General features: G+C 41.2%; 4 protein-coding genes across 5 annotated transcripts; 1 reads left to right on the top strand and 3 right to left on the bottom strand.

Moving 5' to 3' along the window:
• The first annotated feature begins 2,002 nt into the window (after window positions 1–2,002).
• On the top strand, window positions 2,003–31,476 carry LOC141765116 (uncharacterized). 2 transcript variants are annotated; one of them, XM_074631051.1, is made up of 9 exons: window positions 2,003–2,325; window positions 3,218–3,887; window positions 3,985–4,086; window positions 12,896–13,042; window positions 16,768–17,561; window positions 17,699–17,827; window positions 25,715–27,277; window positions 29,481–29,548; window positions 31,118–31,476. In XM_074631051.1, the coding sequence occupies exons 5-8, from the start codon at window positions 16,809–16,811 to the stop codon at window positions 29,541–29,543; spliced, it is 2,508 nt and encodes an 835-aa protein (XP_074487152.1). In that variant the 5' UTR covers window positions 2,003–2,325; window positions 3,218–3,887; window positions 3,985–4,086; window positions 12,896–13,042; window positions 16,768–16,808; the 3' UTR covers window positions 29,544–29,548; window positions 31,118–31,476. The 2 variants fall into 2 exon arrangements, with proteins under 2 accessions (XP_074487152.1, XP_074487151.1); XM_074631050.1 differs by having other exon boundaries at window positions 12,858–13,042.
• A 6,467-nt stretch (window positions 31,477–37,943) lies between these two features.
• Window positions 37,944–40,528, bottom strand: LOC141765128 (perforin-1-like). The gene is made up of 2 exons (XM_074631092.1): window positions 39,993–40,528; window positions 37,944–39,362 (listed from the first exon to the last, which is right to left on the bottom strand). The coding sequence occupies exons 1-2, from the start codon at window positions 40,526–40,528 to the stop codon at window positions 38,159–38,161; spliced, it is 1,740 nt and encodes a 579-aa protein (XP_074487193.1). The 3' UTR covers window positions 37,944–38,158.
• Window positions 40,529–43,171: 2,643 nt separating this feature from the next.
• Window positions 43,172–45,921, bottom strand: LOC141763319 (perforin-1-like). Its single transcript, XM_074627892.1, has 3 exons — window positions 45,894–45,921; window positions 45,202–45,737; window positions 43,172–44,590 (listed from the first exon to the last, which is right to left on the bottom strand). Exons 2-3 carry the CDS (start codon window positions 45,735–45,737, stop codon window positions 43,387–43,389), a joined length of 1,740 nt encoding a protein of 579 aa, XP_074483993.1. The 5' UTR covers window positions 45,894–45,921; the 3' UTR covers window positions 43,172–43,386.
• A 2,644-nt stretch (window positions 45,922–48,565) lies between these two features.
• On the bottom strand, window positions 48,566–50,937 carry LOC141765381 (perforin-1-like). The gene is made up of 2 exons (XM_074631435.1): window positions 50,402–50,937; window positions 48,566–49,769 (listed from the first exon to the last, which is right to left on the bottom strand). The coding sequence occupies exons 1-2, from the start codon at window positions 50,935–50,937 to the stop codon at window positions 48,566–48,568; spliced, it is 1,740 nt and encodes a 579-aa protein (XP_074487536.1).
• Window positions 50,938–60,948: the final 10,011 nt, after the last annotated feature.

Here is a 60,948-nt window from a genome sequence, read left to right as displayed (position 1 = left end):
TTATCTTTTTATTCAAGAGTGAAAGTTAACCCTTGTGTCTACTGTGTGATTACATCCACATGATTCAGTGATTGCTGACCAACACTTTTGTGTGTAAATATCCCCTGAATGCACCAAGGGTCATCCCAAAAATACTGTCACATTATTAATACTGGGCCATTTGGTCTAAGATGTTGTGATATTGGATTTTACCAGTAATGCGCAACCTCAATATTATCAACTTCTGTCTCCATCCTCAAATTTATTTTCATCATCACTCTGCCTTGCTTGGATATGAATAGAAAAGAAGTGGAGTATACGTTATTTGGGGTTTTTGTGTTACAAAAAATTATATTGATGATAAGAATCACTTCTACCTCCTTGACATTAGCTGCAAAGTAATATATAGTGTTACTGTATTATTTAGAAAAATGAGTCCAACTGCTGGCTAGAAGGCGATACTACTGTATGTTGAATGTTGGGAGAGTTTACCCTGAAACAGAATAGGCCTTTTTTATTTATTTTTTTACAGTAGACAGTGTGGCTTGCCATAGTAGGAAAAGAACAGGTGTTACTAATAACATTAACAATCGCTCAGTTACATTCAAGTGTACCATTCAAGCCATGAGAGTGTGACAGTGTGATAGTGAGCCACCATCTGGAAGGACCCTGAACCTGAAGCAGCTAATTGGCATTGGGTCATTATTCATTTCATTATTTACACCTGTGCTTTTCCTACTGTGACAAGTCAAGGTGTCTACTGTACATAAAACAGGCCTACAGAAAGTTACACATTACTGCTATAATAATGTACTCTGTTATAATTTGGTTCACCTCCTTGAACCAGAGAGCAGGGAAAAAGCCTGGAACAATTAACAGCAGCCGTAGGGGCCATTTGTTTGTGATTCTGTAAAACTGACAGTCAGAGTCAACTCATTTAGATAGACAGATTGACCATATCAATGTGTTTTTTTTATTCAACTTGCAGATTAAAAATCTTTATTTACTATATATGTAATCTATATGTACACCGATCAGCTATAACATTATGACCAGCTGCCTAATATTGAGTAGGTCGCCCTTTTTGCCGCCTAAACAGCCCTGACCCGTTGAGGCATGGACTCCACTAGACCTCTGAAGGTCTGCTGTGGTATCTGGCACCAAGCCATCAGTAGCAGATCCTTTAAGTCCTGTATAAGTTGTGAGGTGGGGCCTCCGTGGATCGGACTTGTTTGTCCAGCACATCCCACAGATGCTCCATTGGATCGAGATCTGGAGAATTTGGAGGCCGAGTCAACACCTCCAACTCGTTGCCCTCCACATGATGTAAAAGAAAACGTGATTCATCAGACCGGGCCACCTTCTTCCATCGCTCCGTGGTCCAGTTCTGATGCTCACGTGCCCGTTGTGGGCGCTTTTGGTGGTGGACACGGGTCAGCACGGGGCACCCTGACCAGTCTGACACCTTTCTATCAGAACCAGCATTAACTTTTTCAGCAGTTTGAGCTCCAGTAGCTCTTCTATTGGATCAGACAACACGGGCCAGCCTTCGCTCCCCACGTGCATCAATGAGCCTCGGGTCTGACCCTGTCGCCGGTTCACCTTCCTTGGACCACTTTTGGTAGGGAACATCCCACAAGAGCTGCAGTTCTGGAGATGTTCTGACCCAGTTGTCTAACCAGCACTATTTGGCCCTCGTCAAAGTCGCTCACATCCTTACACTGGCCCATTCTTTCTGCTTCCAACACAAAGTTCAAAGTTCAAAATGTTCACTTGCTGTCTAATATATCCCCCCCACTGCCAGGTGCCATGGTAACGAGATAATCCATGTTATTCACTTCACCTGTCAGTAGTCTGAATGTTATGGCTGATCAGTGTATATCTACACAGAAGAAGAACACAATGCATGTCCCTCATATATTGTAGTGGCTAGAAGGGAGCCCGCAAACTGGGGAAACTCTCTCGCGAGACTGTAAAGGTTAGGTATTGATCTCGAATAGTTAGGGTTAGGCATAGGAATAGTTAAGGGTAGGACAGCTCGTCGGGTAGCTCGTCTCACGGGAGTTTTTTTTTACAGATTTCTGATCAGGTTTCGCTATTTACGGGCTACCTTTTAGACACGACCACAAATCGGGCAGAATATACGCATGCGCAGAGCGGACCGGGCAGCTGGGACGGATCCTGCAGGGAGAGAGGCGCACCGAGCTAATATAAATGTGAGCTAACTGCTGAACAGTTAGTTGTTGTCAGGACTTTAACACACTGTTAAGCTAAGCCTGGTTTCAGCATCTTCCCATCTCATCCATGATGTCATCCCCTTAAAGACAGTGGAGTCACACGGAGAAGGTAATGTACCGCGAGGTTGATTGCTGCTGATGACGTTAACAGGGTAACACAAAACTGTCCCCCGCACGTTAGCCTCCACTATCAGCTAGCCGAGGCGGTTAGATTCGCGCACATGTCTCGCTTTTAGCTGGAAATAATCGAAAGACACTTTTGCTGATAATAAATTGTGCGTTTGGTGTTTTTGTACTAGCTAAAGCTAACACTCGTTAGCCAGATGCTTTGCAGCAGACAGCCAGTAGAGCTAGCCTGCTAAGCTAATGTTAGCATTAGCTAGATTAGGGTCTCCTGAGGCCACCACCAACTAAACCTCTCCATCAGAGCTCGGTGCTAACTGGGTGGTGCTGTGTTTAAACGCCATCCAGCAGCTGATTTGACTGAGTTATGAGTGTGTGGTTGAAGACTGTCGTTGTTTCTGTAATCTGGAGGTAAAATGTGCACATCTGTAGCAGGTCCATGACTAGGTGTGAGACTCCTGCTGTCGATGTAGCTTCTGTTTTTCTACATGAATTTACATGAATCTTTCTTAACATCTCAACACATATTTGAAGAGAAACTCTCCTTTGGTCTCTTCTAAGAATCGCGTCATAGTTATATGTGCTTAATTATGTTCTATGATTATTTTATGACACCTTTATGTGCACAAGTGACTGGAGGATTTCAGTCTGACCAGTGACCAGAGCAAGTGAAGGTGTGCACAACTATGTGATCACATCCACCTACTTTTAGTATGATAGAATGGTTAGTGTGGCTCCTCATTGGCCTGTTTTTAGAATACGTCTCTGTGATATAAGTGATTGTTAAATATCTGTGCTCTAGGTTATAGGCGTATCGGTCTTTCTGAACTCTTTACCTCACGATTTGAAAGCAAATTTTCCCCCTTTTTTTGCTGCAGTCTTTGACATCCACTCCGCTGCTGGAGTTGCTGTGAGATGATGCAGTCAAACAGGTCAGAGTACAGTCACAGGCGGCAGTATAGTGACAGAAGTTCAAGACAGTGGGACGACTATGATCACAAATGGGAAGATAGGCGTGAACCTCACAGAGATATACCGCAGGATTCCTATCAGAAATATGGTGGCGATGGACATAGTAGTGCAGAGAGGACAAGCAGAAGTAGAGAGTACAGTGACTCACCTAAGATGGTGCACAACAACGACTCCTTGAACAGAGACTGGAGCAGAAAGAGCTCAGCGAGGAGAAACATGCCTTCACCTGATTGGGGTACTTCTGAAAAGAAAAGGCAAAGGTTTACAGATGATGATAAAGATGGTTACAGATACAGGCGTGAGCCTGAGGATAAAACAAACAGGCAGTCACCAGACAGTTTTTCACGTATACATGTAACCAAGGATTTTAAACATACACTACCAAAGGAAGAGGATTTCAAATACAGGAAAACACCTCAAGACTCCAGACACAGATATCGGCATGAGGAGGTCACCTATAGGCAACAACATGATGACGGCAGACAATCGTCTGGATATTACAAAGATCGACATGGCCATGAAAGGAATCGAGACTGCTCACAAGAGAGGACTCGATCACGAGAGCGCTCTACCAAGGTTAGTCAAAACAAACATTGTGTGTTGGCATCAGTGTAAGGATTGTGACAGTTGATTTTTAATGTAGTTTAATCACATTTTCCTCCATATCAAACAGAGTTATGCCAAACCCAGAGAGAGGAATGACAGCCCCTCGACAGATCACGATGATTATCGTCAAAATAGATCAAGGTTTCCATTGAATGGATCTAATGGACAGGTGGGTTTATTACGCATGTGGCAACTGGGACTACCTTTATCATCAGTGAGAGGTGGGTAGATTTGCCCGGTGAACAAAAAAACAACAAAGGTTGTTTTTTTAAGGAAGGAAGTTTTATTTATTTGATTTAACCTTTATTTAATCAGGCAAGTCTCATTGAGATTAGAAAATCTCTTTTTCAAGAGAGCCCTGGTAAAGACAGCAGCAATGGGGCGTTTCAGATAACATACACACAAACATTTAAAACACATAAAATAAACATGCAGTATCAAGTCACAGTACACAACATACACGCAAACGTTAAAAACACATCAAACAGAACATCCAGTAATCACTACAAAGTCATGTGCCCAGGAAGACGGACAAGAAGAAATATATCTAGCTATGGAGGCAATTACAAACTCCAATTGAATTGGCCTCCAGACTCTTCATTACATTTTTAAAAGCTCTAATTGGTATCAACCTATCCAGCTGCAAATCTGTCTGCAAACGGTTCCAGGCTGCAGCAGCAGAGAACATTAAGGACTGTTTGCCCATTTAAGTGCGAACTTTAAGGCCCAGACACACCAAGCTGACATCAAAGAACTAGCGGCAATGAAGGCCGACTGTTGCGTCGCCTCACATCGCCTTTGTCTTGGCCAACGAGTTGCATTTGAACACATTGCAAAGACTACAACAGGCGGCTAGTTAGCACGTATATGTTCTACTCCTGCGTGAGATGAAATAACTCTCCACACCAGCAGGCGGCGGTAGTCTGTATTCATCATTCGAAAAGGGAAACTGGAAGACCGAGGACGGCAGATATACAGGCCATTGTTATGATACGTACAGTAAGCAAAGCAGCATTTGTCGACAATTTTCACACCACTCTCACTCACCACTTGGCTTCATTCCAGATGTTCATGTCGCTGTGAAAATATCCGTGTGTTGGAATGATCAGATGAGATAAGGATGAAAAATGAGAAGAGCTTTCTGTTTATTTCCTCTTGACTTTACTCGTTGGCTTGCTTTACCCACTTCCGTTTCTCTTCTCCTGCACTGATTCGTTTAAGCTGAATCGCCATTCAGAGTGATTTCTCTCACCGACGAGCTCCACCGCAGATTCAACACGCTGAATCAGCCGAAAAAACCTCCAACACAGGCAGCACTAGAGCCGACGGTGCGGGACACACCGCAAAATCTAGGCTGTCAGACAGTTACCGACCGCCCGAAACTGTCCAACGACCGATGGTCGGCTTGGTGTGTCAGGGCCTTAAGGGACAGCGAGTAACAGGGTGTCATTTGAGTGCAAACAATAATTACTAGTTTTAGTGGAGGTATGCCCACAAAGATGGGAAGGGAGCAGACCAAGGATGGACTTATAAATAAATATGGGCCAATGAGTGAGTCTGCACAAGGCCAATGAAGGACACTGAACTCTGGCATAAAGGATGCATTGGTGGGTAAGAGCTTTGCAGGAGCAAACATTCTCATTTTACTGCTAAACAGTGCACTAGAATGTGTTTCTGAAAACATTTGAGGAGATGAATAGGCATTACAGTAACAGAATCCTGATTCATATTCGATCAGTGCTGCCTAGTTTGACCGTTTGATCGGAATTCAAGAGCAGTGATTGCTTAGAGACTCCTCGGATCTGATTGGTTGTTTTTCTTCGGGTGCAGAATCTTGCGAATGTCATTATGAGCTCTTAAGGGGACACAGAGGAACCCGATTTTTTTCACAGAGTCTCTGTCAGGATATAGTGACTGTTTGAGTAAATATGATTTACTCAAAGATTTAGAAGAAAGAAAGAATTTTTATTAAAGTTACCAACTACGGCTTTAATGACAGGAAGCAACAATTGCAGTGAGAAAGATTTCTTCAACTTCCGTGTTGTCCTAACCATCAACTGTGTGTCCTGGGAGCACAAGCAGCACCTCAAAGAGACAGATCAGTTATTGTGGTGTCCATGTGGTTTCTCCGTAGCCCCCAACATTGTTTGTCATTCTTTTGATTTGGTCTAATTACTAAAAAGCTAGGAGCTAGCTTCTCCTCATCTGCTTGAAAGGGAACCAATCATCTGGCCAGTAAAGAATAGGGCTCAAGCGATTAATCGCACGATTGTCCATCGTTAATCGCGATTAATCTAACATTTTTTCTCTGTTTTAAAATGTACCTTAGAGGGAGATTTGTCAAGTATTTAATACTCTTATCAACATGGGAGTGGGCAAATATGCTGCTTTTTGCCAATGTATGAATATATTTATTATTGGAAATCAATTAACAACACAAAACAATGACAGATATTGTCCAGAAACCCTCACAGGTACTGCATTTAGCATAAAACAATATGCTCAAATCACAATATGGCAAACTGCAGCCCAACAGGCAACAACAGCTGTCAGTGTGTCAGTGTGCTGACTTGACTATGACTTGCCCCAAACTGCATGTGATTATCATAAAGTGGGCATGTCTGTAAAGGGGAGACTCGTGGGTACCCATAGAACCGATTTACATTCACTGATCTGGAGGTCAGAGGTCAACGGACCCCTTTGAAAATGACCATGCCAGTTTTTCCTCGCCAAAATTTAGCGCGAGTTTGGAGCGTTATTTGGCCTCCTTTATGTGATACCAGTATCTTCATTCAAGCTTTAAAACTGAGCCCGCTACAACCTCCGAAAGATTGAATATCGGTTGGGCCCCACTGGGGCCTGTCGGATTTTTAAGAGGTTAATTAAAAATTACAAGTTGCGCTAATGTGTTGAAGAAACTAGTGGTGTTAAAACGAATTTGCGTCAATGTGTTATCACTTTAACTTAAACAGCCCTAATAAAAACCCAGTATGCTTCTAAAGGAAGCTTCTTTTAATCAAATAAAATAAGAGAGAGGCCCAATTCACTGTCAGAAAGTGCTGTTTAATTTTTACGATCATAGAATTAAAACTTTAGAGAGATGTTTAATGGCTAAGGTAGTTCCTCATTCTACAAATGTATTTGTCAAGCAAAGACTGCAGATAATGGTTCCATAAACTGTAGTTGCTTCTGTGTGTTTCCCATCAGTCTTTTGAGAGTGATGTCACCAAACAAAGCGCTGCTGTTCCTGAGCAGAAGAATTCCGCCAAGGGTTTCCAGCGGTTCCTCGATGTGCTCAACAAGGGTGTGAATGTCGCCACGCTCACTAAGATAGTGACTCAGACCCCCACAGAAGTGGATGTTCGACCACATTCTCCAACTTCTTTCATGAACACCGATCGTCCTTGGTCTCCCAGTTATGCTGGGAGGCAACAGGGAAGCCACCAAAATACCAGCCACTGGACTGAGAGCGAAGGATCCCAGAGACCGGCTTCTCCACAGCCTTGTCACAGGTCCTTCAGCCCAAAGCGGCGCTCTCTGTCTGATGAAAAGTGTCTGCAAAGGGGTGACGGAGAACAAAGCTACCTCAGCTCCAAAAGTAGATCCAGGTCTCCCTCCTTGGTGGAAAAGGTAACAGTGACAACTGAAGATGAGCACAAGCACAGGCAAATGCTGGATGTTTTGCAGGCCATTGGCATGAATTTAGGATCTGAGGAACTGGGCCAAATGTCACATCGGATCCAGGAGCGGTTATATGGAAAGAAGGATAGTGACCGCCATCGTAGAGGAAGCAGGGAAAGGGACGCAAGGCGAGCAATTTCACCAAGACCGCAAAGTAGATCGTCGTCATCAAGCAGATCTAGTTTTAGCCCAATAAATCAGGAGTATTACAAGAAAAAAGACTCATGTAGTACTCAGAGGGATGTAACAGAGATACACCAAGTACAGGTACTTGAAGCTGTTGAATATGGCCAGAATAGCAACAATAGCAGTGAGACATTTGAAGCCTATTCCCAGGAAAACACTGCTGACTGTCAAGCATTTTCTCAAAATTCTGCATACACTCTATCAAAGCCATCTCCCACACCTGCTATACCGATGTACTCTCCAGTAAACTGTGCACCGCTGCCATACCCAGCTCTGTCTCCAGCTCTTCCTCCAGCTCTGTCTCCTAACTTGCCCCACCTAGGACCCAGGCTTTTCTTGCCTAGCCTGCCTCCCTTCTTCCCTTACCCCCGTGTCCCACCTGTGAACCTCCTTCCAGCAGTACTCGCTCAAACGAGACACCTACTCCCACAGCAAATTAGTAATCCACCCTTTTTTAACCTGCCAGGTATTAATCCAATTCCGACTCTGATCACCACACAAAAACCCAAACCACTGTCAAGGCCCCGCTGTTTGCAGGTCATTGAGACCGAACAACCTGGATGAAGACGGTTGCATAGGTTGATAATCTGACTGACTGATATAGTTGAAACATTTTCATTTTTGCCTCTGGAGAATGGTAAAAGATCTTCATAAAATAAACAGCTGGGCCTTCATGGAGTTCCGTTTTAACCACCAATGCCATTTGAACATCACCTTCGAGAAAATGAACAATAAACATTAGCGAGCAACCTGTCCAGCAGCAACAAAAAGCAAGGCAAAAAAACAACACAGACAATGAGATTAATGCCTAGTTCACACTACACAACTTCAGCCCTGTTTTTACGCTCCCCGACAGTTTTTGGAGCTCCCAGACAAAAGCTCCAGATCAGAGGCAAATCAGCGTTGCCTCGCTGCTCGCACATCGGCACTCAAACGTCATTTGTGAATTGCTCGCTCGCTCGATGCGTTGCAGACACATTCCAGATATCTAGCATGCTAAATATCTCGACCTGTCGGAAACTCCGGCCACGAGCTACAGCCAATGAGAGTGCGAGACGCGGGTTGAGAGGGAACCTGGGGGAGGAGAGGTCGCCTGTAACAACAGGAACTTACTGCATGTGTTGTATTTCTTACACAGAGAAAAGTTATCGTCGTACCTAGAGGAATAAATAATGAAAGAGTGTGGAAACAGGCTATTTTATGAGCACGTGCCAACAACAATATCAGCAATGTCTCATTTACCGTATTTCTCGCATGTGTTTTTGTGACAAAACGTAGTTTGGAGACCTCATCAGGGATTCCTCCCAGTGAAAGTTCTTGTAGTGTGTGACCTCCTGTCTCCGGTCAGTCATGTAGTGTGAAAAACCACGACGATTTCAACACTCGCGATTAGGGATGCTCATTTAGAAAAAAATTCTTAACCGATAACCGACCCTTGTTAACCGATTATTAACCGGTAACCAACAAGATTTGTGCCTCGCGCCAGCTGCAGTGTACGAGCACAACAGACAGCCCAGTTCACCGTCCGGGAGCGTTAATTTAGCAGCTACGATGCTTCGTGTAGTGTCGCGGACATGCAGCCACGTTCCCAGTAAAAGTCTCCACTGCACAATTAATTATAAATATTTCTTTTAACCGTTTTAACCGATAGCGTTAATTGGTTAAAATGCTTAATGTCGGTTATCGGTTAAACGGTTAATTATGAACATCCCTACTCACAAGACAGCAAGTTGTGTAGTGTGAACAGTACTGTGATCTTAGCTTAACAGAGTTAAGACAAGTTAATTGACCAACCTATAGGAGGTGTTGGAGCTCTGTCCATTGCCCAGCCTGTTCTTATACTCATAGCACAATGTCATGCTAAAGAAAAACACAGTGTGAAGAAAGTGTTTATTGATTCTGACAACTTTGTTTTTTTGATTTTGTTAAAACACCATGATTTGATATGTTATAATCTTTGTTGAAATTATATTTATCCATAGAGGTCTTACTTTAGGATACAGGCCGTTATCCTGATTAAACAGTACCGTAGTCCAGTGTTTGGTCTTCAGAGGGTTTTGACGACTACAAAAATGTGCTCTACTCGTAGTTAAGCTTCTCTGTTTGTCAAGTTGATATGTTTTCTCTTTGTGTACACATGCAGAAAATGATTCTGTAAATATTTGAATAGCATAATATTAAACGCAATGATTCTAAGTAAATTGCCCAGAGCCGTTTAATTTACTTTTTTTTTAATTTTTTTTATTTTTTACTATGTTGTGAAGAAAAAAAAACATTTCACAGAAGAAGAAAACATTGGATGGGATTGTCGTGCACAAAAGTTGAAATGCCACATGAAATGATCCCCCTTGGCCGGCTGCACGGTAAATTCAGTTATTGAGCCGGTACATAGTACAGAGAACTACAACATCAGAATGTTGGAAAACACCACAGCGTGGTTTGGGAAATGGTTAGCAGTTGGTGTGTTTCATCTCATTTATCCATTCCTATACCCAGCAGGTTCATCACACATTATTATCTGCAAATACAGTATAGTTTGTATGGATACCATTCTTTGAAAAATGGGCCTGGGATTGTTTCACTTCATCTAACATCTGTGCAGCTTAAGTGCCCTCGAGTAAGACACAGTATTCTTGCTAACTGCCAGGGTGTGTATGTAATACTGCGTGTTTGCTCCTGCACCCTTGTTACCGGTGTAAGGGGGAAAGTGGATTTCACATTCGGATTAATGATTTCTGATGTTACTGATTAATCTAGCGTTTTTTGATTAATCATTTAGTCTGTAAAATGACAGATGAAAGTCAGAAGTTTTTTTGCCTTCAGTCTGTAACCAATGACCAAAAGTTTACAATTACTGACATAAATTATATGTACAGTATTTTTAGAGGCCGGGCCCTCTTGGTGCTTTTCTTCTTCTGTTCCTCTTCCTCCTCTTGGCAGGAATGAAGTCCATCCCTCTGTTTCGCAAAAACTGTAAACTTATTAAACCTATCTCCTCCCACATTTTTTTTCTCAATTGACACCAAACTTGCTGCATCTTTAGACTGTTTTAGTGTAAACAGTACTGTACAGAGCTACTGCAAAGTCTCACTAAATAAAGCTCCAATTTTCATGAAAATAAATGAGACAATGTTGAGGCCATGGTAGACGTAGGGTGGTCAATTTCAGAATTTTATCTGAAAAACTGTTTTTTTGACAGTATTTTGAATTCTATCCTTGTGAACCATTCAAGTATTTTCAAACATCAGTTTGTCACTTATGGAGCATTCAATCTTTATGAAAATAAATTACAAACATCTCTATGTTGTCTAGACGAAGTACGCGAATTCTCAGATTAATTTCCCCCGGGCAGTAAACTCACCGGGCTAGTGACTTGTCCTTGGTGATTGAGGTTGTGAATTCAAGACCCAGTCGAAGCTGAACGAACTTGCTAATGTCTTAAAGGATTAATGATGATGGACCGCCCTGTACTTCTCATTTGTCTTCCTCTTCTTCCTTTTTTCATCTTCATCCTCTTATTCCTCTTCCCACAGCTGCACAGCAGCTATAATTACTTGACACATTTTGGAATTGATCAAATCCATTTCAGATCTGTCACACCTTCAGACAAGCTCGGAGAGGTGAATGCAGAGCTCCTGAAAAATTCCTATAAACTAAAATTTTAAGAAGTCACATGACACTACTGTGCACCAAGAGAAGGTCGATCAATACTTGTACCACTCTTCAGAAGCTAGAAACTGAAGAACTAACAGATGATGTGATCTTTCCTAAATCTGGTACTGCTGCAGAAACAATGAATAAATAACTATTCTATTGACCTTTAAGATTTTGTTAAATAAAATAAAAAAAATCTAATCACCAATTTAATTTGCAGGCAATAAAAATCTTGGGGTCAGCAAAGACAGCATGCCATTCACTGACAAGTCTGATTTAACCTCCCAGTGACATCACACAGGTTGCTGTTATTAGGAGAGAGTAGTACACATTCTATAACACTGACTAAACTGTCCATGTGCAAATGAGTAGGATATGTTATTGTATATCATTCATATTTGTCAAAGGTGAGTGGAACATGAGAACAAGTCAACGCCTTGATCCCTCTGAGACCCACAATAGACCCGTTTTTGACTTTTTTTAGGGGTCTTTAGGGGGAGATAGCAGGTCAACAGTAGATGTCACATAGAAGTGGTGTACATCATCTGAAAGCTGGGAAAGTGTGTCAAGTTGTTCTAGTCATCAATCAGAAATAAACATGAATTAATTAAGGGTTTAGGACATTGTGATAGAAGTATAGATGGTCATTCCCATGCTCACTTATGTCTCAAGAGTTATTGCAGCAATTTTTGGGTTGATACTATTTGTTACACAGATTTGGTGCTAAATTTAAAAAAATTTTATCAATCAAGAATTGATAAAAAAAATGATCAATAATCCTTCTAAAATAGCACATTAAGACACCAAGACCTTGAAGAACACCATAGAAAAAGCCCTGCTGTTATTTTTGGATCAAAAACTTTTGACATTTGGAGATTTCTGCAAGAATTTCATTTTTTGGCGATTGGATGGCGAGCACTCAGAAACCCCCTTATTATCAATCTACTTTAGCTAGGAAAGCCATCCATCCTCTGAATGCTCTAGGTCTCTAGTTTGATCCATCCATCCTCTGAATGCTCTAGGTTTCTAGTTTGATCCATCCATCCTCTGAATGCTCTAGGTCTCTAGTTTGTGGCTGTAAAGTTTCATGGGGCTGTAGAGGTCACAACAGCTAATTTTATACAGTGAAGTCAAGTAAAAAAAAAAAATGGTCTCATTACAATGAAATGGTTACTATGGGAACTAACATCATCACACATGAATACAGTTGGACCCCTTTGAAAATGGCCGTGCCCGTTTTTCCTCACCAAAATATAGCTTAACTTTGGAGTGTTATTTAGCCTCCTTCCTTAGGTTTTCTAGTTTCATATGATATCTGAACCTTTACTGTACCTATCAGACTGAACCTGTTACAGCCTCTGAGAGACAGTAAAGCGGTCTCAGAGGTTAATCATGATGAATGTGTTCATTACTCATCAGCTGAACTCTTCCTGCGGTGTCGCTCCTCCGTCCAGCAGGTGGAGCTGTTAACATCCACCTTTCACCACCACCGAGGCAGTGAGAGCAGAGCCAGCAGCAGTCAGGAGTCTGGCCCCCTTCTCCTCACTTCAAGCTCTTTAGTATCATCAATGATTGTCCTTGCCTTCTGCTGAAGCTTACTAAAGGTCAGTTTTGGCATTTCACTATTCAAGAACTTCACTTCCAGCCTTAAAATAGCACGTTTCCTCGATGCGACAGAGGAAGAGGTAGTTAGAGCCGCTGTAGCAGATAAAACAGTCTGTTAGCTGTCAGGCTAAGCTAAGCTATCTAAAACACACAGGATGTAACGCTGGTCAGTGTCGCTGTGTGTTCGCTGCTTAATCTGTAAAATAACTTCTATTACATTGTGTTACAGTACCAGAGAGGTTGGCTTATCAAACACTAACCTTTGTCTTTCCTCTAAAGTAGTCGAAACATAAGCCAAGTTAAAGTCTCTGGTGACGTTACTGAAATATCTGTCATGAGCAATGAAATGGGTTGTTTAAAAAAAGTAGTTGGCATTTTCTATTAGATCATTTTACTGTGCTGTCAGTCTAATTAATTCAGTCATTTCCCCACATTGTTTCTACTTTACAGTGTACTGACTGCTCATTGTTTCTACTTTACAAAGTGTACTGACTGCTCATTGTTTCTACTTTACAAAGTGTACTGACTGCTCATTGTTTCTACTTTACAGAGTGTACTGACTGCACATTGTTTCTACTTTACAGTGTACTGACTGCTCATTGTTTCTACTTTACAAAGTGTACTGACTGCACATTGTTTCTACTTTACAGTGTACTGACTGCTCATTGTTTCTACCTTACAGAGTGTACTGACTGCACATTGTTTCTACTTTACAGAGTACTGACTGCACATTGTTTCTGCTTTACAGAGTGTACTGACTGCACATTGTTTCTACTTTACAGAGTGTACTGACTGCACATTGTTTCTGCTTTACAGAGTGTACTGACTGCACATTGTTTCTACTTTACAGAGTGTACTGACTGCACATTGTTTCTGCTTTACAGAGTGTACTGACTGCACATTGTTTCCACTTTACAGAGTACTGACTGCTCATTGTTTCTACTTTACAGAGTGTACTGACTGCTCATTGTTTCTGCTTTACAGAGTGTACTGACTGCACATTGTTTCTACTTTACAGTGTACTGACTGCACATTGTTTCTACTTTACAGAGTGTACTGACTGCACATTGTTTCTACCTTACAGTGTACTGACTGCACATTGTTTCTACTTTACAGTGTACTGACTGCACATTGTTTCTACTTTACAGTGTACTGACTGCACATTGTTTCTACTTTACAGTGTACTGACTGCACATTGTTTCTACCTTACAGAGTACTGACTGCACATTGTTTCTACCTTACAGAGTACTGACTGCACATTGTTTCTACTTTACAGTGTACTGACTGCACATTGTTTCTACTTTACAGTGTACTGACTGCACATTGTTTCTACTTTACAGAGTGTACTGACTGCTCATTGTTTCTACTTTACAGTGTACTGACTGCTCATTGTTTCTACTTTACAGTGTACTGACTGCTCATTGTTTCTACCTTACAGAGTGTACTGACTGCTCATTGTTTCTACTTTACAAAGTGTACTGACTGCACATTGTTTCTACTTTACAGAGTGTACTGACTGCACATTGTTTCCACTTTACAGTGTACTGACTGCTCATTGTTTCTACTTTACAGTGTACTGACTGCACATTGTTTCTACTTTACAGAGTGTACTGACTGCTCATTGTTTCTACTTTACAGTGTACTGACTGCTCATTGTTTCTACTTTACAGTGTACTGACTGCTCATTGTTTCTACTTTACAGTGTACTGACTGCTCATTGTTTCTACTTTACAGAGTGTACTGACTGCTCATTGTTTCTACTTTACAAAGTGTACTGATTGCACATTGTTTCTACTTTACAGAGTGTACTGACTGCACATTGTTTCTACTTTACAGAGTGTACTGACTGCACATTGTTTCTACTTTACAGTGTACTGACTTCTCATTGTTTCTACTTAACAGTGTACTGACTGCACATTGTTTCTACTTTACAGAGTGTACTGACTGCACATTGTTTCTACTTTACAGAGTGTACTGACTGCTCATTGTTTCTACTTTACAGAGTGTACTGACTGCTCATTGTTTCTACTTTACAGTGTACTGACTGCTCATTGTTTCTACTTTACAGTGTACTGACTGCTCATTGTTTCTACTTTACAGAGTGTACTGACTGCTCATTGTTTCTACCTTACAGAGTGTACTGACTGCTCATTGTTTCTACTTTACAGAGTGTACTGACTGCACATTGTTTCTACTTTACAGAGTGTACTGACTGCTCATTGTTTCTACCTTACAGAGTGTACTGACTGCACATTGTTTCTACTTTACAGAGTGTACTGACTGCACATTGTTTCTGCTTTACAGAGTGTACTGACTGCTCATTGTTTCTGCTTTACAGAGTGTACTGACTGCACATTGTTTCCACTTTACAGAGTACTGACTGCTCATTGTTTCTACTTAACAGTGTACTGACTGCACATTGTTTCTACTTTACAGAGTGTACTGACTGCATAGTGTTTCTACTTTACAGTGTACTGACTGCACATTGTTTCTACTTTACAGAGTGTACTGACTGCACATTGTTTCCACTTTACAGTGTACTGACTGCTCATTGTTTCTACTTAACAGTGTACTGACTGCACAGTGTTTCTACTTTACAGAGTGTACTGACTGCACATTGTTTCCACTTTACAGAGTGTACTGACTGCACATTGTTTCCACTTTACAGAGTACTGACTGCTCATTGTTTCCACTTTACAGAGTACTGACTGCTCATTGTTTCTACTTTACAAAGTGTACTGACTGCACATTGTTTCTACTTTACAGAGTGTACTGACTGCACATTGTTTCTACTTTACAGAGTGTACTGACTGCTCATTGTTTCTACCTTACAGAGTGTACTGACTGCACATTGTTTCTACTTTACAGAGTGTACTGACTGCACATTGTTTCTGCTTTACAGAGTGTACTGACTGCTCATTGTTTCTGCTTTACAGAGTGTACTGACTGCACATTGTTTCCACTTTACAGAGTACTGACTGCTCATTGTTTCTACTTAACAGTGTACTGACTGCACATTGTTTCTACTTTACAGAGTGTACTGACTGCATAGTGTTTCTACTTTACAGTGTACTGACTGCACATTGTTTCTACTTTACAGAGTGTACTGACTGCACATTGTTTCCACTTTACAGTGTACTGACTGCTCATTGTTTCTACTTAACAGTGTACTGACTGCACAGTGTTTCTACTTTACAGAGTGTACTGACTGCACATTGTTTCCACTTTACAGAGTACTGACTGCTCATTGTTTCTACTTTACAGAGTGTACTGACTGCTCATTGTTTCTACTTTACAGAGTGTACTGACTGCATATTGTTTTTACTTTACAGTGTACTGACTGCACATTGTTTCCACTTTACAGAGTGTACTGACTGCACATTGTTTCCACTTTACAGAGTACTGACTGCACATTGTTTCTACTTAACAGTGTACTGACTGCACAGTGTTTCTACTTTACAGAGTGTACTGACTGCACATTGTTTCCACTTTATAGAGTACTGACTGCTCATTGTTTCTACTTTACAGAGTGTACTGACTGCTCATTGTTTCTACTTTACAGAGTGTAATGACTGCTCATTGTTTCTACTTTACAGAGTACTGACTGCACATTGTTTCTACTTTACAGTGTACTGACTGCACATTGTTTCTACTTTACAGTGTACTGACTGCTCATTGTTTCTACTTTACAGTGTACTGACTGCTCATTGTTTCTACTTTACAGTGTACTGACTGCATTTAAACGTAAGAGAAACTGACTGAAGTATGAATCCACACGACTGGGAGGCTATTCAAACACTCCGGAGAAACCTGGACCCAAATCACCAGAATGATGTTAATAACAGCATGGAGAATGCCTCAATAACTAATAATGAGTGGGATATGAGGAGAAACCTGGACCCAAATCACTACACTGACATTAATAACAGCATGGAGAAGGCCTCAAGAACTAATAATGAGTGGGATATGAGGAGAAATCTGGACCCAAATCACCAGACTGATGTTAATAACCGCATGGAAAATGCCTCAAGAACTGATGAGTGGGATATGAGGAGAAATCTGGACCCAAATCACCAGACTGACGTTAATAACAGCATGGAGAATGCCTCAATAACTAATACTGAGTGGGATACCTTCTGCAAATACTTAAGACACACTGTTCATGAAGCAAAAAGCAGCATGGGAGAGAATGTGGGATGGAGGGGACTCAGTCCTCCCTCTCGTAACTTTCACATTAGAAGGGACTCAGCAGTTGAGGACCCAGATGGAGACCCACTTGAAATAGATGAAGAGGATCCAGAGTTGGCAAGAAAGAGGAAAGAGCTCAGGGAGATAGAGGAGCGAATAATATTTAAAAGAGCTGCTATTGCTCTGAAAACAGTTGAACCGTTTGTGAAGAAGACAACAGCTCCAGACTTTCCCTGTAATGAACAAGCCGCTTCATGCGAAGGTGCAACTCTTAAAGACAGGGTGAATGTAATTTTGCAGCAACGACATCCTGCCAGCCTTCTGTCAAAGGTGAGTAATAGATTGATGGATCAGATAATCAATTAGCTATTTTAGACCATTAGTTTACTTTGAGAATACAGTGTTTTCAGCTTACAGAGGCCAACTGCTTTCCAGATAATATACTGTATTGCTTCCTTGTTTTTCAGGTCCGGCCACCCAAAGAGGGAATGAAGTCTTTCAGCCTGCTGCAGGACGATCATCCCCTGAAGCTCAGAGTGAAGGCACTAATGAAGCAGAGATATAGTGATCCGTTTGTTTTGCCAGCAAGCAGAGAGGTTTGTAATATTTTTTGCCCCCTGCTTTGTGGAAAATAGCCATCACTTTCATATTATATTAGATAATCCTATAAATAAAACTTAAAATATACACAAATTGAAATAAGAGAAGACACAAATCACACATGAATTAGTGTTTTGTCTTAAAGTTGAATACAATTGAATAATCATCAAATGCCTATCCATCCATCTATGTTCAACTGTACACCCACTTATAGGCTGAAACCTTTCACTGCATGCACTGGTTGAGAGAGTGGGTACAGCTTGGACAGGGTGCCATATGGTTAACCCATAGGCCCAATCTCAACGTCCACACTCACAGACCCTCAGACTTTGAGGCGTGTTTCCGCAAAGTCCGTGAGGCTTTAGGGCTGTTCCACTGTCAGATCGTCAAGTCCTTGAGGGCTCGATTGAGAACATTTTGAGCCCTTTATGAACACTTTCTGTAAGTCCGCATCTCTGCAGACTTTGCCTGAAGGAATTACCCACAATTCATGTCGCTGTGACGTTAAACACAGGGTTACCACGGTTACCAGGGGAAGCCCAGAGGCGTTAAAAAAAAAAAGGTAAACAAAGAGGATGGAACATGGGTGTTGAGCCAGGCATAAATAAAATTTACACAGAAACATTAACATTAAGGAATTAAGATGGTATATAAAAACATGATATCAGAGGAATGCAGCATTACTGACTATATTACACACCTGGTTTATTCATCAGCCATTTCGTTTAATTTTGCTCAATGAAGTTTGACAGAAACAAGTACATTGATTTTTTGACAGTTACCTCTAATCTCGTAAAACAGGAGCCTGGTAGACGTTCAAATAGACGGTAAAAAACGTAAAATAAAAACCCATAATTGACATCGTCAAGGTAACGTGATATGTCGCCGCAAAAGTGCTGTCCCATTCATATTTCTCCCATTTCAAGCCCTTGCAGCCTCTCACACTTGAGTGGTGGACACACTACCCGCATGAGACGCGCGTGGCGGCTGCGTGGCGGCTGCGTGGCGGCTGCGTGGCGGCGTTTATTTTATAGAATAGAAGGCTCGCCTATTTTTCAGGCGAGCCGCTTGCGTCTCAGCTGCGTGTCTCAGCAGCAACAGACAGGGAAAGTGATCTATTGACTGTATATTAACTTCATACCAGCAACACTTTACTAAAGTTTTGAGGTCTATCTGTAGAATATGTTACGGAGATGAAAAAAAGTAAAGACTTATTTTTAAATCAACACTTCCTGCTTTCATTTAAAAATAAAAGCCCTCAGGCATTTTTTCTATATACAGAATCCATTCATTTGTTAACACAAGGCTTTTATTCTGAAATATGAGCAGTCAGTGCTGTGGAACACGCAGTCACTTTGAGAGCTCCAAGAATTGATAAAGTTTGGGGTTTAAATCAACACTTGCTTTCATTTCGAAATAAAAGCCCTAAAGCGGGTTTTCTTTGCACAGAATTCCTTCATTCGTTAACACAAGGCTTTTATTCTGAAATATGTGCCGGACAGTTATGTGGAACAAGCAGTGACTTGGAGAGTTCCATGAATGAATATAGTACGGAGTTTTAATTGTGGATTATTAGGGCCCGAGCACGAAAGTGCCAGGACCCAACGGTGTCCTGGCACGAAGTGCAAGGAACCTATTGTTTTTCTGCAGATTATTATTATTTTTCTGCTGCGAGATCGCGTTTTTGAGGCCTTTCCCATCCCCCAAAACTCACGAAAATTGGAACATGCGTCGGGAGTGGCGAAAATTGCAATGTTCTGTAGTGTTTCGTCGCCAGCTGGCTCCATAGCGCCCCCTAGCGCGTTGAAATCGTAACTTTGTCAAAGTTCATCCGATACTCATGAAATTTGGTATGCATATCCCACTCATCATTTGAAACATATTCCAAATTGGGTTTCATTAGCTCCGCCCACCCAGAAGTCGGCCATATTGGATTTTTATGTCATTTTTGCGTTTTATTGGCCGCGTACTTTAACGAACTCCTCCTACAGATTTGATCATATCGATTTGAAATTTGGTCAGGACCATCTTAAGACCTTGAGGATGAAAAGTTATTAAAATGGTGAGTGTTCAGTTAACGAGCGGACCGTGGCGTGGCGGCCATTTTGAGCCATTCGCCAGTTATTGTAACTCAACTGTACATAGTCCGATCTGCCCCAAATCTCTCAGGTATGATGTTGCTCCAGTACTGATGACATGTATATGAAAAAATATACTCATAGCCCCGCCCCAAGACGTTAGCCCCGCCCCCTTTCATATCTCATGAACCGTTTGTCGTACAGGCTTATGGGAGGTGTCATATCACTCAGCAGAGAGTTCCTGTTTTATTCGTTAAGGGTAGCCCCGCCCCCTACACATTAGCCCCGCCCCCTTTCATAACTCATGATCCGTTTGTCGTAGAGTCTTGTGGGAAGTGTCATATAACTCAGCAGAGAGTTCCTGTTTCATTGGTGAATGTTATGCCCGCCCCCTACACATTAGCCACGCCCCCCTTCATAACTCGTGAACCGCTTGTCGTAGAGCCTTGCGGCAGGCGTCGTGGCGCTCGTCAGAGTTTCGGTTTCGCGGTGCCCGGCCGCGTCGGTCGGCGTCCCGCCAGCAACCCCGACCCGCGAGCAGGGGCGAGGGCCCTTTCATAGCTGCGTGCAGCTCTCGTTACTATTATTTTCTAATTACCACACGTTTCTGAACCTTTCTCTGTCTAAAATAAATATAAATTATATTTATCATGAAGTTAAATGGCCATTAAAAGGTAAACTCTATGCAGAAAGAAAGGGCTGACAGCAGCAGCAGAAACACAGCAGAAACACAGCCGACACGCAGCCAACACGCGTCTAGTGTGAACACCAGACTCCTGCATCACGCAGCCACCACGCGACGCAGCCGCCACGCGCTCCTGACGTTGGTAGTGTGCCCATGGCTTCAGCCATTTACCAGGTGACGTCATCAAGTCCCTGAGAGTTCAGGGCTTAAGGCCTTAGGGGGGACATTGAGATCGGGCCAGAAAGACAACCACACACAATCACATGTCTTTGGACAAATTTGTCATCAAATCTATTTTTAGGCAAATGTACAAAGAAGATAATACATAGAACATAATTTCATGTTGGTTCAAGTTAAAGGTGCTCTATACGATATCCAGCGCATCAATATAGCATCAAACAACTATTGTCTACCCCAGGTTAACATTTAGCATTTAGCTCTGTCGGCACTGTTGCCGTTGTCTTCAATGTTAGTGCTGTTAGCACCGTTAGCTACGCACTGCCGGCTCAGCTGTCACCATGTTGAGAGCCGTGCGGAGGCAATAGAAATGCTCCCAATCTCACATTTAGCACCTTTAAATCAGAAATAGACAGACATTGACATACATAACAAAAACTGTCACATTGTAAGATCTACAATACTGATAATTACAGGACCTTTTCCAAGTAAAACCCAAGAAAAATAATGTGATTTGACAGACATGGTTTCACTTTTTTTTTTTATACTTCAAACACACAATGTTGCGATAATACTATAACAATTATTTAAATAATGGTTGTTTTCAAAACCACTTACCATAAAAATGTTTGCTTAACTCAGTAACTTCATCGTGTTTTTGTAATAGTGCCAAACCGATAAATCGGCTGGCCAATATACTGGCCGATATTAGCTTATTGCAGATATATTGGTATCAGAGTTCATGTCGGTTCTAGTAACAAGAAATATCAGCACGGGAATGCCTCGAGCCCTTTCAGACATGCAGCCCTTTACGCTAATCTGATGGCAGTTTAACATGTTGGTTTTCTGTCTTTTGACTGCTTGTCGGTGGGCCTTGCCACGAACTCCCATCTCCTGGAGTAGCCTTGATGCTGATGTGGCTATGAACCCTCTGCGGCCTGCCTCAGCTGGTCGTACCTTTGGTTTCCAGCCACGTTGTTGAGTGTTGGCTACAAGCTCAGCATACCTCAGTGTCTTGCGCTCCTAGGCCTCCTCCACTTCTTCCTCCCAGGGCACTGAAAGCTTGATGAGATGGAGTGAGGCCGGCCAAAGCACAAGGTCTGGTCTGAGGTTGGTTGACGCGATCTGAGTTGGGAAGCAGAGCCTCCAGCCTAAGTCTGCCACCATCTTCCAATCACACGCCCCGCCCAGCTGCCCAGTATCTGGCCTTGATTCTTCCTGGATAAATGCTGTTGTCAGACAGTGGGATGAAGGGGGAGGAAGGGCATTGACGCTTTTCCGCCGATTTTCCAGCACTGCTGCAAGACACAGTTAGCACTGGTTGTGCTGCCAGGTGTATCGGCCTCGAGTGAGGCTGGTCTACAGCCCGCTAGGGGTGGGGAAAAAAATCGATTCACCTATGTATCATGATTTCTTTTTACAATTTTGAAATCAATATATTAGCTTCATTTGAGTATATGCAGAGTTAGAAGGAAGTAACCACTTTTATTGTTGTAGTCTGAGTAACTTGACGTCATATCCGGTCCGTATCCGTCAACCAAAACAAACCACAGTCGAGCCGAAACGAGAAAGTATAAAACGGCGGAGGATCAGTGTGGATACGACCTGCACCCTCCCATTTTAAATCCAGCGTGGTAAACACTACACATCCAGTAAAGGATGGAAACACTTTGGGTTTCACACATTGACAGGAAAAGCAGAGCTAGACATCACGGCTAAAGCTGCATGCTAACTCTGCCATGGACAGAAAACGTTATCGTATCGCGGTAACGTGCGGTCGAGCCGGCCATCACTCTCATCTCCGTGGTCAAATGGGCCGACGCTACAACTGTAGAGCACCCATATACTGACATTTATGTTAAATGCATTCAAACGGCCCTGATGGAGCTGACCATGGATGGATAAAGAGAACGGAGCTGATGGGAAAGCTAGAGACCACCTTGGAGAAGTTAGGGAAAGTAGACACGTGAGACTACATCCAGTTTTCAAAATAAGGTGTTAACAAAGGGAACTGTATATACAAAATACATATATGCAAATAAGATTGATTGGATTATATTAACCAGAAGTTTAAAACAGTACAAGAAAATACCACTAATTTCTGAGGGAAATTTCTTTATTCTTTGATTTTTGGGTTGCTGGAAAAAATGTAATAAATATTTCCTGACAATGACTGATATATTTGACTTCAGGACATCTCTGACTACATACATGCTGAAAATAATTTTTTTTACTGGATTAATTTAGATATTTTCCAAAGTAAACATGTGGAGTCTTCTCAGTACCACTGGCTTAGATTCTTGGGAGATGGTAGGACATCATAGGCAGCCTTGACGGTAAAGCTCTTTCCAGGAGATCATTTTCTCCTCTACACCCTTCCATCTCATCCATTGCTCTTGCTTTGCCTGAGCCACGGGCTTTGTACGTCTTGTTGCCTCCTGCTGACGTATCTCTTCCACCACAAGCCTGCGTCTCTGAGATGGAGTAGGCCTGTTTAATGCTGGTGTGCTGGCCTAGGCCACCCATCCCTTGCTGCACTTGGCTCACAATGTTAATTACGATGAGATTTCTTTACAGACAGTGCCTTCTATAAATTAAAAAAGTAATTGGGTTATTTATTTTAATGGTGCTACAATGAGATGTTTTGTTCAATACAGGGTCCTAAATTAGCACCCGCCAAATGCGGGTAAATTGTTGGCAGTGGCGGATAAAATCTTCAGGCCATTAGCCACTTTGGCAGACAGGGAAAACGCTAGCACTATGGCGCATACGCACGCTGTATCATGTTTCAGTTTGTGTGGGACCGGAGCCATGGCGGAGAGAAAAAAAAGCACTCGACAGCATGGCGCTACTAAACCTGAGGGGTGCACCTTATTTTTTTCCTGAATGTGACACTGTTAACAACAAATCTGTGTTGCAATCAACAAGAGGAGAGTTAGTAATGTTACCTGTTAGCGGCCAGTGGCAGCACAGTCCTGCTTGGGTAAATACTAACGTTAACGGAGGTATTGAGTAATTATTATTATGAGATGAAAAATAGGGCTTCCCCGGAGTGTGTAATTCAAACACTGTAATTTACCATGCATGGGCCTATAATGTATTTTGTGTAAAATGTACCGAACATTGAATGACATCAGATCTAGAATGTTATTCCTTAATTTAGTGCAGAGATTTCAAAAGTGGCAGATAAAATTTCTGAGTGGCAGACAAAAAAATACTTATCTGCCACAGTGGCAGGCAGTGAAAAAAGTTAATATCAGACCCTGGATCAATTACAAATAGAGCTGTCAATTTTAACGCGATAATAACGCGTTAACGCAAATTTGTTTTAACGTCACTAATTTCTTTAACACATTAATGCAACTTGCAAATTTTAGGTTGTAGCGGCTTAGTTTTAAAGCTAGAGAGAAGATACTGGCATATGAAACTAGAAAACCTAAAGGAATCCATTGTTACCAACCAGGAAAGAAAAAACTGTCATGGCCATTTTCAAAGGGGTCCCTTGACCTCTGACCTCCAGATATGTGAATGTAAATGGGTTCTATGGGTACCCACGAGTCTCCCCTTTACAGACATGTCCACTTTATGATAATCACATTCAGTTTGGGGCAAGTCATAATAGGGCTGGGCGATTATGGCCTAAAATAATATCCCGATATTTTTAGGCAATATCATGATACACGATATATATCACGATATTTTCAAATATCCTCTAAGCACTTCATAAATGCTCGATTTAACCCATTGATGCATACAATCACACCAATATGATGATTCTTGTAGTCCCTTCATTAGTGGTTTCGGAACAAGTTTTGGTACTATTTTAATCTTGCATGCAAAAAGGGGGAAATCACAAGGTCAGTTTAATAAAACAGTATCCAACAGTATTCACTTTAACCAAATAGTTTTCTGGCAATACATGCTTTATATATTTTGATAAATACATAACACACACACACACACACACACACACACACACAGTTTTTAATGGCATGTAATAATTGTAAAGTAACTTATTGTTATATTTATCAGTAAGCTGTTATAACATTGCTGATAATAAAAAATATTATATTCCCACTAGTGTAGAAAGACTCACCAATCGCGAGGTGTAGCCTACTGTATGGCCAAAGCTCTGCAGTCTGGTCCACTTATTCAGGCTCACAGCTTTGGTTCTGTTAGCTGGACGTTCAGATCGGTATTTGTGGAGAAGTGGGTCACCTCTGTTAGCTGGTTGGCCAACTTTTCTTTCAATGAAATGTAGAACTCCGGTAGAGCTTTCTCTGCAAAAAATTTGCGACCAGGCAGTTCATATTTTCGATCAAGTGTCTTAATGAGTCTTTTAAATCCCGGATTTTCAACTACGCTAACCGACGTTGCGATGTAGTTGTTTACAGCGGCTGGGATTTCTTTCCATTTTGCACTTTTTTTGTAATGTGGGATGCTTTGGAAAGCGAGGAAGCCAGAGTCATTTGCTTCTGGGCTGGTTCTGTTTGCTTTGGTCGTGTTCTCGTCCTTCGCCTTCTCCGGGCTCCTTCTCTCTTCGCTGCTTCCCTCCAGTCCAAAATCACGCCGGCCACATATGTCACACACACACGCCCAGGAGAGAGGTGGTCTGGATGGGCGTGGAGTCTGTGACGTATGTGTGTGTGTGTGTCTCTGAAAGGGAGAGAAGGAAATGCCAAAGCGAGTCTCATGCTGGCGGGGTGGCTTAAAAACATTACTTGACAACTTGTAGTCGATGTTAGCGATATAGTCATTTTATACACCGCGCGTAGGACAAGCTGCGATACATCGACTATATTCGATGTATCGCCCACCCCTAATTCATAATCAAGTCGGCACACTGACACACTGACAGTCTAGTCTGGTTGCTGTAAGTTCTTGTTTTAATGAATTCATGTTTTAACAAAAAACAATGTTTCTGTGTATCTGACCTTTCCCAGGTCCCTGACGTCACACCGCCTCCTCCCAGCCGAAACGTTACTTCACCAGCCAAGGAGGAGATCGGCTTCAATCAGGGTTTCCAGCGCTTCCTCAGCGTGCTCAACAAAGGAGTGGACATGGACTTCCTCAGTAGGATCGTCACTGATGACGGTGTGGATCTTCCTTTAGGTGAGGAACGTCTGAACATTCAGCCCCCTGCCGCGGAGAACAAATCTGATCCACCCTTCAGGAGAGAACAGAGCCAGCAATCTAATAGTGGAGCCTCGCTGCTGGGCCACAGTCGGACCAACAGTGGAGACGGGAAGACTGACCCGCCCAGTCAAGACAGATCCCTCATTGAGAGGCTTTCACTACCTGATGATGACGAGAAGAAGAATGACAGAGGAGACCACTGTTTTGGCTCTAGTAGTCGATCTAAGTCTCCCTTGGCAGTGAAGAAGAAGAAGAAGAAGAAGAAGAAAGAAGACGTAAAACCAAAGGTGGATGAACAGCATGAACAGCTCCAGAACATTCTTAAAACTCTGGGGTTGAGCCTGGAAGTGGAAGAAATGAGCAAATTAGCAGACCGGACACAGGAGAGGCTGTATGGGAAGAAGCATGAAGACACAGGGGCTGACAGCAGAGGGGAGCAGGAGAGTCGGCAGAGTGGCTCTCAAAGACATTACAGTAACTCCTCCTCCTCCTCTTCCTCCTCTGCCTCCTCCTCCTCCTCAAGGTCGACCTCTAGAAGCTTTAGTCGCAGCCCCTCTCGCCGTCGGTGCTCCCACAGCAGAGACTCGAGACGAAGGTCTGTACGCAGCCGCTCGAGAGACAGAAGCAGAGATGGACCGACATGTCAAGACGGTAACCAGGACAGCAAAGAAGCACAGAGGTACAGGGACGAAGACGGAATGGACCCCAAAGAAATCTCTCCTTATCAACATCCATATCCACCAGACCAAATGTATCCCCATCCCCACCCTGCTGCTTTTTCTGCATTTCCAGGTTACAGTTTGTCCCAGGACTCACAGTACACTGCCTACCACAGTGGCACTCACAGCGCTGTTATGAATTCTTACTGGACACATACTCAGGGGGCCATTCCTCCCTCCTTTTACCCCAGCGGGTGCCCTTATCCACAAAACATCTACCATCACTTTCCTGGCTCTGTAGTGGCACCTAACATGGTTTACCCTCATCACCACTCTCTTGACTTTAACTTACTTGTGAATCCAGACCTGTCTACGAGTGAAGGCCAGATTGGTTCTGTGTCAGGCCCTCGCTGCCTGCAAGAGATCAGCACTAAGCAGCCAGCCAATGATCGCTGTCTACAGAGACTCACCACTCACAAATGCCTCAAGAGGAAGGGGAAGTTAGAAAAAACTCAAAAGAATAGGCGTTTACGTATGCGTAGGAAAAAGAAAAAAGCGGTTCCTAAACAACAAAAAATGGCAGCAAAACAGAGTGTAAATTTGGTGGGGAAGGTGGAGGCCCCACAGCTCGCTGAAGACAACTCCGAGCAGTCAGAAGAGGAAAAACAGCCGCCAACAGAGGAGGAAATAAAGGCGAACCTGAGGAAAACGGTTAGTGGAGTGTTGGTTTTATCAGCTTCCTAATCCATCTCATTTTAGGAGGGTTTGTCCCGTTCGTCTGTACGCTTGTTAGCAGGCTATATCAAAGTCACAACAAGTGATATGTTTCATTTGTGGGTCAGGGCTTGTATTTATCAACTGTCTCAGATTAGGAAATCACTCCAGACTGACCAAAAATTCTCAGCGATGCATATGTTTTTCCTACTTTTAGGACCAGGAGTAAAAGCATTGTATCAACTTTGTTAACTTTTGAAATCACTCCTATCTTGGCCAATATTTAGGAGAGCTGTCCAGAGGTGTCCTACCCTGTTAGGCGCCAGGAGATGATGTTCAAGTAGAGATATGTGCGCACATTTTGTATGAGATGTTTATTGATCATGGACTTTGTGTGAGATGAGTCCTCACAGCGACAGGGAAGATGTAGCCTTGCAACAGTGATGATTTGGTTCTTTCACGGCCACCATTTTTAATACCTTCTGCAATGAGAAATCAAGTGTCTCAGATAAAGCACAGATTCATTTATTTCCCCACCACACAGCATTAAAGCTGCAGTAGGCAGAATGTTTTTGGCGTCATTGGGCAAAAATTCCATAATAACCTTTCTGCATATTGTAATTCAAGTGTTCTGAGAGAAACCTAGACTTCTACTCCTCCTCATGGCTCTGTTTACAGGCTTTAGAAAACTATTGGCTGTTCATTCAACGGAGGCAGCTGTCAATCACTCGTGAACTCCGATCAAACGGTCAAACTAGGCAGCGCTGATCAAATATGAATCAATATCATGTTACTGTAATGACTATTTTTCTCCTCAAATGTTCTGAGAATCATCTTGTAGTGTACTGTTTAGCAGTAAAATGAGAAAGTGCTCCGGCTGGTGGGCGATGCTTGGTATTTCCTTAACTGATCTCAACATGGCGGCCGGGTCACAAACTTTCTGATTTTACAGTTAAACAGTAGTCCCATGCAAATCCATTGCTGTGTGTGCAATATGCACAATACATACAAAAGGTATTGCAAAACGATTGATAAGTCACATAGCTCAATCAAATGATCTAGTCTACAGGTTTAAATTGTATTGGTTAATATGATTACTAGTGTAGGAGTTAAGCAAATTAGATATGTAAATGGCTCAGTTATCTATTATTTACCTATACATATAAAACCTATACACAAAAGAATGGTGCTATTTTCTGCATTTTCCATTTTTTCATTGATAATTCAAATTGCAACTGTCAAAAAACTGACAAACTTCTTGCTGAAAGTCAGTGTTCAGTAGGAAGCTTCATAAATTACTAAAAAGTGTTTTTGGAGTCCCAGACACACCAAGCCAACATCAAAGAACTAGCGGTGATGAAGGCCGACTGTTGCGTCGCCAAAGACGACAGCCGACGTCCAGTTCGCATGTACGTTCTGTGCCTGCGTGAGATGAAATAACTTTCCACACCAGCAGGCGGCGGTAGTCTGTATTCAACATTCAAAAAGGGGGAAACTGGAAGACCGAGAACGGCGGATATACAAGCCGTTGTTATGATACGTTCATGAAACAAAGCGGCATTTGCCGACCATTTTCACACCGCTCTCACTCACCACTTAGCTTCATTCCAGATGTTCATGTCGCTGTGAAGATATGTGTGTTGGAATGATCAGATGAGATGAGAAGAGCCTTCTGTGTTTTTCCTCTTGACTTTACTCGTTGACTTGTTTTCCTCACTTCCGTTTCTCTTCTCCTGCACTGATTTGTTTAATCTGAACTGCCAAGGAGAGTGATTTCTCTCACCGACGGGCTCCGTCGCCGATTCACCGTGCCAAATTGGCCGAAAAACCACCAACACTGGCGGACGCAAGTCGACGGTGCCGCAAAAACTAGGCCAACAGACGCTCACTGACGGGCCCAAACTGTCTGACAGCCGACCGTTGGCTTTGTGTGTCAGGGCCTTTAGTCCTAAGAATGATTCTGAGATGCATGATAAATACGGGCCCAGGAATCTTTAGGATTTCTCAACATTTTCAGACGATATTTTAGAACATTTTTAGTATTTTCTCATGGAGTACCGCACATGCATATTTGAATGTTTTTCATCTTGTGATTGTATAGCACCACTTGTGTTTTGAGGCATATGCTGGCTACCTAGTGGTTTAAAAATGTCACAATAATTTCTATATTGTTCAACCACTTCTATTCTTTTCTTTCAAGCTTGAAGCATTTAACCAGAAAGTGAAGCAAAAAGTCACACAGCCAGACAACTCCCTGACCTGATTAAAGTAAGTAAACTAAAGTGTGACAACACTCATTTTTGACTGTGTGTGTGTGTGTCATTGACGAATTGAAAGCTTGATTAATGTTCCCGCTTGGGAATGGTTCTGGTTTGTACAGTAAGCACTCATCAAATGAAATGTTGGAATGTTTGCTGATTTCCACTCCAATAATTCCACAGTATGATGATACCAATTTAACATGTTTTAGTTACAGTATATTATGATGCTCCATTTTAGGGGTAAAAACCAATTCCAACCAAAACATCAGAATGTCTTTCTCTTCCTTACTGAAATCATATTGTAACTAAAATTGCACTCAGAGAGCGCAGACCGCCGTCAAGGTGCGTGACTTTAAAAACAGATCACAGTGGTCACGGTGGTCAGCTTATTATTACCACGGTGTGTTTCCGTATAACGTATCGGCGGATGCCTCTCTCATTCAGCAGCCTTGTTATGTCTGTATAACGTTACACTACGTTGTCTCTCATCCCGTCATCTACTGCTTTTTTCCTTCTCACCGCGGACGGTCAACATCTCCCGCACCTCAAAGTCTCGCCACACATCCACACACGTATCTCTCTGCTCTCAGAAGAAGGCGTGGTCACGCGTCATCAACACGTCATCAGTTACACTGCATATGTGTTATACCCTGTGGTCTTAATGCTCAGGCTGATCGGAATCCTTAAAAAAATTCCTGAATCCGGATCATGATCCGGATCACCACCAAAATCGAATGGATTGTTCATTGTGCCACACCCCACCCCTCCAAAAGATTTCATTCAAATCCATCGCAAAACTTTTGGAGTAATCCTGCTAACAGACAAACAAACAAACAAACAAACCAACGCTAGTGAAAACATGACCTCCTTGAAGGAGGTAATAATATAGAATTAAATGTCTATAACAATGAAATTAAATGAAAATGTCTGAAGTGGATATAGTGTTTTGAATAATGTCTTCGTTAGGGATGCACCGATCTGACTTTTTCAGTCCAGATACCGATAGCGATCCCTGGGCTTTGGGTATCAGCCGATACCGAGTACCGATCTGACACCAGTGTTTAATTAATAAGCTGTTTGCCTCACTATGTGGAAGTGACTGGGATCATTCTTTAATGTGTAAGGCAACATCAGGCTGGACTTAAACACTTTGTAAAACAAAATGTAACAAATAAATACATACATATAAATTTGGAGAATTGTTATTTATTATTAAAATAATGAATTGTACACCAGCAACATGGCAACAAATCTACAAAAAAAGTGTAAACGTTTTCAATGCAGCAACAAATTGGTAAAAACTTAAACTGGGAAATAAAAATTCTGGTATATCATGTATATAGTATATAAACATAAAATTGAATTGAATAGATCGGCTCCATTGTCACCGATACCCGATCCAGCTATTTGAGTCAGCATCGTCCCGATATCCGATCCGGTATTGGTATTGGTATTGGTATCGGTGCGTCCCTAGTCTTCGTGAACTGCATGATGATGATAAAGGACATTTGTCAGCAGCATTGAGTAACTGTCTTTGGTCTCGTGTTTCATCATTATTTTTCTCCTTTTATCGTAGATCTGCAGAGTGTCACGACGGTCTGATCATTTGAACCTGCTGTGAGCCCTGACGGACCAGGTGGACTTCATGTTCAACATTCAGTATTTACACATGCAGTTAATGGTGTTACAGCACCATTTAGTATTTAAGTCGTATTTCCACATTTGTACTGAATCATTTTCAAACTCTAACAAGTAAATTAGATCTTCCTCAAAGGAATATTTTGGTGCCATTAATTGTCAGTTTGCGTTAAGACAGGTTTGACCCATTTCAGCTCTAGATTTCTGTGAATATAACTACTTTATAACTCTGTTTCTATACAGCCTTTTTTTCTCTTGGTGCTGTATATATTTGATTAAACAAAATATGTTTTTCAGGCTCTGTCTTAACTTGTTGATGAAATGTATATATTTGAATCATAAAAATGGTCAGGTCCAGCTGTGTTTAATTCACCCACCAATGAATGTTCCCATCATGAGTCAAGTCTAAATGGTAAGTAAGAATGGAGGTGTGTATGCTGTTGACACAAACTCTCTGGTATTACCATAGTCATGACTGTTTGACAAAAGCTAGCTTGAATTGTTGTCTTTTATTACTGCACATTTTAGAATAATCACCGACTAGAGGATGAATCCTAATGGCTTTTGTTGATTCCCTGACTTTTGATCTAGTGACACCAACTGGATAGTTATTTTTTTTTTTTTCTGTCCATTTTGAGTCCGACAATGTTACAGGCGTCATTGCTAAATGACTCGGTGGAGTATTCTTCTAGAGGTAGTTCTGACCAGATCAACACTGTAAACATTAGAGCTCCTTTCCTATTGGTTAAACAAAAACATTAATTTTCATCACAGCTGTTACTGGTAGGTCAGCCATGACAGTTGTTTTCCATAACTTTATTGAACTCTCAATTTTATAAAAAAACAAAGGCAGAGCTCAATTCACATTCAAAAGCCACAATATGAGAAGCAGAACATATAGTAAATGATAAATATGACTAGCCATCAAAAATTATGATAAAGAAATGTAAGATACTACGCCTACTTCAGCTTTAAAGTACCAAAAGTAAAAGTACTCATTACGGCCCATTTTAGAATAATATATATTGTATTATAATTATTGATGAATTAAAGGTATAATATGCAAGAATGAACTAAAAAGCAATATATAGACTGATACAAAACTAATCCCTCTCAATCATCACTATGCCCTGTTAGAAGTGTGTGGTGGTGTTTCTGCAGAGACTCTGCAGCCCTCTGCCTGGATGTTCTCTTCTTATTTTGCTTTACTAGGGACTCTTCTGGGCGTCTGCAAACAGCCTTTAGGTCCACGTGGGGGTGTAACCCCCCAAGCCAATAACAGCGCAGGGTGTGCAGCCCGTTCAGGTGGTCAAATACCACGGCTCTCTCAAACGAACCGACAACAGTTTCATATTATACCTTTAATATGTTCATCACTTATGTGTTGCAGCTGGCAAAGGTGGAGCTAAAGTGGTGTTATTATGGTTAAGGATGGCATCTGAGCGAGGCCAACGGTGGTACTGCGGTTTTGCACTGAGCAGCTCCCGTTACTGCAGTCTTGAAAAGGGAGGAGTGAGCGGAGGGGTACTCAGTTGGCTGCAATCTGCAACCAAACCACTAGATGCTGCCACTCACCGAGCCAAAATCTGAACACTGGATTGTGATTAAAGTAAAATAATAGTAATGTGATAATTACTACAAAGGGATGAAATGGTGTCAAAAAGTTGAAGCTCTATAATTCTGAGTGAAACAAGTCCAAAATAACAAGCCATCTATCTCCTCAGAAAGTGCTGACTTACCTATGTTAGAAACAAAAAGACACTAACTAAACCTAACTCCTGATAAAGCAAAAACAGGAGAAATAAATACATAAATAAAATGGCACCCCTACAGATTCAGTGCTATTTACAAAATGCAAACTTATACTACTTACAAAATGACTATTCTGTTTACAAAATGTACAGATGGTCCTGCCAATCAGATGGATTCACTCACAGATCCTTACAGGCACAGAGAGCACACTCTCACTCAAACACAGCCGCACGAATCACAGGAGCACACTGAACAGAAGTTAGATATACAGCCTGGGCTGAAACAGTGTTCACCATTCAGTGCTGTTTGGTGCTGAGCAGGTAGTGTACAGTGGGTTTATCAGAGCTTTGTTTAGTTAAAACAGCTGCTGGTGGTGGTGGTGATAACTAGGGATGCACCGATACCACTTTATTTCAGACCGAGTACAAGTACAAGTTCTTACATTTGGGTACTCGCCGATACCGAGTACCGATACGAGTACTTCTCTGTGCCAAAAGACCCTCGTTAACAGCCAGCTGGAGGGTGTGAACGACACAAGGCAGGCTGGGGATCATCATACGAGGAGGTGCGCCGCGACCGGATGTAGGTCGGCTTGGAAAGGCTCGGGGCGAAGGTGGCTCGCGGCCGCAGCTTTAAAGCGTTCCCCGCCCGGACCTCGCCGCACCGGGGACAAAGGGCCGCCAGATCGGGGCTCGGCCCATGTAAAAGGCGCCAGAGGTCTGCGGCGATGTCTGCAACCCACTCGACCCGTCTTGAAACACGGACCAAGGAGTCTAATGCACGCGCGAGTCAGAGGGTGCAAGCAAAACCCCGTGGCGCAATGAAAGTGAGGGCCGGTGCGCACCGGCTGAGGTGGGATGCTGGACCAGCGGGGTCGGGCGCACCACCGTAAAGTGGTATTGGTGCCGTTGTATCGGAGCCGTTTCGCGAGTATGAGTACGAGTACATGAGCACAGTATCGGAACCGATACCCGATACTGGTATCGGTGCACCCCTAACCAAAACAGTAAAGCTGCAGGCTGTAAAACCAAAAAAAATGAGCTGAAAGATGCTCAAATGCTCTGTAGAGCTGAGGACAACTGCAGACTACCATTTGGTCTGTTATTAATATGAAATTATTGATTGGTACAACCTTCAACTTTCACACATATACCAATTTAAAGCTTAGTGATAATCCTGATTCTGGACCTTTATTTGAAACAATTAGCTGGTGAAAAATAAGGTGTGAAAAGTGGAACCAAACTGTAATGATTTATATAATAATGTTAATAAAAATCGTTCTCAAGAGAAGGATTGCCACTATATTCCCCCTCCTGTTGAACTGATACTATTTCAAGCAGTTGTCTGTTTCTACCACCTACTGGTGTCAACATGCTTCTGCAAAGCCCTGCCCAATTTCAATGGTTCCTGGTGCAGTAAAGAATCAGTGGTAACACTTTATAATAATGATCAGTCATAAGTCATTTATAAGCCTTTAGTTAATAATGAACTAATTATCAACCAAAATACTAAAATAATTCATAAGTGCTATGTTAAATGTTTTGTACGTAGGGCTGTCAATCGATATAATATATATAATATGTAATTGTTATTAATTGCATGATTGTCTGTTGTTAATCACAATTAATCACAAATTAATCACACATAATTTATTTATTTATTATTACTCAAATTTATTTATGCTCAAATCATAACATGCGCAACATGCAACAACAGCTGTCAGTGTGTCAGTGTGCTGACTTGACTATGACTTGCCCCAAACTGCATGTGATTATCATAAAGTGGGCATGTCTGTAAAGGGGAGACTCGTGGGTACCCATAGAACCCATTTACATTCACTGATCTGGAGGTCAGAGGTCAAGGGACCCCTTTGAAAATGGCCATGACAGTTTTTCCTTGTCAAAATTTAGCATACGTTTGGAGCGTTATTTAGCCTCCTTCACAACAAGCTAGTATGACATGGTTGGTACCGATGGATTCTTTAGGTTTTCTAGTTTCATATGATACCACTGTGGGACTAATAAAGGAATATCTTATCTTATGCCAGTATCTTCTCTCTAGCTTTAAAACTGAGCCCGCTACAACCTAAAAATTGCAAGTTGCGTCAATGCGATAAAGACATTAGTGGCGTTAAAACAAATTTGCGTTAACGCGTTATTATCGTGTTAACTTTGACGGCCTTAAATAAAATGCACAATTGCTTTTCATGGTGCGTGTTTTTTTTTTTCCTCACTCAGGTGAGAGGCCATTCCAGTGCAGTCAGTGCGGCGCCTCCTTCGCCCAGAAGGGAAACCTGCTGCGCCACATAAAACTGCACTCCGGGCAGAAGCCCTTCAAATGCCCCATGTGCAGCTACGCCTGCCGTCGACGCGATGCTCTGAGCGGCCACCTGCGCACCGACCTTCTGTTGGTTTCTCACTCCTTTTGAATCTGAGCGCATGAGGTCTGCTGCTGAGCCTGCGTTGCTTTTCCAGTAACAACCCGCCATGCGCCTCATACGGTTACACACATCACATATGGCATCTTACTCATTTACCTCTGGAAACTTACTCATTCACTTTCAGTTCACGTGTTTTACCTGCAGACAGTTTCTTAATGTGCACATCATCAGTTTTGTGTGAAACCACGTACTTAAGGCAATAATACTGGCTGTACCATTTAGATGGTGTTGATGTTTCATGTGTTGGTAATTAACTGAAACTTCTGTTCACAGTGGAGAAACCCTTCAAGTGCAACCACTGCAGTCGCAGCTACAAGCAGAGAAGCTCTCTGGAGGAGCACAGAGAGAGGTGCCATGTGTACATTCAGAACAAAGGTCCCGCTGAGAGAGGTGAGCAGACAGCACACACACTCTGACAGTCGCTCCATCACCAACGTCTCTGAAACTCCAACACGTCTTCACACACTTCACACATGCACATAGAACTGTCGATGGTGTCAGTGTATTACTCTCACTTTAAAACTGAGCCCACTACAACTTAAAAATTTCAAGTTGTGTTAATGCGTCACAGAAATTGGTGGCGTTAAAAACACAATTACGTTAACGCGTTATCGTATTAACTTTGACAGCCCTAATTGTAAGTCATCTATAAACCTTTAGTAAATCATGAAATAATCATCAGCAAATCATCAGTAAATGATGAATAAAACCACAAACAAACACATTAAGTAAGGAGGGCCCCTAAAGAAAACCTTGCCAAGTGCCCCCTGTTGTCTAGAGCCCGACATGGGCTACAATGATACAGATGACTAAAATACACAAATGACTTGCTAAATGCAGATGAGTTTATTAGTTTTGGGGAAGACAGATAATTCCTGCTTTAACTTTAAACGTATCATTGGGAGGCTGGGATGCTTTGATGTGAATCACAGCTAAATGTCTCTGTATGATGGTGGCATGGCAACAGAGGCCCATAAAATAATCTACTCTTTATTTTGTCCGTATTGTTTTTCTTTTCTTGTGTATCACCCTTACACTTTTACCCACCCATTCAAATAGGTTTCTGTTCCTTTATTTGGGGGTTTCTGTTCCTCCCACTCTAGCACATTTTATGACACTCCTGCTGTCATGTGCATTTCTTTTAGATACAAGTCACCATGGTATGTTGATGATGTGTTGGTTAGAAGATTTAAAAAAAAAAATTGTAATAAAACCCGGGAAACCCCCAAAAATCCCCAAAGTGCATGACCCCAGGAAACAATATTCGGCTTTTATCCTACATACTGTGCTTAAAGGGAAGGTCATTTTGTCAAAATGCTTATCTCACAGCAGCTGTAGGTTTATTTAATACAAGAGCTATCAGTTAACATTTGTAGTAATTTACACTTGTAACTGTGTGTTCGCTCAGCATGAATCCCTCCCCCCTACATCTCAGCCTACAACAGGAAAGACGATCGCAGTTCAAATAGTAGTTGCAAAGTTATACAGTGAAAAATGTTTCCTGAGATGAAATTTTTTTTGTAAAAAAGTACTAAAATCCAACTTAATACACCTAATTTGGTATATGGGATAAAAGTTATTATTTAACTAAATTACTTTATTTGTTCATATATTTGACAAACTTAAGCACGCTTGCCAGGAAAGTATGGAGGATGGAACCTGCCAAAATAAAAAATAAATGAATAAATAAATAAATGACTCAATAAATAAATATGTCATTAAATACAGCAAAAATAATATAAAAAATGTATCAATTAATTAATTGATAAAATGTGACATAAACTGATATTTCTGTTTTAATTTGCTTCTTTATTTATCTATCTATCTAGCATTAATTCCCTTATTTATTTACTCTTCTGTTTAATTTCCCATTTTATTTATTCATGTATTAATTTTTATTAATTTTTACATTTATTTATTTATGTTTTGCATTCATTTTTTATCTGTTTTTTGTAAGACGAGTTGATAAGTGGAAGCAGACAGAGTTAGCTAGCTAGCTAGTTAGCATATAGTCATGCACCCTGACGCCATGATGACACACATTGAGTGGCAGCCCCCTCATTTGCATAATGAGGCAGAAATGCATAAAGAAATGTATAAAATAAATAATACAGAAATAAATAAGTTTGGGGAAATAAATAAGGGGTGAAATGCAAAGGGAAAATCGTGCAGAAATAAATAAGTATATAAATGCATAAATACATAAATAATTACATGAATTTAAAAATACATATAAAATAAATAAAAAATAAATGCAAAAATAAATGAATAAATAGAAAATAAATGAAAATCAAACAGAGGAGTAAATAAATAAGGAATTAATACAAAGATAGATAAAGAAGCAAATTAAAGCAGAAATATCAGTTTATGTCACCTTTTATCAATTAATTAATGGCTACATTTATTGTTAATATTATTTTGCTACATTTAATGACATATTTATTTATTTATTTATTGAGTCATTTATTTATTTATTAATTTGTTTGGATAGTCTACAGGTGCTTCCACATTTATGAGTATGCACATCAATGTTACATGTTCACAGTATTTTTTAATCAGACAGACACCAGTGTTGTCTTTGTCGATGCTTTATTGGCAGATTTTGTAACTAACAAGAAAGAAGCAGAAGAAAAGGTGGATCATCAAACACAATTTTTCACAGACACATATTTTGATTAAATTGAGGATTAACATATGTAATTACTTTTGCAAACAAAAGTCAAACAACAGTGTGAAAGATGCTATTAACTAAAAGCAAGATCGTCATCAAATCGTCATTCTCACATCTCATCCCAGCTCAACAGCTGGCCTCACCCTGACTGACTGACTGACTGATCTAGTGTACCTCTTCCCCGCCTCTCCAACAAGCACCCCGTTTCTGGTGTGGAAGACCTTGGCCAGAGAGGGACTCATGGGGGATGGTATGTATTCTTGACATTGGTCACCACCAAGACTTACCGCACACTCTACTATGTAGGAGAAGAAGAGGGTACCATGTTTAAACATGCAGCTGTTGCTCACCTTCCCGCTACGCAGACCAATTGAACACTTACCGAGGAGATCACTATTCCAGTAACTGTCCTCATCATAAACACTGAACAAAAGTTTGTTCTTCATGTTAATGACGATGGGTCCAAATTCAAATGTCTCCCACCATCTAGGGTTGTCATTGTTACTAATGATGGCAGTGCGCTTATACTGATCACCATATCTAACCTCCACTGAACCATCTGTCTCAGTCCACTTATCGCCGTACAACCCTTCTGCATAGAGATTAAAGACCTTTAATGTTGCAAGACCTTTGCCAGCGGGACAGCAGTTTGACTTTAGATTCTGATTACTGTTGCAAACACAAGCACAAGGATCCCTTTTGCTGGATCTGTGCCCAATCTTACAGGTTTCTGAGCATTTGTTCAACACCGCATTTTTCTTGATGTACGTCTCCACCTCTTGCTTCAGCCCGGCCCTGGCAGGATGGCCACTTGGCAGGATGGTGTGCAGGGGATTTATGTTGTATCGGACAACATCCGGGATGATTTTCAGTGAGTTGAGCCAGTTGCTGTAGACATTGGGGTTTGATTGGTCTGCAAAGAGGATATCAGCGCCGTTGATGTCTCCACCGATGACCTCTGTGTTACGCTCATTAAACGTGCTGCTGAAACTTTGACCAGAGACCAAATTCTTCTTCTTTGCCTGACAGTGTTGGTACATGGCCTTAATGCTGGCAGTTTTTGCAAAGCTAGCAGAGGCCTCGACTGACAAACAATCCTTGATATCTGTTGCCGACAGTCCATTCATGGTTGCCTCGCAGGTCTTGATGGAAGTGATTGCTTTTATTTCCCCTCCCAGAGACACCTGTGTGATGAAATGTGTACCGTATGTGTCCATCAGACTGCGATATAATGCCGATGTCTTATGTGAATAGGAAGGAAGGGAGTTCACGGCTGATTCAAAGTCGGGACTCAGTGGAGGTTTTGTTGCCATTCTGTAGCTGTGAAGAACAGGAAGTATATCATTTAGTTACAGTCTGTCACAGTCCCATTTTATTCATGTCACTGTTTATGTTGTTAGTTTTAAGCAAATTTTGCAGTCATTATTCCCAACTGTCCAGGGCCGGCTTAAGGCGTACGCCATATAGGCGGTCGCCTAGGGCGCCACCTTTTAGGGGCGCTGGTCACCCTAAAAATAAATTAATTAATTTATTAAAAAAATGCCGGTGGGCACCGTTCCTGATTTTCTGCATTGAGATAAGAAATTAACTAATAAATAAAGAAAGAAAGAAATACACTTTTCACACCTCGTTGTAGTGAAACTACCTAAACACCTTTAAGCCAACAATATTTGACCAATTGTTTATTAATATTATAATAAATACAGTTATGTATGAAAATAAAAGTCTTGATTTTTATCTTAAAACCATTGTGATGTCTGATGTGTGTTGCGGTTTATGAGGCTAGGGTTAGGGTTCTTGAGGGTTAAACCTCCAAATCTGAATTTTGCCCCAAAAGGGCTAGAGCCGGCCCTGCAACTACCCAGAACACTGTGAAATGAACCTTTTCTGAACAAATAAATTCAGAGTTAAGACAAGACAAGGAGACAAATATCTGTCCAACATACTCACCGGTAGAAGCTACAGTAGACAGAGTGACTAAAGAAGTTGTAGCGGTCTCTTTTTGACTTTTGCATGCCAAAGGTAGCTTCTTTGGAGTGGGAACCTCCAAAGCCAAGACCAACAGTGACAGACGGGTCTACAGGGATTTCAAGGCCGATTTTCCAATCATTGGACACGGCTGAGGTGGAGTCGTTGACGAGAGTTTCGACAGAATCGTAGAGTAAACTGGAGACCTTCATGCTGCACTTGGGGAGGGTTCTCCAGTCCACCACGGCAGCTGGGACCTTCTGGCTCTCTCTGTTCATGTAGCTGTTGCTGAACATCCTGCAAGTGCCGTTGCCAAGCTTCCATGTTTCCGTGTCGATGACATAGGCACCTTTCCGCTCCATTGTGACGATGTCGAAGCCTTCTCCACCCAGGTTGTAACCAGGGACAAAGTGAGCCTTCTCACACTCCGGCTGCGTACCAAAGAAGCCTCCGCTGGCTGCCAGACACAGAGGACTCCATGCCCAGCACAGGAGCATGAGGTGCCACAGCCTTGCCATCTGTATGGAAGAAATAAAAAGCAACAGAAGGTAAAACACAGAATAAGTTAAACAATGTAAAGATTGAATGTAAAATTTCAATACAAATTGGATGTCAGTGAGGATTAGGAAGAATTTGATGTTAGAGACTACTCAACTCAAACTCTGGGGTCTTACCGTGACTGCTGACAGCAAGCTCTGCTCCGCAGGTTACAATATCTGACCTATGTTATAGTGTTGATGTGGAGGAGGAGTCTTGATTGCCTATTTTCACACATTTCTATATTTAACCATCTGCATTTAAACAAGAGGGGGTTAGCTTGTGTGGTCAATGGTTTTTGGGTGGTGTTTGGCAGTGTTGGTTGTTCTGTATTAAATATGTTCTCATGTCACTTGTTGCATGCACTTTAATGTAAGGTACATTTAGTTGACCTGTAATGAAATAAGCTATATAAAAAAATCGCCTAGATCTCAAGTTCAAGCCACAGAGGCTGCTCATTGATATAAAATGATTTACCCAAAAGGAGAGTACTATATTAAAAGGTAGTGTAGTACACTGTGCTTTTTACTGATGGAATGTGGGGCACGGTATAACTTTAGTTAACACTACCTTTTCCTGATACCTATAAAGCATACTGTAGGCTGCCATGATAATATTTAAAAACTGGACATTTAACTCAGCATATTATCAATTGATATTGTGAACGTTTTAAAGAGCAAGTGCCCAGTTTTCCATAACTGCATTTTGTAGTAGAGAGAAATGAGTCTGACATTAATCTAAAGTGAACTTCAAAATGCTACACTTTCTACCATAAAGTCAAGAGTTGGTCATTTTGCCAAATACATGCATTTGAAAAATAAATAAATAAATAAAAGGCAAAATTAAAAAGAAGAGTAAATAAATAAGGAAATTTAATACAAAGATAAATATTATTTTAAATAGTATTTTTACCACATTGCATGACATATTTATTCATTTATCGAGTCATTTATTTGTTTATTTTTTGTTTTGGCAGGTTCCGTTCTCCATATTAACAGTAATACTACTAACTCTCAGCAGGACAGAAATATGCAAAATTCAGCCAAACTGCTGAAACTCTGAGAACCAGTCAAAATAATGCTGCTATCTTATAATCTTCACGTGTGGCGTCGGCCTATAGTTTACGTTATCCATCTGTGAGTTTACTGTGCCACTAACCGCGGGCTGTACGGTCCATTTACACTTTAATAGTTTGTTTATTGCACTAAATCCAAAGCGGCAGAAACAAAAAAACGATTCCTTATTTTAATTTCGTCCTCCTCGCCACTAGGAGACCACTTCACCGGAAGAAAAGTGTGTGCGGCAGCTCCGGGAGACGGACCTTTAGTTAGCGGAGCTAGCAACTCAAATTCAGCCAGCTGGTGGCGGGAAGGATGAAACGAAAATACGTACAGCATGAATCCCTCCCCTCTACATCTCAGCCTACAGGAAAGACGGTCGCAGTTCAAATTGTAGTTGCAAAGTTATACAGTGAAAAATGGTTCCTGCGGTGAAAAAAAAATCTTAAAAAAGGTACTAAAATACAACTCAATACACCTAATTTGGTACATGGGAAAAAAGTTATTATTTAACTCAATTATTTTAACTTGGTCATATATTTGACATACTTAAACACGCTCTCCACGAAAGTATGGAGGACAGAACCTGCCAAAATAGAAAATAAATGAATAATTAAATAAATGACTCAATAAATAAATGTCATTAAATGCAGCAAAAATTATATTCAAAATAAATGTATCAATTAATTAATTGTTAAAATGTGACATAAATGGATCTTTCTGTTTTAATTTGCTTCTTTATTTATCAATATTTTCATTAATTCCCTTATTTATTTACTCTTCTGTTTAATTTTCCATTTTATTTATTTATGTTTTCATTTTTATTCATTTTTACATTTATTTATTTTTGCATTTATTTATTTTGTATTTATTTCATTTATTTTTTAATCATTTTTTATTTATTTTTGTAAGACTGGAGTTGATAAGTGGAAGCAGACAGAGTTAGCTAGCTAGCTAGTTAGCATATAGTCATGCACCCTGACGCCATGATGACACACGTTGAGTGGCAGCCCCCTCATTTGCATAATGAGGCAGAAATGCATAAAGAAATGTATAAAATAAATAATACAGAAATAAATAAGTTTGGGGAAATAAATAAGGGGTGAAATGCAAAGGGAAAATCGGGCAGAAATAAATAAGTATATAAATGCATAAATACATAAATAAATACATATATTTAAAAATACATATAAAATAGATAAAAAATAAATGCAAAAATACATATCAAAAATAAATGAAAATCAAACACAGGAGTAAATAAATAAGGAATTAATACAAAGATAGATAAAGAAGCAAATTAAAGCAGAAATATCAATTTATGTCACCTTTTATTAATTAATTAATGGCTACATTTATTGTTAATATTATTTTTGCTACATTTAATGACTTATTTATTTATTTATTTATTTATTTATTCATTCATTTATTTTTTATTTTAGCAGGTTCCCTCCTCCATAAAGTAGTTTCGACAGTCTACAGGTGCTTCTGCATTTATGAGTATGCACATCAATGTTAAATGTAAACCACAAAATTTCACAGTATTTTTTAATCAGACAGACACCAGTGTTGTCTTTGTCGATGCTTTATTGGCAGATTTTGTAACTAACAAGAAAGAAGCAGAAGAAAAGGTGGATCATCAAACACAATTTTTCACAGACACATATTTTGATTAAATTGAGGATTAACATATGTAATTACTTTTGCAAACAAAAGTCAAACAACAGTGTGAAAGATGCTATTAACTAAAAGCAAGATCGTCATCAAATCGTCATTCTCACATCTCATCCCAGCTCAACAGCTGGCCTCACCCTGACTGACTGACTGATTGATCTAGTGTACCTCTTCCCCGCCTCTCCAACAAGCACCCCGTTTCTGGTGTGGAAGACCTTGGCCAGAGAGGGACTCATGGGGGATGGTATGTATTCTTGACATTGGTCACCACCAAGACTTACCGCACACTCTACTATGTAGGAGAAGAAGAGGGTACCATGATTTAACATGCAGCTGTTGCTCACCTTCCCGCTACGCAGATCAATTGAACACTTACCGAGGAGATCACTATTCCAGTAACTGTCCTCATCATAAACACTGAACAAAAGTTTGTTCTTCATGTTAATGACGATGGGTCCAAATTCAAATGTCTCCCACCATCTAGGGTTGTCATTGTTACTAATGATGGCAGTGCGCTTATACTGATCACCATATCTAACCTCCACTGAACCATCTGTCTCAGTCCACTTATCGCCGTACAACCCTTCTGCATAGAGATTAAAGACCTTTAATGTTGCAAGACCTTTGCCAGCGGGACAGCAGTTTGACTTTAGATTCTGATTACTGTTGCAAACACAAGCACAAGGATCCCTTTTGCTGGATCTGTGCCCAATCTTACAGGTTTCTGAGCATTTGTTCAACACCGCATTTTTCTTGATGTACGTCTCCACCTCTTGCTTCAGCCCGGCCCTGGCAGGATGGCCACTTGGCAGGATGGTGTGCAGGGGCTTTATGTTGTATCGGACAACATCCGGGATGGTTTTCAGTGAGTTGAGCCAGTTGCTGTAGACATTGGGGTTTGATTGGTCTGCAAAGAGGATATCAGCGCCGTTGATGTCTCCACCAATGACCTCTGTGTTACGCTCATTAAACATGCTGCTGAAACTTTGACCAGAGACGAACTTCTTCTTCTTTGCCTGACAGTGTTGGTACATGGCCTTAATGCTGGCAGTTTTTGCAAAGCTAGCAGAGGCCTCGACTGACAAACAATCCTTGACATCCGTTGCCGACAGTCCATTCATGGTTGCCTCGCAGGTCTTGATGGAAGTGATTGCTTTTATTTCCCCTCCCAGAGACACCTGTGTGATGAAATGTGTACCGTATGTGTCCATCAGACTGCGATATAATGCCGATGTCTTATGTGAATAGGAAGGAAGGGAGTTCACGGCTGATTCAAAGTCAGGACTCAGTGGAGGTTTTGTTGCCATTCTGTAGCTGTGAAGAACAGGAAGTATATCATTTAGTTACAGTCTGTCACAGTCCCATTTTATTCATGTCACTGTTTATGTTGTTAGTTTTAAGCAAAATTGCTGTCATTATTCTCAACTATAGGCCATATAGGCGGTTGCCTAGGGCGCCACCTTCTAGGGGCGCTGGTCACCCTAAAAATAAATAAATACATTTATAAAAAAAATGCCGGTGGGTGCCCTTCCTCATTTTCTGCATTGAGATAAGAAATGAGCTAATAAAGCAAGAAAGAAAGAAATACACTTTTCACACCTCGTTGTAGTGAAACTACCTAAACACCTTTAAGCCAACAATATCAGAGACCAATTGTTTATTAATATTATAATAAATACAGTTATGTATGAAAATAAAAGTCTTGATTTTTGTCTTAAAACCATTGTGATGTCTGATGTGTGTTGCGGTTTATGAGGCTAGGGTTAGGGTTCTTGAGGGTTGAACCTCCAAATCTGAATTTTGCCCCAAAAGGGCTAGAGCCGGCCCTGCAACTACCCAGAACACTGTGAAATGAACCTTTTCTGAACAAATATATTCAGAGTTAGGACAAGACAAGGAGACAAATATCTGTCCAACATACTCACCGGTAGAAGCTACAGTAGACAGAGTGACGAAAGAAGGTGTAGCGGTCTTGTTTTGACTTTTGCATGCCAAAGGTAGCTTCTTTGGAGTGGGAACCTCCAAAGCCAAGACCAACAGTGACAGACGGGTCTACAGGGATTTCAAGGCCAATTTTCCAATCATTGGACACGGCTGAGGTGGAGTCGTTGACGAGAGTTTCGACAGAATCGTAGAGTAAACTGGAGACCTTCATGCTGCACTTGGGGAGGGTTCTCCAGTCCACCACGGCAGCTGGGACCTTCTGGCTCTCTTTGTTCATGTAGCTGTTGCTGAACATCCTGCAAGTGCCGTTGCCAAGCTTCCATGTTTCCGTGTCGATGACATAGGCACCTTTCCGCTCCATTGTGACGATGTCGAAGCCTTCTCCACCCAGGTTGTAACCAGGGACAAAGTGAGCCTTCTCACACTCCGGCTGCGTACCAAAGAAGCCTCCGCTGGCTGCCAGACACAGAGGACTCCATGCCCAGCACAGGAGCATGAGGTGCCACAGCCTTGCCATCTGTATGGAAGAAATAAAAAGCAACAGAAGGTAAAACACAGAATAAGTTAAACAATGTAAAGATTGAATGTAAAATTTCAATACAAATTGGATGTCAGTGAGGATTAGGAAGAATTTGATGTTAGAGACTACTCAACTCAAACTCTGGGGTCTTACCGTGACTGCTGACAGCAAGCTCTGCTCCGCAGGTTACAATATCTGACCTATGTTATAGTGTTGATGTGGAGGAGGAGTCTTGATTGCCTATTTTCACACATTTTTATATTTAACCATCTGCATTTAAGCAAGGGTGTGGGGGGGGGGGGGGGGGGGGGGCACGGTTGTGTGGTCAATGTTTTTTGGGTGGTGTTTGGCAGTGTTGGTTGTTCTGTATTTAATATGTTCTCATGTCACTTTAATGTAAGGTACATTTAGTTGAAATAAGCTATATAAAAAAATCGCCTAGATCTCAAGTTCAAGCCACAGAGGCTGCTCATTGATATAAAATGATTAACCCAAAAGGAGAATACTATATTAAAAGGTAGTGTAGTACACTGTGCTTTTTACTGATGGAATGTGGGGCACGGTATAACTTTAGTATATAAAGCATACTGTAGGCTGCCATGATAATATTTAAAAACTGGACATTTAACTCAGCATATTATCAATTGATATTGTGAACGTTTTAAAGAGCAAGTGCCCAGTTTTCCATAACTGCATTTTGTAGTAGAGAGAAATGAGTCTGACATTAATCTAAAGTGAATTTCAAAATGCTACACTTTCTACCATAAAGTCAAGAGTTGGTCATTTTGCCAAATACATGCATTTGAAAAATAAATAAATAAATAAAAGGCAAAATTAAAAAGAAGAGTAAATAAATAAGGAAATTTAATACAAAGATTATTATTATTTTAAATAGTATTTTTACCACATTGCATGACATATTTATTCATTTATCGAGTCATTTATTCGTTTATTTTTTGTTTTGGCAGGTTCCGTTCTCCATATTAACAGTAATACTACTAACTCTCCGAAGGACATAAAAATGCAAAATTCAGCCAAACTGCTGAAACTCTGAGAACCAGTCAAAATAACGCTGCTATCTTATAATCTTCACGTGTGGCGTCGGCCTATAGTTTACGTTATCCATCTGTGAGTTTACTGTGCCACTAACCGCGGGCTGTACGGTCCATTTACACTTTAATAGTTTGTTTATTGCACTAAATCCAAAGCGGCAGAAACAAAAAAACGATTCCTTATTTTAATTTCGTCCTCCTCACCACTAGGAGACCACTTCACTGGAAGAAAAGTGTGTGCGGCAGCTCCGGGAGACGGACCTTTAGTTAGCGGAGCTAGCAACTCAAATTCAGCCAGCTGGTGGCGGGAAGGATGAAACGAAAATACGTACAGCATGAATCCCTCCCCTCTACATCTCAGCCTACAGGAAAGACGGTCGCAGTTCAAATTGTAGTTGCAAAGTTATACAGTGAAAAATGGTTCCTGCGGTGAAAAAAAAATCTTAAAAAAGGTACTAAAATACAACTCAATACACCTAATTTGGTACATGGGAAAAAAGTTATTATTTAACTCAATTATTTTAATTTGGTCATATATTTGACATACTTAAACACACTCTCCATGAAAGTATGGAGGACAGAACCTGCCAAAATAGAAAATAAATGAATAAATAAATAAATGACTCAATAAATAAATGTCATTAAATGCAGCAAAAATTATATTCAAAATAAATGTATCAATTAATTAATTGTTAAAATGTGACATAAATGGATCTTTCTGTTTTAATTTGCTTCTTTATTTATCAATATTTTCATTAATTCCCTTATTTATTTACTCTTCTGTTTAATTTTCCATTTTATTTATTTATGTTTTCATTTTTATTCATTTTTACATTTATTTATTTTTGCATTTATTTATTTTGTATTTATTTCATTTATTTTTTAATCATTTTTTATTTATTTTTGTAAGACTGGAGTTGATAAGTGGAAGCAGACAGAGTTAGCTAGCTAGCTAGTTAGCATATAGTCATGCACCCTGACGCCATGATGACACACGTTGAGTGGCAGCCCCCTCATTTGCATAATGAGGCAGAAATGCATAAAGAAATGTATAAAATAAATAATACAGAAATAAATAAGTTTGGGGAAATAAATAAGGGGTGAAATGCAAAGGGAAAATCGGGCAGAAATAAATAAGTATATAAATGCATAAATACATAAATAAATACATATATTTAAAAATACATATAAAATAGATAAAAAATAAATGCAAAAATACATATCAAAAATAAATGAAAATCAAACACAGGAGTAAATAAATAAGGAATTAATACAAAGATAGATAAAGAAGCAAATTAAAGCAGAAATATCAATTTATGTCACCTTTTATTAATTAATTAATGGCTACATTTATTGTTAATATTATTTTTGCTACATTTAATGACTTACTTATTTATTTATTTATTTATTTATTTATTCATTCATTTATTTTTTATTTTGGCAGGTTCCCTCCTCCATAAAATAGTTTCGACAGTCTACAGGTGCTTCCTTATTTATGAGTATGCACATCAATGTTAAATGTAAACCACAAAATTTCACAGTATTTTTTAATCAGACAGACACCAGTGTTGTCTTTGTCGATGCTTTATTGGCAGATTTTGTAACTAACAAGAAAGAAGCAGAAGAAAAGGTGGATCATCAAACACAATTTTTCACAGACTCATATTTTGATTAAATTGAGGATTAACATATGTAATTACTTTTGCAAACAAAAGTCAAACAACAGTGTGAAAGATGCTATTAAGATTGTCATCAAATCGTCATTCTCACATCTCATCCCAGCTCAACAGCTGGCCTCACCCTGACTGACTGACTGATTGATCTAGTGTACCTCTTCCCCGCCTCTCCAACAAGCACCCCGTTTCTGGTGTGGAAGACCTTGGCCAGAGAGGGACTCATGGGGGATGGTATGTATTCTTGACACTGGTCACCACCAAGACTTACCGCGCACTCTACTATGTAGGAGAAGAAGAGGGTACCATGTCTAAACATGCAACTGTTGCTCACCTTCCCGCTACGCAGATCAAATGAACACTTACCGAGGAGTTCCCTAGTCCAGCGACTGTCATCATCATAAACACTGAACAAAAGTTTGTTCTTCATGTTAATGACGATGGGTCCAAATTCAAATGTCTCCCACCATCTAGGATTGTCATTGTTACTAATGATGGCAGTGCGCTTATACTGATCACCATATCTAACCTCCACTGAACCATCTGTCTTAGTAAAAATATCACCCTTCAACCCTTCTGCATAGAGATTAAAGACCTTTAATGTTGCAAGACCTTTCCCAGCGGGACAGCAGTTTGACTTTATATTCTGATTACTGTTGCAAACACAAGCACAAGGATCCCTTTTGCTGGATCTGTGCCCAATCTTACAGGTTTCTGAGCATTTGTTCAACACCGCATTTTTCTTGATGTACGTCTCCACCTCTTGCTTCAGCCCGGCCCTGGCAGGATGGCCACTTGGCAGGATGGTGTGCAGGGGCTTTATGTTGTATCGGACAACATCCGGGGTGGTTTTCAGTGAGTTGAGCCAGTTGCTGTAGACATTGGGGTTTGATTGGCCTGCAAAGAGGATATCAGCGCCGTTGATGTCTCCACCAATGACCTCTGTGTTACGCTCATTAAACACGCTGCTGAAAGTTTGACCAGAGACAAACTTCTTCTTCTTTGCCTGACAGTGTTGGTACATGGCCTTAATGCTGGCAGTATTTGCAAAGCTAGCAGAGGCCTCGACTGACAAACAATCCTTGACTTCCGTTGCCGACAGTCCATTCATGGTTGCCTCGCAGGTCTTGATGGAAGTGATTGCTTTTATTTCCCCTCCCAGAGACACCTGTGTGATGAAATGTGTACCGTATGTGTCCATCAGACTGCGATATATTGGCGATGTCTTATGTGAATAGGAAGGAAGGGAGTTCACGGCTGATTCAAAGTCAGGACTCAGTGGAGGTTTTGTCGCCATTCTGTAGCTGTGAAGAACAGGAAGTATATCATTTAGTTACAGTCTGTCACAGTCCCATTTTATTCACGTCACTGTTTATGTTGTTAGTTTTAAGCAAAATTGCTATCATTATTCCCAACTATACAGGGCCGGCTTAAGGCATAGGCCATATAGGCGGTTGCCTAGGGCACCACCTTCTAGGGGCGCTGGTCACCCTAAAAATAAATAAATACATTTATTACAAAAAATGCCGGTGGGTGCCCTTCCTCATTTTCTGCATTGAGATAAGAAATGAACTAATAAAGAAAGAAAGAAAGAAATACACTTTTCACACCTCGTTGTAGTGAAACTACCTAAACACCTTTAAGCCAACAATATCAGAGACCAATTGTTTATTAATATTATAATAAATACAGTTATGTATGAAAATAAAAGTCTTGATTTTTGTCTTAAAACCATTGTGATGTCTGATGTGTGTTGCGGTTTATGAGGCTAGGGTTAGGGTTCTGGAGGGTTGAACCTCCAAATCTGAATTTTGCCCCAAAAGGGCTAGGGCCGGCCCTGCAACTACCCAGAACACTGTGAAATGAACCTTTTCTGAACAAATAAATTCAGAGTTAAGACAAGACAAGGAGACAAATATCTGTCCAACATACTCACCGGTAGAAGCTACAGTAGACAGAGTGGCGAAAGAAGGTGTAGCGGTCTTGTTTTGACTTTAGAATGCCAAAGGTAGCTTCTTTGGAGTGGGAACCTCCAAAGCCAAGACCAACAGTGACAGACGGGTCTACAGGGATTTCAAGGCCAATTTTCCAATCATTGGACACGGCTGAGGTGGAGTCGTTGACGAGAGTTTCGACAGAATCGTAGAGTAAACTGGAGACCTTCATGCTGCACTTGGGGAGGGTTCTCCAGTCCACCACGGCAGCTGGGACCTTCTGGCTCTCTTTGTTCATGTAGCTGTTGCTGAACATCCTGCAAGTGCCGTTGCCAAGCTTCCATGTTTCCGTGTCGATGACATAGGCACCTTTCCGCACCTTTGTGACAATGTCGAAGCCTTCTCCACCCAGGTTGTAACCAGGGACAAAGTGAGCCTTTTCACACTCTGGCTGCATACCAAAGAAGCCTCCGCTGGCTGCCAGACACAGAGGACTCCATGCCCAGCACAGGAGCATGAGGTGCCACAGCCTTGCCATCTGTATGGAAAAAATAAAAAGCAACAGAAGGTAAAACACAGAATAAGTTAAACAATGTAAAGATTTAATGTAAAATTTCAATACAAATTGGATGTCAGTGAGGATTAGGAAGAATTTGATGTTAGAGACTACTCAACTCAAACTCTGGGGTCTTACCGTGACTGCTGACAGCAAGCTCTGCTCCGCAGGTTACAATATCTGACCTATGTTATAGTGTTGATGTGGAGGAGGAGTCTTGATTGCCTATAATCAAACATTTTATATTCAACCATCTGCATTTAAACAAGAGGGGGTTAGCTTGTGTGGTCAATGATGTTTGGGTGGGTCTTTGGCAGTGTTGGTTGTTCTGCATTTAACATGTTCCCATGTCACTTGTTGCATGCACTTTAATGTAAGGTACATTTAGTTGACCTGTAATGAAATAAGCTATATATATATATATATATATATATATATTAAGGTGCAATGTGTAAGATTTGACCACCAAATAAATACGGGGCAGCAATTCACATTTACTACTGAGTCCATACAATCTAAATTTACAGTCATACGAATAATATATAACTGCATAAATACATTTAAGAATTAATATAAAATAAACAAAAATATATGCAAAAATAAATAAATGAATAAAAATAAATTAAAAAATAAATGAATTTAAAAACTAAATAAATAAATAAAAGGGTTTATTAAACAGAAGAGTAAATAAATAAGGAAATCAATACAAAGATAAATATTATTTTAAATATTATTTTTACTACATTTCAAGACATATTTATTAATTTATCGAGTCATTTATTTATTCATTTTTTAATTATTTTTGGCAGATTGTGTTCTCCATATTAACAGTAATACTACTAACTATCAGCAGGACAGAAATATGCAAAATTCAGCCAAACTGCTGAAACTCTGAGAACCAGTCAAAATAACGCTGCTATCTTATAATCTTCACGTGTGGCGTCGGCCTATAGTTTACGTTATCCATCTGTGAGTTTACTGTGCCACTAACCGCGGGCTGTACGGTCCATTTACGCTTTAATAGTTTATTTACTGCACTAATCTCGAATAGTTAAGGTTAGGGACTGATCTCTAATAGTTAAGGTTAGGCTGTGGCGGTACTGAGTTCCCCAGACTTTAGTTGTCAGTCAGAAGACTGAAAAACAGTTCCCATCCACATAATAATATAAAATAAAATGCCTTCTTAAGAAAAGGTACAAACTTCTCATCCCGTGTCAGGGAACGAGTGTACAATGCAAGGGAGGCCGGACCAGTAGCCCGCGACAGAGCATCCGGTGCGTTGTTCAACTTACCCTTACGATATTCAATCGTAAAAGAAAATTCCTGCAGACGCAGTGCCCAGCGTATAAGCCTGGAGCTAGCTTTATTGGTGTTAAAGACCCACAACAACGAAGAGTGGTCAGTGACAACAATGAAAGGTTTCCCTTCCAGATAGTGTCTCCATTTCTCCAGACTCCACACCACAGCCATACATTCCCGTTCTGTCGTGGAATAATTTTGCTCTGACCTTGTTAGAGAGCGGCTGCCATAAGCGATAACCTCTTCTCTAGAGGAAGTGTTCGATCTCTGAGCCAAAACTGCTCCTAGACCTGTAGAACTTGCATCGGTGTAGACGACAAATGTGTTACACATATCAGGGTGACCAAGGACAGGAGGAGAGGTCAGATGGTCTTTAAGACATTGAAATGCCTTCTGACACTCCTCTGACCACTTAAACACGACTCCTTTCTTTTTCAGCGCATTCAGGGGCTCCGCAATCATTGAAAAGTTAGGGACATAACGGTGGTACCATCCAGCCAGACCCAAAAACCTTTGAACTTCCTTGAGGTTTCTAGGCACAGGGTAGTCACAAAGTGCTTCTGTCTTTGCTGGATCTGCCTGCACTCCCTCTTTGCTCACTACATGACCCAGGAATTTAAGCTCGGGACAACAGAAGTGGCATTTCTTAATATTGAGTGTAAGGCCAGCCTACTGGAGGCAATCAAACACTCGCTGGACGTCATGAAAGTGATTCTGGACGTCTTTGGAATAGATTATGATGTCATCCAAGTACACCATACAGCACTCTCCTAGGCAGCTCCTCAGCACTTGAGTCATTAGCCTTTGGAAGGTAGCTGGAGCTCCCTTCAAGCCGAAAGGCATAACCCGAAAATGGAATAATCCAAAACATGTGACGAATGCCGTGAGGTGCTGGCTTTCCGGGTCCATTTCTACCTGCCAATAACCACTGTTGAGATCTAAGGTGGTGAACACAGCTGAACCTGCCAGAGATTCCAGTATCTCAGAAATCGTTGGTAGAGGATAGGCATCTCCCTCGCTACGTTCATTAACACGGCGGAGATCAACACAAAATCGGGGTGTTCCACCATCTTTTCTAGGCACCACTACAATCGGGGATGCCCATGGTGAATGGGAAGGTACAATGATACCCTGTTGAAGCATCTCTTCGATCTGCTCCTTAACCATCTTCCGCTTTTGTAGGGGTAATCGATAGGGGCGCTGGGTAACCACAACATCACTGTTTAATTAGATTTTATGTTTCAGCACAGAGGTACGGCCTAAAGTGGTGGTGCAGACCCGCGGGTTGTTTAGCAAGAGTTGGTACAATTTGTCAGCCTCCCTCCCTGTTAAACCACTGTCTGCAACAGCAGTATGGAGCAGACTGAGTAAGTCATCACCTTTAGGAATACAAGCTAGGTTACACCAGTCATCACTAACGGCAGGCAAGAGCGGTAATGTAGGTGGTAAGGTAGTATACAAAGCAACACTGCTCACACTCAGAACACCCCAACAATCACTAGGGCACAGGACAGGCTGGAAAGGGAAAACCCTGGTGGTGTCATCACCAGCAAAAGAGTATACCTTGTCCCGGACGTTGACCTGGAGCCCACTCATGCTCATAAAATCTAAACCAAGAACTAATGGATACACCAACACATCTGCATCCAGTACTGCGGTAGGTACGAACCAACTGTTACCATGCATGCTGAACTCCAGCACTTAACATCCAATAGGATTTGCTTGCTGGCCATTCGCAAGATACATCGGTCCACCCTGCCATGATACAAGGGACTCATTGGGGCCTTTGATCTTATTCCACAGACTCACATGCAATAAAGTGTAAGTAGCACCTGTGTCCACAAGCGCTTTCCCATGACGCTGACGTACCGTGATGGGCACAACCAACTGTTTTAGACTAGTGGGCGGGTGAGATGGAGATCCCACCACACTAGTAGACTTTTGCTTTTGGCGGTTCTTGGCTGCAGGCTGACTAGCAACAGTAGCCATGGAACCTTTTTTACTGGACTCTGAAGTCTGTTTTGACTCTGACTTTTGCTGTCTACTGTATTTTGAGCTACCTGGGAAGGCATGACACTGAGGGCAGAACCCTGGTGCATGCTCACCATGGCAACGCCAACACAAAACCATTTCAGGTCTCTTTACATCCTTGTTTTCAGTGACCGCGGATGTAATGGAGGTCATCAAGTTTTGACGGTCAGTAATCAGGGACTCTTGGAACTCAGACTGTGTTTGTTGTGCATTCCACTGAATGGCATTTATGCACTTTGAAACAAAATCCCTTACTTCTGCGAGCAAATGGTTACTTGCTTTCTCCACCACATTTGTTATGAGAGTAGTACACATTTTTAGAGCTTTATCAATGGGTATGCCCTTTGAAATGTTTGACAGCCACTCACGCTGCCAATCCACTGTATTTTTAAACACAAGTTTCATCGACTCTACAGCATTAGCAGAAATGACTAAATCCGAATCTGAGTGTTCCTGGGTGGGAGGAGCTACAGGATCTGGGGATGAAGGCGGAAGTAATAAGCCCTCTAAAGCCAAAAGAGGATGAGTGTCCACAGACAATTGTGGTTCTACTGGAGCATCTACCCATCCCTTTTCATCATCATCATCATCCAGCACGTGCACCTCCTGCCCCACTACAGGCATATCCAAGCTAACATTTAGAGAAAGCTCGGATTCCAATTCCGCAAGCGACGGTTCAAATGCGGTCATTGTAATGTCTGGATCTTCCCAAGACATGATGGATAGTCACTAGTAATTATTTGGACTAATAGTCAAGCTACACTCCACATACACATTTCAGAAATATACACTCAAATACACTTGCTAAATAGATATCAGAAGATGGGACACAAAACTAAATCTCTTTATTGAAAGATTATGCTTTGTGTTACGTGTCCCTTCGTGGTTGCCAATTATGTGGCGGTACTGAGTTCCCCAGACTTTAGTTGTCAGTCAGAAGACTGAAAAACAGTTCCCATCCACATAATAATATAAAATAAAATGCCTTCTTAATAATAATAATGAACAAATGCCTCTTCGCTAATGAACAAATGCCTCTATATTAACAAACAATTAAGGAAACTGAAATATTGGGTTGTGGTTTTCCCTTTACCCTCCTTTAAAGTTTTCCCAAATAAAATACACTAAAAGAAATGGGTATAAAGGGTTTCATTGAAAATCAACAAATGAATAGCCTGCAGGCATTAGGCTATTGTAAGGCAAGCCAGATCGCTGCACAAATAGTACCTAAACGTCCCCGTGCAGGTAACCCAATTGGTTGGCACTTAACTTGTTTCCCCAACTAGGAGTCAACACTCAACAAACAAAACACAAAGATCACAGAATCCCAAAAGGGCCCAAAACAGACCAGAGTTTCTGGTAAAGCTGATAATACATGTTGCATTGAGTGAAGGAGAGATCAGAATGAGACTGGGTGTGCAGTTTCCCTCCTCTTTTAAGCCCTACAGAAAGGGCGTCGTTACACCCTGATTGGCCAAGAGGGGAATGCACCAAGCTGCTCTCAACTATCATTTAAGAGCCAGTCCCCACACCCTGCGCAACAGGTGAACTGAATAACCCTCTAATCACTCAGCAACTCAACCAAAAAACACCAGGGAAAAGGGAAACAACAGCAAACACCAGATAATTGGCAGCTGCCACAAGGCACTGATCTCTAATAGTTAAGGTTAGGCACTGATCTCGAATAGTTAAGGTTAGGCACTGACCTTGAGTAGTTAAGGTTAGGCACTGATCTTGAATAGTTAAGGTTAGGCACTGATCTCTAATAGTTAAGGTTAGGCACTGATCTTGAATAGTTAAGGTTAGGCACTGATCCTGAATAGTTAAGGTTAGGCACTGATCTTGAATAGTTAAGGTTAGGCACTGATCTCTAATAGTTAAGGTTAGGCACTGATCTCTAATAGTTAAGGTTAGGCACTGATCTTGAATAGTTAAGGTTAGGCACTGATCTCTAATAGTTAAGGTTAGGCACTGATCTTGAATACTTAAGGTTAGGCACTGATCTTGAATAGTTAAGGTTAGGCACCGATCTTGAATAGTTAAGGTTAGGCACTGACCTTGAATAGTTAAGGTTAGGCACTGATCTTGAATAGTTAAGGTTAGGCACCGATCTCGAATAGTTAAGGTTAGGCACTGATCTTGAATAGTTAAGGTTGGGCACTGATCTCTAATAGTTAAGGTTAGGCACTGATCTCGAATAGTTAAGGTTAGGCACTGATCTCGAAAAGTTAAGGTCAGGCACTGACCTTGAATAGTTAAGGTTAGGCACTGATCTTGAATAGTTAAGGTTAGGCACCGATCTCTAATAGTTAAGGTTAGGCACTGATCTTGAATAGTTAAGGTTGGGCACTGATCTCTATTAGTTAAGGTTAGGCACTGATCTCGAATAGTTAAGGTTAGGCACTGATCTCGAAAAGTTAAGGTCAGGCACTGACCTTGAATAGTTAAGGTTAGGCACTGATCTCTAATAGTTAAGGTTAGGCACTGATCTCGAATAGTTAAGGTTAGGCATTGATCTCTAATAGTTAAGGTTAGGCACTGATCTTCAATAGTTAAGGTTAGGCACTGATCTCTAATAGTTAAGGTTAGGCACTGATCTCGAATAGTTAAGGTTAGGCACTGATCTCGAATAGTTAAGGTTAGGTACTGACCTTGAATAGTTAAGGTTAGGTACTGATCTCGAATAGTTAAGATTAGGCACTGATCTCTAATAGTTAAGGTTAAGCACTGATCTCGAATAGTTAAGGTTAGGCACTGATCTTGAATAGTTAACGTTAAGCACTGATCTCTAATAGTTAAGATTAGGCACTGATCTTGAATAGGTCCGGATAGATCGTCAGGCAGCGAGTTTCGCAATGGTTTTGCAGATCTCAGATGAGATTTTGTAATTTTTGGGTTACCTTCTCAACACAATCCCCTCGGGGCAGCTCTACTTCTCTGTCCTCTCATGTTGGACTGAGGGCAGACTGGACGCTACAGTGACTCACCATCCCGTCTCGAGGTAGTGGTATTACAAGACAGGATGGACTGGACCCAGCCGGTTAGCATGCTCATTTCAGTAGATATCTCTGCAGCTCAATACATACGCGTCTCTGACATATCGTCAACACTGTCACCTCTTCACATTCTGTTGATGATGTTAGTTAATTTTTTGGTTCTTTTATATTTTGGCCAGATCTTACACATTGCACCTTTAAAAATGACAATTCTGAGTTACCATCCATCCGCCCCTTTTCAGCCGCTGATTGGGGTCACAGTGGCAGCAGGTTATGCAGAATAGCCTAAATGTCCTTCTCCTCTGCCATATACTCCTCCTGGTTGATTCCCAGTTGTAGACAGATGAGGTATATTATTACTCCAGCTTGCATATATTGATTGGCAACTTGAAAGCTTTGCCCACCTCACAGAACACAGAACCATGGCCTCTGTCTTGGAGGTGCTGACTCTTCATCCCGGACTCTTGACTGTAAGCGGTCCCAGTGCATGCTGGATGTCATGGTCCAATGAAGCCAAAAGTCCCGCAAAAAGCAGATACAATGCACCATGCCGAACACTCTTCGCTCCTCATATGTGCCAAGAGGGCACTGCATGTGATCATAAAGTGGGCATGTCTGTAAAGGGGAGACTCGTGGGTACCCATAGAACCAATTTATGTTCACATATCTGGAGGTCAGAGGTCGACAGACCCCTTCGACTGTGGCTCAGAGGGTAGAGCCCACCAATCTCAAGGTCGGTGGTTCGATCCCCGGCTGATCCGGTCACATGTCGATGTGTCCCTGAGCAAGACACTTAACCCCAAACTACTCCTGAAGGCTGAGCCACCGGTGTGTGAATGAGTATTTAGATCAGGTCCAGATGGGCAGGTTGGCACATTTCATGGCAGCCTCTGTCATCAGTGTATGAATGTGTGTGTGAATGGGTGAATGCTGATATGTAGTGTAAAGAGCTTTGAGTGGTCAGAAGACTAGAAAAGCACTATATAAATGCAGGTCTATTTACCATTAACCATGACAGTTTTTCCTCACCAAAATGTTGTGTAAGTTTGGAGCGTTATTTAGCCTCATTTGTGCACAAGCTAGTATGACATGGTTGGTAGCAATGGATTCTTTAGGTTTTCTAGTTCAATATAATATCAGTATCTTCACTCTAGCTTTAAAACTGAGCCCGCTACAATCTCCAAAATATCGATGTCGCAAGTTGCGTTAAAGAAATTAGTGGTGTTAAATTCAGTTAAAATTCAGTGGCTGAATGATTTTTATAGGCACTATAAATACCTGGAAAAAATATCATATTGGATGATAGTGCTTAAATACTAAAACATGCAGTAGAAATAGTGATTATGAATAAAGTACAGTGACAGTCATCTCGAGAGATGCATTCAAACTTCCTGGTTCACACAGTAAAACTGTGCTCTCTGTTTGCACTGTTAGTGCTGCAAGTTTACAGATGCATCCCACTTTAAAACACTACAAAACTGTCTCTAAATTCATATATTGAATAATGTGTGCAATAATTAACTATGATTGCAAAAAACATCTAAAGAAGCAAAATGTGTTATCTGTACACAAGTCTTTCTTTTTACTGTTTGAGCTGTGCTCCATCACAGCAGCAGTACATGCCTTGTTCCCATACTACATGAACCACAATGTCACACATCTGGTCTCGGTTCGGTTTTGTTCATCTGACTCATTTCTCACTGTGCCTCATGTGGTCGAGCTCATTTACTTGAAAGAGGAAGCTTCGGTCGGCAGTAGCTTTACTGTATATGGAGCTTGAAGTAAGAAGAAAAGTCACACCATATATTGAATAGTTCTGTAAGAATCTCCTTACATGGCCAGAGGAAAACTACAAATGCAGGGCAGAATTAGGCCATAATAAAAATATTTAATCGCAAATTTATCACACATTTTGTATCTGTTCAAAAATGTACCTTAAAGGGAGATTTGTCAAGTATTTAATACTCTTATCAACATGGGAGTGGGTAGATATGCTGCTTTATGCAAATGTATTTATATATTTATTATGGGACATCAATTAACAACACAAAACAATGACAGATATTGTCCAGAAACCCTCACAGGTACTGCATTTAGCATAAAAAATATGCTCAAATCATAACATGGCAAACTGCAGCCCAACAGGCAACAACAGCTGTCAGTGTGTCAGTGTGCTGACTTGACTATGACTTGCCCCAAACTGCATGTGATTATCATAAAGGGGGCGTGTCTGTAAAGGGGAGACTCGTGGGTACCAATAGAACCCATTTACATTCACATATCTGGAGGTCAGAGGTCAAGGGACCCCTTTGAAAATGGCCATGACAATTTTTCCTCTCCAAAATTTAGCATAAGTTTTGGAGTGTTATTTAACCTCCTTCGCGAGTTAAATTACAGCTCTGGAGATAATTTCATCCAAACCACGACCTTTTCCTAAACCTAACTGAATAGTTTTGTTGCTTAAAAACCTAACCAAGTCGATCTATTCCTAAACCTAACTAAATAGTTTTATTTTGAAAATACTGACACATTGTCACATGCGTCACGTGTTGCTGGATATTTGCAGGAAAACACGCAAAAAATATGTTGTTGAAAGTCGAGTGTCACGAAAAAAAAAAGGTAAATTTGTGTCTATGTACACAGATCAAATAGATACAATTTTGTTACTATTTCACAAACTGGCGGGAGACTGTGTTGTAACTCTTTAACTGCAAACTATGTATACATAAAGGGATTATTTGTAAGAATGAGAAATTGCTTGTCAACGAAAGTCAGACGGAAGTCAGACGAAAGTCAACGAAGGTCAACGAAAGTCAGCGTCCTGTTGCTCGCGCTTGTGCTCGTTCTACATAGACGTGAACGAGCATCGCTCAAAACAGTGAGGCGACACACGTCAGCTAAAAGCACAATATCACTCTATATTTCAGCTGCTTGGCAGCTGACCAGACGAAGGTCTCTCCATGAATCAGTGCTGATCCTAGTGTTGGCTTTTCCCGCCTCAGCCTCCCGACCGCGGCCGGAGGGAACAGATGAGACACCGGAGTTTTGGTCGGAGACGATAACGTTTCTCTCTGCGGAGCCCCGTCACTTCACAAGACACGGGAAACCTCTGTTGGTCTGGAGGAACTGCAGCAGTTATTTCTGCACAAACATCCACTGTACATTCACTAGGTATTCTCAGAGCTACGAAGTCTTCTGCAGTGTGGAGTGTGCGCGCATGTACGTGAGAGGTGGAGTGAAAGAGCGACTGAGAACGTGCGCGGTGTGTGAGTGAAGACAGGCAGGCAGATGAGCAGAGTACAGCAGAGACTCCGGTCCTGGAGACCAAAGCTACGGTCTCCCCCGCGTCCTCCGAGCGCGGCCAACACTGTTTAACAGACGGGCTTCACTAGATACAACCAAGAGGTTTTGGTGCTTCCGTGTAGTTTGTGTTGGAGTCTGAGTCTGAACAGCGTAGCCACACGCGAGCGCGCATGGGATACCGACCCGCAATGATTTATACGTGTAAGAAGTTACAAACAGTCCCTTTAAGTAGTATGGGAGCAGACCCAGAATCACCTTATATAAGATGTACCAATGGGAGAGCCTACGGGTTGCCAGTGCAGGCCATCCCACCCGAGAGTACAACTAATAGTTTTAACCTCAGTTTTTTTTACACGGTACAGCA

Source organism: Sebastes fasciatus, chromosome 3 (assembly GCF_043250625.1).
Source record: "Sebastes fasciatus isolate fSebFas1 chromosome 3, fSebFas1.pri, whole genome shotgun sequence".
NCBI classification, from domain to species: Eukaryota; Metazoa; Chordata; class Actinopteri; order Perciformes; family Sebastidae; genus Sebastes; species Sebastes fasciatus.
The sequence above is the reverse complement of the archived record's forward strand: the minus strand, read 5'-3'. Positions and strand labels throughout refer to the sequence as shown.

Bases quoted from the DNA above. Each gene is read 5' to 3' on its own strand.
- LOC141765116 (XM_074631051.1), top strand. From the start codon at position 16,809: ATGAATCCACACGACTGGGAGGCTATTCAAACACTCCGGAGAAACCTG. The intron at 17,828-25,714 runs GTTTGTAATATT...GACCTTTCCCAG, and splicing joins TTTTGCCAGCAAGCAGAGAG to GTCCCTGACGTCACACCGCC. The intron at 27,278-29,480 runs GTTAGTGGAGTG...TTTTCTTTCAAG, and splicing joins AGGCGAACCTGAGGAAAACG to CTTGAAGCATTTAACCAGAA.
- LOC141763319 (XM_074627892.1), bottom strand. From the start codon at position 45,737: ATGGCAAGGCTGTGGCACCTCATGCTCCTGTGCTGGGCATGGAGTCCT. The intron at 44,591-45,201 runs GTGAGTATGTTG...TGTTCTTCACAG, and splicing joins GTCTACTGTAGCTTCTACCG to CTACAGAATGGCAACAAAAC.
- LOC141765381 (XM_074631435.1), bottom strand. From the start codon at position 50,937: ATGGCAAGGCTGTGGCACCTCATGCTCCTGTGCTGGGCATGGAGTCCT. The intron at 49,770-50,401 runs GTGAGTATGTTG...TGTTCTTCACAG, and splicing joins GTCTACTGTAGCTTCTACCG to CTACAGAATGGCGACAAAAC.
- LOC141765128 (XM_074631092.1), bottom strand. From the start codon at position 40,528: ATGGCAAGGCTGTGGCACCTCATGCTCCTGTGCTGGGCATGGAGTCCT. The intron at 39,363-39,992 runs GTGAGTATGTTG...TGTTCTTCACAG, and splicing joins GTCTACTGTAGCTTCTACCG to CTACAGAATGGCAACAAAAC.